Below are 60,866 nucleotides of genomic sequence, written 5' to 3'. Positions count from 1 at the left end.
CCATGTGTTGTTAACTTCAGAAATGAGGCGGGCAGGGCAGGGCAGGGCAGGGGCAGGGGCGGCTGCAGCTCCCATTCACAGATACTAGGCTCAAATTGAAGGAGGGCTAGGAAGTCTGGCTCTCCTCACCCTCCCTCCCTGGGACTGAAGCTGGCCAGACAGGGTCTCTGGCTTCTTCCACCCCATCTCAGTTCCTCTCCTGATGCTACTGGCCCCTCCTCTTCGGAAGCAAAACTGTAAGACCATGGGAGAGGTTCCCATCCCGGAGAAGCAGGAACTCAGGTTCACTCTCAGGAGAGTAGGGGCCCAGAAGTGGAGAGTGGCTGGGGTCACCGATATGTACCTGCTGAGTTCCTGTTGCACTAGTTTACTGAGCACTCACGGAGGTGCCTGGCCTTGTTTACGCAAGCATCTTCCGTCCATCCTCTGTCTTCCTTTATGTTCACAGCAACCCACAAGGTGGGTACAAGTATCCCCATTTTATAGATGAGAGCTCTCTGCTCAGCAGGGAGTCTGCTTCTTCCTCTGCAACCCCCCCCACCCCCCGCTCACGTGGTCTGTCTCTCAAATAAATAAATAAAACATCTTGCAAAAATGAAAACCAAAAAACCACAACTCAGAGAAGCTGTGTTACCCAAAGTTGCAAAGTAGGATTTGAGCTCCAAGCTAGACTCCTTAACTATGATGCAGGGCTGTGTTCTGCGCTGCTTTTCTGTGCCACGTCCACCATTTTCTCTAAAGAGCAGACTGGTTCCAGGTATCTCACTCCCTTCATCTTAAATCATTCCCACAGCAACCCTGTGAGGGAAGTCTTTTTTATCCTTGTTTCCTAGCTTGAGAGATGGAGGCTCAGAGAGTTTAAGGAGGCTTCCTAAGGAGTGCCAGGGACAAGGGGACAGGGACAGAGCAGAGCAGAGCCACAGGCCCAGAGAGGAAAACAGCGGGAACAGAGGCTGGCAGAGGCAGGAGTGAGGAGAACCAGAAAAAGGCAGGGCTGGCTGTGGCTCCTGGTATGTTGGGGAGTGAGGCAGGGGGTTTCTTCCTCTCACCCCAGGCTCCCAACATGGCATCTTTTCGGACTAGAGAGGGCAGTCCAGGGCTGTGTCTCCTTCCCAATGACACAGCTGGCTGGTTACCACCTTGGCATCTCAAGGGGCTGCCAGTGGGTTCAGTCCTCCTCCATCCTGCCTGGTACTCCCTGGCACTGGGGCCAAGCCCTCCTCAAGTGGCAGAGACTTACACAGCTGAGGTGGGGGGATGAGCAGGTGGGTGAGTTGGTGAGGACACCTCCTCTACTCCCACTGTCCCCTCCTGACCTCTAGCTCCATTTCTGTGTTTTTGTCTCCTCCTCTCCCTCTCTCTCTTCCTTACCTCATTGCTCTGCCTCTCTAAGCCTCCCCTGGCCTCAGCTTCCCTGTCTTGCCACGGAGAACTATGCAGACTGTGGAGAGCATAGGGGATGACAAAGAGGAGACAGACTGTCCAGAGGGACAGAGGTAATCAGCCAGAGTGCCTTAAGGAGATGCTCTGGGGAGAGATGAGGCAGAACATGAATGTCAGTGGTTTATTGGTACACCCCTGCCCCAAACACCGGCACTACCCTGTGCACCCTTGAGCGGAAATAAATAAGGCAGCATTTAATGAATCAGTCTGTCTCCCTCCCAAGGCAATCTGGGGAGGGGCAGCCTCTTCGGGTCCAAGGGACTGGGACGCCTCTGGCTCTTAAGGTGGGGGCGGGGGGGGGAAGATAGGGGCATACAGACTGCTGGCCACCCCTTCCTAGCTTGGCCCCCATGCAGCCTGTAAGCTTGGTGCTACTTTCAGTCTCTGAGGTCCGACCTCATGGCAGCAGGCTGCCCTGTCCCAGACAGACCCTCCTCCCCATCAGACACCAACCCCTGGCCCCCACCCAAGAGTCCCATCATGGATTCCGGCTCCCATTCCTTATTGTGAAGCTGGGGGAGCCAGCACCTCCTCCCTAGCCCAGAGGACCCAGCTGTAGGGGAAGGAAGCTTTGCTGTCATATATGTACATATTTTGCCCCTGTGGTTCCGGGGCTAGGGGACTGACCCCTTCCTGACACAGGTCAGCGGGCAGTCAGCTCCATGGTCTTCTTTCGCTCCTCTCGTTGCTCTTCCCAGTCCTCCTCAGGCTCATATGTGCCCTTGATGACGGCCACGCGCTCACTCACGCTCAGGGAGTTGGGGAAGAGCAGGTAGAAGTAGAGGATGGCAGCCAGGATGGCCCCCACGATGGGGCCTACCCAGAACACCTGGCGGGGACACGGCAGCATCAGGCGGCTGAGTCTCAGAGACCGACAGCCTCCCCTCCAGAGGACAGAACTATGGACCCTCAGGGGAGGTGGACAAACAGACTTCTGGACCTCCAGAAGGAAAGATTCCCTCCTGCCTAAGGAACAGGTATACTGACACTCCATTCCTCTATGACAGGGAGACCTACAGACACTCAGATCTTCAAAAGAGAGAGATACCCAGAAGGACAGGGCCCCCAGCCTCACTCTAAAGAGACACAAATGACCCTTTGAAGGAAACAGGCATGGAGAGACAAAAGAACTCCTCTGCCTCCCACACAGGAAATGAAAGAGACCCTGGAGAGAGAGAACATGAGGAGGCAACAGATAGACTGTCCAGGGGGACAGGCCCACAGGAAGGAAGACTCTCAGCCCCCTCAACGGGGACAGATTAAAAAAAAAAAAATCAGAGACGACAGACACACAGACATGGTGTGATCCCATCATACCCCAGAAGTACTGACACCAAGTCATCAGAGATCTACACAGAGCAACAGATCTCCTTCCCTTCCCTAGGGGTACAGATACACCCCACCCCAGGCTTGAACCAGGGTCCTCTGCCGTTCAGCTACTCTTGTCCTTGTTCTGGCTGCCTTCCATCCCTTTCTATATTGCTTTTTCTCTCCAGCCACTCCTCCCAGGGCCACCCCAAGGGCTGCACCCACAGCCTCCAGATAGTCCAGGGGCTCTTGGCCGGGTTTCCAGGCCCTCATTGCCAGGGAACCAGGGTAGGGCTGAGACTCACCCAGTGAGCAGAGCTGAAGCGATTCATAACCACTGCAGGGCCGAAAGAGCGGGCTGGGTTCATGGAGCAGCCGGTGAAGTAGATCTGGACAGAGGGAGGCAGGTGGCTTGTCCAACTCCTAAAGGGCCGGTCTTTCCCAGCATCACCCAGAAGTTTAGGGGCTCAGCCAAGTCTCTGAATCAAGTCTCTCGATTTCTAGGCTGCTGACCTCTCCCTCCATGGGTGCCCGTGCTCCCTTCTTTCTTCTCAAGTCCTGTGCTCAGGCTGGATCTCCATTTTCACCCCAACTCCCACTTCCTGGCATATTCCCTCAGGCTAGAGAAGAGCTGTGGGGAGCCAGCTTGGGACAGAGTACAGCAACCCCCCTCCAGGCCTTAACTGCTGGGTTTCCTGGTTCAGAAGGGTGCTGCTCTAGGGTCCCATTATTTGGCCCGATGGGCTCCCCACAACTCCAGCCAAGTGGTAGCATTGCTCACCCCCACAAGGTGGCCCAGTGTGACGGAAAGGCCAATGGACAGGGCCGGAGAGCCCACAGGACTGGTGCGGCGGGAGTCGGTGGAGGAGAAAATGCAGAGTGCCAGCTGGAAGGTCAGAATCAGCTCCACTACCATAGCCTGGCCCTGGGTTGTGTTGTTGTTGAGCTGCAAGGGGAGGGTGGATTAGAACCCCTGCCTTCCAGCTCTATGGCCGGGTGCTTGGGGAATGGGGCTTTGGGCCTCCAGCGACACCTGGAGCCACTGTACCAGAGGGCCAAGCCTTGCACACGTCAGGAAGGTCATTCGCTGAAATGACCTACCTGAGCGTGTGTGCGAAGCTTGGAGTATAGGCCTGTGGCCAAGGAGCTGAGTGCAAGGGAGCTTTTCCTGGACAAGGTCCTGTCAACGGTTCTGCCCAATACCCCACCCCCACAAGCTGGCATTTACCCTCCCTCCTGTGGGCAGCTGCCCAGTTTGCTTGCTGCACCCCCAGCCTGCCTCCCGCCCGTGTCTGACCCGCTGCCAGTGCCAACCTCAAACCCGTCTCTCCGGTGGGGCTGACTCACGGCTTGACAATGGCCGAGAAAATCCTCCTCTGTGTTTGATTAATGAACCCAGTTTGCATGGGACATGGGGACCGAATCTGGGACTGTGGCGGGGTGGTGAGAGCGGGGAACTGGGAGCAGAAACCAATATTCAACAGACCCTACACACTGGTACCATGGTAAGGGGTTCACATGCATGATTTTTAAATGTCACCCCCTAGACACCTGCTGTGGTAGGTTATGACCATCCCCCCACTCCCCATGGAATGGCGGAGAAAAATGAGACCCAGAGGAGCAAGGTCACCCAAAGCCAGGATTTTAACCCGTCTTTGATGTTTCTATGAAACCACTCCATGAGGAGCAGACAGGAGCAGGGAAGGTCCCAAGAGGAAGGCAAAACTCAGGGTTGAGACAGGAGAAAGCCAGAAGTTTCAGGCACCCATTCTGTGGCACCTATCTTTGAAATGGGGTCCGGGCCTGGTCAGGGAGCCCACTTCAAGGTCATTACCCCACCCCAGGCCCGTAGGCACTCACCGCGTTGATGGCCAGATTGCCTCGGGCATTAAGTGGTGCCAGCCCATAGAGGATGCCCGCCCCGGCGATGGCGCCCACCAGCTGGGCCGCCACGTAGAAGACGGCCCGGAGCAGGGAGATCTGGTTGCCCACCAGGAGGGCCAGCGTGATGGCCGGGTTGATGTGGCCGCCGCTCACCGGCCCCAGGGCCTGGGCCAGGGTACCTATGGCCAGGCCAAAGGCCAGTGAGATCTGGAGGATGCTGGGCAGCGCCGACGGCCACTTGAGGGCCGAGCCGAGGCCAAAGAAGACGAAGATGAGGGTGGCCAGGAACTCGGCGAACACTGCCTTGAGGAAGGCCACGGAGCATACCTCCTTCTTCATGGTGGCCGCGGGGGCCCGGCGGCGCCGGCCACGGCGCGGGGCGCCCGTCGGGGCGGCGGCGCAGGGGGCGGGGGGCTGGCTCCCGGGCGCGGCGCGCTCTGCAGCTCCCCCTGAGTGGCTAGTGGCCTGGCGCGGGCCGTGCAGGGGTGCGCTATATAGAGGCCGGCAGCCTGGCGGGGGGGCAAGCGCGGGGAGGCAGTGGGCGGCTCCCGCGCCCGGGGCGCAGCGCAGCGCGCAGAGAGGGAACCTGGCTGCCGCCACCGGCTCGCCGCGGCCCCGGGCACCGCGCGCCCCCGGCCCGCCGCCCGCCCCCACGCCGGGGCAGCAGCGGACGCGCCCGGGCCACGTGACCCAGGCGGCCGCCGTGTAGACCGGCCGGGTGGCCGGGGACCCGCGCATGGTGCGCCCCGGACGGCTCCCGCGCTCTGCTCCGCGCTGCTGGTCCCGGACTGCCTGGGAGACTTTGCGGGGTCCGGCCTCGGTCGTCCTATAGTGCTCCGGGCGTCTACCTCCGCTGGCCCTCTATCTCCGTCCCTTGTCTTTCCCTTTTCTTCTCCTCGGGCTCTGGGTCCAGTTCCTCCTTTTCCTCCAACGACCCGGGCATCCTGACCCGGCCTCACCCCCACGGCGGGGCTGGAATGATGCGATTCTCCGAGGACAGCACCACTCAGCTCCCTGCCGGGCGGTGGCGGGGGCGGGTGGCCGGGCTGGGCCGCGCGGGGCGGTCCGTCCGTCCGTCCGCGGGCCTCTCCCTGGCCGGGCCAGGCTGGCTTCCCCGGTTGGAGCGGCGGCGTTTTGGGAAAAGCAGGCATGGTGCCAACCTGGCCTGCGCTTGGCAATCCTCGAAGCCCAGTAGCCCCGGGAGGGCGCTGTCTACTGGGCGCCTGAACCAGCCCCTCCAGGAACACAGAACTCCCGGGGACCCCAGCGAGCCCCCTACTCTAGATATCCTGGCTTTTTCTTTTCTTCCTGCTGCCGCTCACCTCCTTTTGGAACCTTCTGTCTCCTTAGTCTTCCCTTCCTTCAAACTCTCACTCTTTCTTTCTTTCTCTCTCTCCTCCTCCTTCTTCCTCCTCCTCCTCCTCTTCTTCTTCTTTTAAGATTTTATCTTTAAGTAATCTCTACCCAACATCAGGCTCCCACTTACAATCCTGAGATCAAAAGTTGCAGGCTCTACCTGAGCCAGCCAGGGGCCCCAGACCCTCACTCAGTCTTGATTTCTCTCCTTGTAATCTCTGCCTCTACTCTTTCTCCTTCAGCCTCTCCCTCCAAACTCGTTCTTTTTCAGACTTCTCCTCTCTCTTCGGTCTCCCAGTCTCCCCGGTCTGTCCTCCTCCTTCTTGCAGTCTTTTCCTCTCTCCTCTCTGTCTCAGTCGGCCTCAAAACCTCCCTGTCCCTCTGTCTCATTGCAGTCTGTCTCTCAGCCTATCCCTCTTCTTTCTTTCCAATTTCCCTTCTTTCCTCCCTTGCTTTATGTTTACAGTCTTAGCCTTGGGTTCTGTCTCCAACTCTTCCTCACCTCTGTTTCTGTCTCCAGTCTTACTTCCTCTGCCTCTTAATCTCTGTGACTTTCTTCCTTTCTGTCTGTCTCTACTTCAGTTTCCAGACCCAACTCTCTTACATGTGGTCATTTCTAGTGCCCCAGTCCCTGGACTGGGTGACACTCGTTTCCAGCTCCCATCCCCCTCCTCCTGTCCTTATCCCTCTGAGCTCCCAGCTGCTCGCCACCGGCCTTCCCAGCCCTCCTTCTTCCCAGCCCCAGGCTAGGCATGTAGGGAATGAGGCCTGAGAGCCCTGGGGTGGAGGTGGGGGGGTTGGAAGATGGTCAGGGACCCACATGCAGGAGTTCCACAAAAGACCCCACCACCTGCTACACCAGGTGTCCTTGGGAAGCACTCAGCACAGTGCCTGCTACACAGTAAGGCTCAGTAAATTTTCCTCATGTCGTGTGTGTGTGTGTGTGTGTGTGTGTGTGTGTGTCTATGATTCTACAGGGCCCCTGAGGGCTCTGTGTGGAGTTACACAGAGGGTGCAGCAGAAGGAGAGAACAGGTGCTCCTTCCGTAGTCTCCAGCTGGGGCTCAGGGGAGGGGCCCGGAGGAAAGCCAAGGACCTGGAGAAGTGGGCCCTGAGCTCTGTGGCAGCTTAGAGGCCAAAGAAAACAGGAACCAAAGAAAACCCACTATTGTTCCTTCTCAGTTCCGTGTTTTCTGCTGGAGCAGCTCCTTTCCCTCTCTCTCTCTCTCTCTTTTTTTAAAAATTTTATTTATTTATATATTTATTTGAGAGAGTGAGCACATAGGTGCACATGTGCAAACTCGGGGAGGGGGAGCAGGAGCTGGGTGGGGGAAGAATGGAGGGAGAGGGAGAAGCTGACTTCCTGTTGGGCTTGATCCCAGGACCCCGAGATCGTGACCTGAGCCAAAGGCAGGCACTTAACCAACTGAGCCACCCAGGCACCCCCCACTTCTGTCCTCTTAAGGCAGGAGATCTGTTTGTCTTTTCTGCCATGGGTCCTGGAGCCCTGCCCCTGGAAGCACCTGGCAGGTGTATACTGGATTTTCATCTGGGCTTGGGGCTCAGGGCTCCGTGCAGGTCTGTCCCAGACTAGAATAATGACTGATGACACCATAGACTCAGAAGGAGCAGCTGGGTGTTTCCTAGGCCTGCACTTACGGTCCTTCCATCTCTCTCCAACCATCAGGGTCACTCTGTTCCAAGGCTGTCACAAGAAATGACTGCAGCTCCTATGTTCTGAAACTGTCTTTGCCCTGAGCATTTGGGCTCTGCCCTGGCAGTCCCAGGGGAATGCTTTCCTGGGATCTCTCCGGGCTGGGGGATAGATCTCCCCATCAGTGGCAGGGAGAGTAAAAACCTCTCAGGGAGAACCCCTTCCCTCCTCTCCTGATACAGGGACCCCTGTATTCTCTGGGAGCAGTTGAGGGCTGGAGGCAGAAATTGTAGGGTAATTGGCAGCATGATGTTCCCCTGGGGCTCCACACATTCCCTGGCATTGGGGAAGAGTCATTATTCCTTCCTCAAAGACTTATCAGGCAGTTGCTATGTGGCAGGCACTGTTCTAAACACTGGGGATAGAGCTGTGAGCTAGAGATGACTTCTCTGCCTTGAGGAGCTAATATTCTAGTGAAAGGAGACAGATAATAAACAATGGGTATGTGTAAATTATACAGTATGTTAGAATCTGGCAAGCGCTATGGAAAAATACAGTATTTTAAGGGGGTCTGGGCATGCTGGGGTGGGAGTGGAGGTCCTTTGAAATTTTAAATGGGGTATCAGTGAGGGTCTTATCAAGAAGGTGACATCTGAGCAAAGACTTGAAAGAGGAGACAGAGAGGTCCATGCCTATATCTGGAGAAAGAACATTCTGGGCAGAGAGAGTGGCCACTGTTGCCGAAACAGACAGAACAAGGAAGAGCAGAAGGAGATGAGGGCAGAGTCGTTGGAGGGGCCACAGGCTTCACTGGGGAGAAGGAAATCAGGGAGCCCAGGACCGGTATGGTCTGACAGTTTTTAACACCACCCACCTGCTGCTGTGTTGAGAAGAGACCAGAAGGTCAGGTATAAAAGCAGGGAGATGGGTCGGTGCCTACCCAGGGAGAGGTAACAGTGGCCTGGACCTTGCCAGGGATACTGAAGGGGAGAGTGATCAGATTCTGGAATCCTTGTGCACGGAGCACTGACCGGATGGCCTGATGGAAGGCTCGCGGTGTGTGAGAACGAGGGGTCAAGGAGGATTGGAGCTTTTTGGCCCATGCATCTGAAAGACTAAGTTGTATCAGTTGAGATGGGGAGGACATGGGAGGAGCAGGTCTGGGTCTGTCAGTTGTGGACCTGTTGAGTATCAGGGTTTTCCTGTCCTGACTTTCCAACACGGTGCTAAGGCCAGCACGAGGAGACCAAAAGGGACTGTTCTGTTCTTTACTTTCTCTGGAGGCCACACAGCCTTGCCCATGTCTTGGTGCCTTCTCCATGTCGCTTCGTGAGTCACAAAGCCTGGGATGCCCATTTTGGCCAGGTTGGCTCTGGGAATTTGCCATCATGGGCTATTTCAGTTGAGCTACTTATTCAGTATTGAAATTCCTTCTTTGCCATACCCAACAGCAGCTCTGGGGGTGGGGGGCTCAAGACATGTGAGAGACCCCAGTCTGTCTTCTGGCACGTTGGAAGATATCGACCATCTCTAAGTTGTGGAAGAAATAGCACTTACTGGCAAATGAGTGTTTATTGAGGGCTTACTATGTGCAGTGCACTATGCTAGACAAGACAGAGGAAGGAAAATAGATCTGGAACTGGAAGTGGCCCTGCCCCCAGAGGGCTTACAGTCTTGCCTGGGAGGCACTGCAGACATACAGAATCACGGCTGAAAGATACAAAGCCACATGAAAGCCACATTTGCAGGAACAGAGTCATCCGGAACAAAGTGGGGATGTGGGAATGGATGCTGCTGGGACCCAGGAGTCAGCCACCTTTTCCCTTCAGCCCAAAAAGCCTTTTCTGTCCCCATCTTGAGGACCTGGAAGCCCAGCCACCTGCCTCCATGCTGCCTTGCCTCTGTCTGGTTTGGGGTGTGTCTGACCTCCATCCTCCACCAGACTGGGAGCTTTTCAAGGACAGAAGCCAGTCTGGTATTCTTTGTCCTTTTCTCCCTACTCTGCTGCAACCCTCCCCAAGGGCCTGTGTCCCCCACTAGACAGAGCCCTGGGCTGGACAGTCTCAGTTGTGTGCTCTGGTTTCTGCCAGGGGCTCCCAAGGGGCAACTAGGACTTGCCCCGGATCATACCTGGTTTCTTGTGAGCTCTGAATGGACAGATCATGGGATTTTGCAATCAAATGCTCTACCCCTGAGCTATTCTCCCAGATCATGGGATTTTTGAATAAGAAGGCCTGAGTTCAAGTCTTGAGTTCACTACATACAGCTGTGTGACATTAGATCAGTTTCTGAAATGCAGTTCCTTAATCTGTAAAATGGGAAGACGGTATTTACTCTGACTTTCTCACAGGGTGGGGAGAAACTCACAGGGCTGGGTGGCTGGGGGTGATAGGGAGTGCATTGGAAATGCTAAAACCCTGAAGAGCTGGAAGCTGCTGTCCTTCCCTAACCTGCCTGAGGTTTTAGCACAGAGTTTGGGACACGAGATGCTCGCTAGGTGTCAGGTCCCCTCCATCCTCACCCTTTTGAATCCTCCTTTGACCTCTAACCTTAGTAACCCCAATCTGGGCGATCTGGGCAGGAAGGTGTGGTGATGTCACATTTGGTTTCAGGTGAGGCGCAATCCAGGAAGTGGAATAGACACAAAGATAAATTCTTGACAACTTCTAGGGGGATCTGTGGGGGTGAGGTTGGTTGGGGGGAATGAGATGCCTGAGACACATCCAGGCTTGGCTCACAGCTCAATTTGCTGCCTTTGAACTTTGAGTGTATTTCAAAGTGCAGCTCCAGAGGTCACTTTGGTCTCTGATACAAGCTCTCCTCTGTTAGTGAGTCCAGCTGGCAGTCACCAGCTGTTTTGGGACAATCTCCTCCATATCACCTATGGCCAAGGCAGGCTTTTCCTGACCCCAGAGGGAACTTTGGTCAAGGAAGACAGAAAAAAGTGTAGATGAGGAGGTGGGCACAATCACAGGGCGGTTCCTCATACATGGTCCATCTTTGAAGGCCGTGGAGAGCAGGAAGGGGATGGAGACTTCCATACACACCGGGTGCTTGGTGCAGTGTAAGACGGACATGGATAGAAGCCTGGAGAGCATGGAGAAGCATGGAGAGCACATGGAGGCCCCGGTGCATGGAGAAGGGAGCTCAAGATGTGATTCTTAGATGAGCTCTGTAGCAGACCCGAGAGGAAGGGAGAGGATGGATGGTGTTTGGGTGGTGGGAGGAGGAAAGTAGGAGAACAGCTAGAGTACACTCAGGGCAGGAGAGGTGAAGAGGCTGGACCAGGATGGGGTCACCCCAAAACCCATCTCCTTCCGCCTGGACTCTCAGGGCTGTCCTTTACACTGACCCCCAGCCAAAGAAGGTAAAAGAGGCTGAGGATTGGGTCCCTTCTGTGCTCTACCTGCAGGAAGCGGAAATAATGAAATAATTCCAATAATGCGTGTTAATGGTATGAGGAATTACAGTTCACACAGCATCTTTACATGCATCATCTCACTTAATCCAACTTAATCTCATTTGAGAACCATTGCACTGGCCTGGAAATTTAGAAGCCCGGGCTCTTGACACAGATCTGCCTCTGCCTGGACAAGTCTTTTTCCTTCTGTGGTCCTGAGAGGGCTAGGTGGCACTCCCCCTGCCCGCCCCCTGACCCCCACCCCTGGGACCCCAGTAGCTGAACTAGGGTGGAAACCTGAAGGGAGGGAGAGGAAGAAAGTTTCCTGGGGAGGAAGACCCACTGCCTGGCGAGTGGGGCCTGGGCCTGCCATGCCTGCCGCCCTGGCCTGGCTGGCCAGCCAGCCAGCCTCCGGTGCAGGTGCATGCTGGGAGAGAGGCCTCACTTGCGCAATTGCAAAGAGTGTCTCCTTTCACCAAGTGTCCAGTTGCAAATCTCCCCCTGTCCCAAGACAAAGGCCGGGGGCCCACAGCGGGCTTTTGTTTTCTCTGCCACAGGCTAATCTCTGGGTCTGGAGCCCCCTGGAGATGGGGGTCTCATGCACATGTGTAGGGCAGGTATACACACATATACACGCGTGCACACACATACACTGGCTTCCTTCTTGGAAGAGTCTTCCCTCAGGGCAGACAGGAGGTCCTTGGCCACCCAACCCTCCCTTTCCCCAGAGGCCACTTCTGGAGAGGCTGTTCTCTGGCTGATACCTGTCTCTAGCAACGGAAGTTGGCAAATCTTGGGGCCCAGCGTTGCAGCTTGGGGGAATTTTCCAGGAGAGGAGGGTAGGGGTTGGCCATCAGGGCACTCCCTTCCGCCCTCTCAGGGCCCTCCAGACCCTCCGCTTCCCTTCTGGGGAGCACTCTCAGAGCTCCTGCGGGAGGATCGCGCTACAGAGGAAGTAGATTTATTGCACTGACGGGGGCGGGGGCGTCAAGAAGGGGGTGAGAGGTTACCAGCCGGTGCCCTCGCACCGCCACAGGCACAGCCACTCGCTCGGGAGCCTGCACCACGGTGCACTTGGGGACAGAGGGACGCTGGGGAGGAACACACGCTCACACACTAGCCAAAACTGCCTCACCGTTCCCAGATCCTCCTCCCCCGCAATACCGGTGCCGGGCCTCTCCAGAGCCTTCCTCTGCCTGCTGACCTTCCCTCCCCTAGAGGCCAGCTCCCCGCAAGGAGCCAGAGCGTCGGACTGCTCGCGGCTAGCAGCCTGGGGACAGGGGGACGGCCGGGCTCCCTGCCATCCCACAGCTCCGGCAGCGGCTCTTCGGCGGCGGTGCCCGGGCGGACTTTGGACCTGGGGAGGGGAGGGGCGGGCTGGGCGGCCGGCGGGCAGCCACTCGGAGCTCTCCCCTCACCGAGCCTGGGGTGGGGGTGGGGGATGACCGGGTCCTCGGGGGGCCGGGCGGGCGGCGCGCTCAGGCCTTGCTGCCCCGAGGCGGGCTCTGCGGCGAGTGCAGCTCCACCGACTGCCGGCGCCGCACCTCGCGCTCCTCCCAGTCGGCGTCGGGCTCCTGCCCCTTGAGCACCGCCAGGCGCTCGGCCAGGCTCTTGGCCGGTGGGAACAGCACGTAGTTGTAGAGGAGGGAGCCCAGCACGGCGCCCACCAGGGGTCCGATCCAGAAGACCTGGGGCGAGTGGAGAAGCCGGTTGGGGACCGGGATAGTGGCTGGGGGAGAGGGGGCGGGTGGAGCCACGACTACCCGCGCCCCTCACCCTCCAGACGCGCTCCACTGACTTGATGTTGAAAAGGGGGTTTCCCACGTGGTCCATGAACCGGGGTGAGGGGATTGGCAGACTTAGTAATGCCAGCTGCGGCTGGTGGGGTCGTCTGGTTAGTTGGGGGTTAAGAGCGCGAATTCCAAACGGACTGCCCGGGTGACCAGAGGCAATTGGCCCACCCTGTCTGTGCCTCAGTTTCCTTTCATTGTAATAATGCCTACCGCCTAGGGTGATCTCGAAAATTAAGTGAGGTCATGTTTACAAAGCACTTAGAATAAGGCCTGGCCCATACTGAGGCTAGATGAGCGCTGAATAACACAAATGGATGTATTAGCTAGTACAAACATTACCCTTTTCGGGTTCCAGCCCACCATGTGAGCTGTTTTACACCTCACTTAAGGGAGCGTCACTTAACTCTTCCAAAAAGCCAGTGAGGCAGCCGCTGCTCTGAGGCATGCACTGGCTGGGAAGGTGGAACCCCAGGCTCCCCAGGACAAGTGCTGAGGTTCTCTGAGCTCTGACCCCACTCTATTCCAGCCCTCCTGGAGATGGGTGTCTGAGGGAGGGGAAGGTAGAAGGAAGGCAGGGAGTTTTCAGTCATTACCCAGTGGTCGTCAAACTTGCCGGTGACCACAGCCGGAGCCAGGGAGCGGGCAGGGTTCATGGAGCAGCCAGTGTAGTGGATCTGTAAGGGGAGGCAGTGGATATGGTGATGACAGAGCAGGGGGTCCTTGTGGCCCTCTCTAGCACTTGACCTTAACCTCAAGGGAATCCTGGGATGGGCAGTTGGTCCCTATATGTTCAGTGTTCTGTATTCATTGGAGGCTGGCGTGAGATCTGTTCCTTTGGGGTACCAGGGATTCAAACCTTCTGGGGTGGCCACATGACTGTTCCTCTGGGGAGTTCTGTGTATCTGTTCCCTGGGGGGGGGGGGTATGTGTATCTCTTTCTAGAGTGGTCTGTGTGTCTGCTTCTTTGGGGAAGGTCTGTACATCTGTGTCTCCGGAAAGGCTAGAGCAGTGGCCATGACCTACCCCAAGGAGGTGGCCCAGGGCCACAGAGAAACCGATGGAGAGGGCAGGGGTGCCCAGGTTGTCTCCCCGCCGCTCATCTGTGGAGGCGAAGATGCAGAGCACCAGCTGCAGGGTCAGAAAGAGCTCCACCGTGACAGCCTGGCCCGCTGTTGTGTTGTTGCTGAGCTGGCGAAAGAGATGGGGTGGGTGGGGGCATGCTGAGCAGGCTCCCCACTCTGGCTGCGTCTTCAGGCCCATCTGCAGCCAAGGCTCCAGGGAGGCCTCTGGGCTGGGACTGAAACAACTGGGCTCCCCAGCCCTATTAGCTCAAATGAATGATGGCTTCTTCCCGGGCTGTGGCCCAAAGGTAGGGGGATGGACCCCAGGACTGCAGGTGATCCCCAGGCCAGGAAAACGACCCCATAGCCCATTAGATTTTGGGGGGCTGTGACTGTGTGCCCAAGGTGAGAGGAAAAGGATGCTGAGGTCCACAATTTGTTTCCTGAACAATGAGAAGGGAAGAGGTCTTGACTGCAGCAGGAAGATTTCGGGCGGGTAACAGAAAGGCCTTCTTTGCTCTCAAGGGCTTAAGATCTACTGAGGTAACGAGAGGCCTGTAGTCTTTCCTCCTGTAGGCAAAGGGCCCCCAGGGGGGTCTTGGGACTTGGGCCTGAGGACCGTCCTGGTGCATCCCCTTACCCCATCAGCCCAGTGTGCCACTCTTTCCTTTCACCTTTGCCTGACCCCCCAGATCTTGCCTGTTCCACACTGTGTTTCAGGCCTGAGTTTTGCCCTGTGGCTTTGTTCCCTGCATATCCTATGAAGTTAGGGTGGGGGCGCTGGTGCGGAGGGGCCTGTGGACCAGATGGGGTGCCCATGGTCCTGGCAGACCCCACCTTGGGTAATGAGAGAACTTGGGGCCGAGCAAAGAGGCTATTTCATAACCGGGCCGCACCCAGCACTGGATTTCTCCCTGGGTTTTGTCATCCTGCGTCCTACACCCTGCCCTCAAGCTCTGGGCACTGCACCGGTTGGCACTAGGACAGCTCTCAGCTCCCACGCTTTTTCTCCATGCCCCGAACCCCCACTCTTGGGTCCTAGCCATCAGGCTGGCGCCCTTGGGTCTCTAGGGTCTAACCTCATGCCCCCCACTCCCCTAGTCCAATGTTAGAGCCTCTAGTGGGGTTCGTGAGAGGAGCTTTGAAGGCATACTTTGGAGGCCTGTAACCTGCCATGGGACCCTATTTACTACTTCAGCCTCGGTTTGACCTTCCTTAAAATGGAAATAACAAAACAGATTCCGGAGGGCTCTGTGAGGACTAGAAATGATAAGAGCAGAGCCTCAGCCCCATCCCCACTGGTAAGTGGCTTTCTAAGGGAGAAGTGTGAACGTGGACTTAGTGTTGGACAGCCCTGCCTCCACTTCTAGGTGCTGACACCGGCCGGTTCTGTGATTGGAGACACTGAATGCTGAGCCTCCATTTCCCAATCAGGGTAGAGGGATCACAGAATTCATCTTACAGTGTTGTACTGAGAAGTAGGTGATACCTTGCCGGGCAAAGAGCAGGGGCATGTCAGTGGTAACTTTCTGGTGTCTAGGCCAGCCTTTCCAGTGACCTCAGAGGCGCCTGGAACAGTCTTGGGGATGAGTCTGGAACAGTCTCCTCTAGCTTTCTAGCCTCTAGACAGTTCAGTCCCACTGCTGCCCTATTCCAGCCAGGCAGGGTTCTCCCTAGTTCCTCAAGATGGTAAATGCTGAGCAGGTAAATGCTGAGACCCTCTTGGGCATGGACCCTTCCCTTCTGAGGGCCCCAGTTGACTGTCAGATGATGGGGAAGCAGGAGTGAGTGTCTCCATGGCACCTTAACATTCCCACTACTTTGCTGTTAGAGGAGATTCTCCAGCCACTCATTCTGAGACTTTCTGGGCCATACATAGTCTCAGGAAGTTCCTCTGGCAGTTTAACTGGCCCTCTCCTTGCTGGGAACAGAACTCATTTCATTCTCACTGGAATGAGCCTTTTCTCTAGCCTTTTCTCATCCCTGAGCCCCCAGCCTCCTCATATTTTCCATTTTGAAGAAGAAAAAAGTTCCTCAATTGGGACATTTCTGCCCCTTGCAAAGGAGGGGGCGGCCCCAGAAACCGTGTAGGATTCCTCAGAGACATTGGAGCTTTTATCCAGCAGCCCGGGGAAAGGCAGGGCATTGAGGCAGGGATGGGGTGCTTGTGGCCCTGACTTAGGAAGGGGGATGGAGGGAGAGGTGTACTGAGGGGACATAGACTCTGCCGCCGCACCCATGGCCTCAGAGGCCAGAGAGCTGCACAGACCCAGGAGAGAGGGTAGGAGAGGTGAGAACGAAGAAAGGGAGGGATTGCGGCATCCTCCCCAGCTCTCAAAATGCCTAAGGTGTCCAATCAGCCATCGTTCATGTAATCAGCAGTTAGTCATGGGCTCTGGGGACCCTCTCCAGGGTCTGCAGAGACCTTGCCTCTTCAGCTTTGCCTTGAGTTCTAGTGCTTTCTCTGGTATTGACAAACTGTAGAACTCTTGGTCCATCCCTCCCCTTCTCTGAGCCCCAGTTTCCTTAACAAGTCTTAGGTGATGGCTCAGAGAGGATACAAGAGTCAGGTGGAAAGATCAGGAGTCTTGCCGTCAAGCCTGGGTTTGAAGGCTGGCTTCTGGCACCTTAAGCAATGGATATACCCCTCCCTGCCTCAAAGCTCAGTTGTGAGGTGTCCACGTGTGGCTTGTGAGGAGACTGCTGTGAGGCTCGCACGCGGATGCTGAAAAAACACTGGATCCTTCTTTCCTCGAGAAAACCCTTGGGACTAGCACTCTGAGGTTCCTCCCAGTTCAGAAAGCACATCTGCTTTGGGACTGTGTCTTCGGCTGAGATCTGGCCCAGCCCTCACTGTGATGTGGGCATCAAGTCTGCAACAACCTTGATGCTGCTCTTCCTCCGTGAGGCTCAGGGCAGAAGGTGCCAGAAGACCCACCTGGATCCTGCCTCTGCTCTGACCTCATTGCTCCTTCTACCCTGGCTCCTTTATGGTACCTGTGCTCCTGGCTCCAACATCTCTCCCTCTCTTCTCCCTCCCCCCTCCCCACCTTTCTCTCTCCCCACGAAGACCCTCACCCAGATCTGGTCCCTCCCATCTCACCCTTTCCAAGGGACTCCCCAGGACCTCCCGTTGTGGAAAGGAGACAACGTTCTGGTTACTCACTGCATTAACAGCCAGGTCCCCTCGAATGTCGGGTGGTGTGATCTCATGGAGCAGAGCGGCCCCTGCCACAGCCCCCAGCAGCTGGGCAGCCACGTAGAAGGCAGCTCGGAGAAAGGAGACGTGGCAGCCCACCAGGCAGGCCACAGTCACAGCAGGGTTGATGTGAGCCCCACTGATGTGGCCCAAAGCTTGGACCAGGGTCCCAATACCCAGGCCGAAGGCCATGGCAATCTGCAGCACGGAGGGCAGGGCCTGTGGCCAGTTGAGGGCCGAACCGAGGCCGAAGAAGACGAAGAGGAGCGTGGCCAGGAACTCTGCAAACACGGCCCTGGAGAAGGCTATGGACCGGAGTTCCCACATGCTGTGGGCTGGCCCTGCAGTTGTGGCGGAAGGAGGTTTGTGGAGCACGGTCTCTCTCGCTCTCTGTCTCTGTCTCTCTCTCAGGGTCTCTGGGGAGGCTGGGCCAGGGGCCTATATAGGTTTCTTCCATCCTGGATTGGGACACGTGAGGTAGAGGTGGAGTCTGGGCCCTTACCTTGTCTCTCCTACGGCTGCCCCTACCCCCCCCCCCACCCCTGCCCACCCGCATGCCTATCACCCCATCTTGGCCTTCACAGCTGACTAATGTTCCCCATTAATGAGCTCCAGATAAGAACTGACGTCCCCTGGTTTTCCGTGTTTGTGCCCTGGTTCCCCCAGGGCTGAGGCCCCAGGGCTTCCCCTACCCCCACTGATTCTGTGACTGGGGATTCTCTGAGGGGGTGATGCCAAACCCCCTCCCTCTGACTCCAACTATTAGTCAAGGCAGGGACAGCCCCTCACCCAAGACTGACTGTGACAGAGGATGTCCATGCTACCCCTTCTGGTAATTGGAAGTTCTTCCTGTTGTTGACCTTCAGTTAGTCCTTCTTGAAGGGGATGGAAAACAACTGGTTGGCTTGTGACGTGAACCTTCCAAGGCATCAAGGTTTCATCTCTTCTGGGCTCGCTTTCTTGTAGTCAATTACCCAGAAGTTATTAGACTTCACCTCCTCCCTGGAACCCCAGCCTAGATGCAGCTCCCATAGCCTGGAGGGAGGGGACGGCCTCGGTGACAGGGGGACGCTGGCCCCCGTGTGTGAGATCAACCTGTGCTTGCCTGAGGAAGCTGCCGGCTTCCATCCCAGCATCACCCAGTCCAGCTCTGTGATTGACCCTTTCTTCTCCGTCTCTGTAAACAGAGGTTAATGCGCTTACATGGGGTCGGGGTTTGGATGAAATGAAATAATATAAATATTTAATTTATTTATTTTGACAGATAGATCACAAGTAGGCAGAGAGACAGGCAGAGAGAGAGGAGGAAGCAGGCTCCCCACCTAGCAGAGAGCCCGACGTGGGACTCGATCCCAGGACCCTGGGATCATGACCTGAACCGAAGGCAGAGGCTTAACCCACTGAGCCACCCAGGCGCCCCGAAATGAAATAAATAAATAAATAAATAAATAAAAATAAAATATAAAACGCTCAGAGCCGCACCCAGCTCACAGTCAGCCATCAATGAATATCAGCTATTATTATTCGTGTTATTTATTTATACTCTGAATACTCAGAGGAGGAGAAAAGTTCTCCCAAAACTCACATGGGAGGGTCCCAGGAGCTGTGACAAGCTGTAGGCATCCCCTGGAGCTCAGAGCTACCCAGGCCACAGGGGGAGGACATTTCTGTGAGGCAGTGAGCTATGCAGACTCAGGGAGGCCGTAATGATCCAGAAGCGACTCTGGGGCCCTGCTGTCCCTTCAGCTCAGCCTCTGGGCAGTACCACCTCCCACCATCAGTGCTGCCCTGGGCTGGCATCCAGGAGACACTCGGGTCTGGGGTTCCCCGGGCCCCACTCCCCTTGCTCTCCTGTTATCCCTCTGGCCCTGTTCCCTCTCCTGGGGACCCAAACGCAAGGTGAAGCTCAACGGGCGGTTAGGGGGACTGGCTCCAGACCTGCTCTCCCCAGCAGGACCCCAGGCAAGTCCCAGTCCTAGGAACAGAAGTCTGGGAGGGATCAGAGACTGCAGAGTATGGACCATCCATACTCTTTATGGTCTTGACAGACAGAGAGAGGAAGTGGCCCGCTGACCCCTGATTCTGGGCAGGATCTGCCCTCACCTCATGAAGTGAAAATCTCTTACCTCTCTGTAAACCCAGAAGAAGTGTCGTGGTTTCTCTCTGAAGCCCATTAATTCCCATCTCAAATGTGTGAATGTGTGTATGTGTGTGTGTGTGTGGTCGGTCATTCAGTCACAGTCATAAATCTAGAACCCAGTGGAATTTTAGAGGTCATCTAGCCTATGGATCTCACTTTACAGATAAGAATGTGAAGTCCCTAGAGATTAAGACTTACTCACGTTCTAGTCTGGGCTCAGGACTGAGAGGAGGGGAGGGCACCAAACATGACTGGGTCCTGCTTGTGCTGTGCATTCCTTTTGAGCCAGGGAGGAAGAAGCTATACTTGTCAAAGCCAGGGGGTTCAAGCTGTGGGTCCTGGTGGGCAGTGGATCTCCTTGGGGGGCGGACTGCATTTTGTCCACAGTGACCACGACACCATGTCTTGTGAGGTTGGAGGTGCCATCAAGGGTAGGAGGCACCCCTCATTAGAATTGCAAAAATGTTTTCTTGGCGATTGATGTAATAGATGCACAAAAACGTGTATGTACCTCACCCCACTTCGCTGTGCAGTCATAAATGGTTAGAATGGTTTTATGTTATATGTATTTTGCCATAATAAAAAATAATTTAAAAAACCCATGAAGGAAAATGACCCCCCAAAATGCTTTCTTCCCAATTTTGGTTTGTATCTAATGAAAGAAGTCTTTTAGATTGATTCAGATAATCAGGGTTTTTTAAAGTCAAAATCACTCCTCTGCAATTATCAAAAAGGAAATGTAAAACAAAGTGGTGAAGATCACCCCCAAATGTATTCACATTCAGAGTCTACCCTTTTGCAATTTCTTTCTGATTCAGAGTGCTCAGGGTTTTCCTACACATCATCACCCTCTGCCATCAAGAGTATAGTGGGGCACCGTTTCCTACAAGAGTGTCCATGATAGGGTCCAGAATTTCCTTCTAAGCTTCAGACATGGCTTCCATAAACTTTGCCTTGTGTGTTTTCTTGCTTTACACATGCCTGGCAATCATGTGGCCCCAGTCTCAGTAATCAGACATAACACTGTTTATCTACCTTGGGGACTCTTCCTTTCCTAGGTCCCATAAGACACCTGGCTGTCGTTTCTTAGGAAAATATGGGTATGTGTGTCATCTACTAGTGGCCTGAAGGAGGGGCTGAGACCCTTGAAAAATGGAGGTGGGAAGAGGGTGTGTGCCGGGAGCTGGGCCAGCGAGGATGTCCCATAGGGAGGACAGGGACAGAATTCAGGACTGATGTTGTCTGACAGATGACATAAGGTGTGTTTCCTGCTCTGAGCTGAGCTGCAAATGCCCTCCATTCTCACAAGGTCAGTAAAAGTGGGTCACACACCACAGCCTATGAGGCTGGGACTTCAGGGACTGAAGGAAAAGGGACAGGGCCGATCCATGGTCAGGTGAAGTGGGACAGAGCAATGAGAGCAGCTCCAGGCAGTGGTGGCAGGAGGGGTGGGAGCCTGGGGCTCAGTGCCTCAGGGGGCCTGAGAAGTATTGTAGGTGTCAAGTCTATGCAGTTGGGGGACAAAGTGTGAGCCGTCGGACTTCTATGTACACAAAGCCTGAGTATGTTTGAATTTCAGATAAATAATGAATACATTTCTTTAAGATTTTATTTATTTATTTGACAGACAGAGATCATAAGTGGGCAGAGAGAGAGAGAGGAGGAAACATGCTCCCTGCTGAGGAGAGATCCCGACGCAGGGCTCAATCCCAGGACTCTGGGATCATGACCTGAGCCTAAGGCAGAGGCTTTAACCCACTGAGTCACCCAGGCGCCCCAATAATGAATACATTTTTAGCATATATACTTCTAATCAATATTTAGGACATGCTCATACTGAAAAGTTATGTTATCTGTAATTGAAATCTAACTGGTGTCATGTATTTTTATTTGTTAAGTCTGGCAACTCTATTCTATTTGAAAGCAAAGGGGGAACCCAGAGAATTGAAGGCCTGGGGACATCTGGGTTTCAGACTAAGTCCTTACAAGAACTTTTGGGGTTGAGTCTCATGAGCTCCATTTTATATAGGAGGAAGCTGAGGCACAGAGAGGTTGTAAAAGTTGCCTGAGATCACCAGGTTGGTTAAGTGGAGGAAATGAGCTCCACTGGATACAGGTCTGTCTGATACGGAAGCTGGGCTTAAAGAAATGTTGAAAAAGAAAACCAAAGCTGGAGGCATAACAATTATGGACTTCAATCTCTATTACAAAGCTGTCATCATCAAGACAGTATGGTACTGGCACAAAAACAGACATAGATCAATGGAACAGAATAGAGAACACAGAAGTGGACCCTCAACTCTAGGGTGGTCAACTAATCTTCGACAAAACAGGGAAGTATATCCAATGGGAAAAGTCTCTTCAACAAATGACGTTGGGAAAATTGGACAGCCACATGCAGAAGAATGAAACGACCATCTCCTTACACCACACTAGGCCACACTTGCTTGACATGTCTCCAAAGGCAAGAGAAACAAAGGCAAAAATGAACTATTGGGACTTCATCAAGACAAAAAGCTTTTGGGCACCTGAGTGGCTCAGTTGGCTGAGTGACTGCCTTTGGCTCAGGTCGTGGATCTGGAGTCCTGGGATGGAGTCCAGCTTTGGGCCCCCAGCTCAGCAGGGAGTCTGCTTCTTCGTCTGACTCTCTCCCCTCTCATGCTCTCTCTCACTCCTGCTCTCTCTCAAATAAATAAATAAATAAAATCATTTTTTTAAAAAGGTAAAACTCTTCTACAGAGCAAATGAAACAGTTGACAAAACCAAAAGACAACCAATAGAATGGGAGAAGACATTTGCAAATGTCTTACCAGATAAAAGGCTAGTATCCAAAATTTATAGAGAACTTATCAAACTCAACACCCAAAGAACAAGTAATCCAATCAAAAAAATGGGCAGAAGACATGAACAGACATTTTTCCAAAGAAGACACCCAAATGGCCAATAGACACATGAAAAAATGCTCCACATCACTCAGCATCAAGGAAATACAAATCAAAACCACAATGAGATATCACCTCACACCAGTCAGAATGGCTAAAAATAACAAGTCAGGAAACAATAAATATTGGCAAGGATGGGGAGAAAGGGGAACCTTCTTACACTGTTGGTGGGAATGCAAGGTGGTACGGCCATTCTGGAAAATAGCATGGAGGTTCCTCAAAAAGTTGAAATTAGAGCTCCCTATGACCCTGCAACTGCACTGTTAGGGATTTATCCCAAAGATACAAATGTAGTGATTCAAAGGGGCACCTGCACCCCAATGTTTATAGCAGCAATGTCCGTAATAGGCAAACTATGGAAAAGGCCCAGATGTCCATTGATGGATGAACAGATAAAGAAGATGTGATATATATATATATCACATCTTCATATATATCTATATCTTCTCATATATATATCTTCATATATATGTATGTATATATATGTATATATATACATACACTGTGTATATATATGTACACATGTACATATATATATATGTATATATATATACATACACTACTCAGCCATCAAAAAATGTAATCTTGCCATTTGCAGCAAAATGGATGGAATTAGAGGGTATTATGTTAAGTGAAGTAAGTCAATCAAAAAGTGGTTTTGATTTGTATTTCCTTGATGCTGAGTGATGTGGAGCATTTTTTCATGTGTCTGTTGGCCATTTGGGTGTCTTCTTCGGAAAAATGATCTCACTCATATGTGGAATTTAAGAAACAAAACAGAAGATCATAAGAGAAGAGAGGAAAATATAAAACAAGATGAAATCAGAGAAGGAGACAAACCATAAGAGACTCTTAATCATAGGAAACAAACTGAAGGTTGCTGGAGAGAAGAGAGATGGGAGATGGGGTAACTGTGTGACGGACATTAAGGAGGTAAGTGATGTAATGAGCACTGGGTGTTTTATAAGACTGATGAATCACTGACCTCTGCCTCTGAAACTGATAATACATTATATATTAATTAATTGAATTTAATTTTTTAAAAATATTTTATTTATTTATTTGACAGACAAAGATCTCAAGTAGGCAGAGAGGCCGGCAGAAAGAGAGAGGGGGAAGCAGGCTCCTTGCTGAGCAAAGAGCCTGATGCAGGGCTCGGAGGATCCTGAGATCATGACCTGAGCCAAAGGCAGAGGCTTAACCCACTGAGCCACCCAGGCACCCCTAAATTTTTTTAAAAAGTAAAAAAAAAAAGAAAGAAAGAAAGGAAGGAATAAATAAATAAATAAATAAATAAATAAATTCAGGCTTTACCTCCATTGACTGGTACCTTTGTCCTCCAAACCCCACCTCAAAGGCCAGGCAGTCCTAATTGGCATGGGCCCTGGTCAAGGCAAGGATAGTTGCATCTCCAGCTCCTGGAGAAACTCAAAGACAGCTTCCTGCCCTCTGAATCCTTCCCAGGGGTTGGGGCACAGGGATCTCATTTAGCCTCGAAGAGCTCCACTGCCCACAGGACAGGTAAACTTGGCACATCCTCTTTCCAAGCCCTTCATCTTTGGGTCCTGTTACGTTTTGTGCCCACTGCCTGGGACACATGTCACCAGCACTTTCTCATGGCTAACTCTTCCTCAAACTCCAGGCCAGGGGCTCGCCAGTCTTTCTGATGGAGGCCTGCAGGAACACACTTGACACGCTAACCCACAGACAAGATCTCAGCAGGTAGATGGATGATATAGACATAGGTATGGCTATAGATAACTAAAACTTACATTTCCCAAACAATAGTTCCTCACTCTGAGGCTTTAAACTCCTATTCTATTTCACTAAAAAAGCAATTTAGGTCACAACTACTAAATTGATTTCATGACCCACTAATGGATTGCTGCTCACAGTTTGAAAAATACTGCTTTTGATCCTGGCTCAAAAATCACTTTTTGGGGCACCTGGGTGGCTCAGTGGGTTAAAGCCTCTGCCTTTGGCTCAGGTCATGATCCCAGGGTCCTGGGATCAAACCCAGCATCGGGCCCTCTGCTCAGCAGGGAGCCTGCTTCCCTTCCTCTCTCTCTGCCTGCCTCTCTGCCTACTTGTGATCTCTTTCTGTCAAATAAATAAATAAAATCTTTTTTAAAAAATCACTTTCTCATTGGGGAAGGCTTCCTGTAGCCCCAGTAACACGCGCCCCTAGGACCACCCACCCCATGGTGTGCCTTGCCCTCTCTTATCGCTCAGAGGCTTATAATGATCTGCTCATGTCTGACTCCCCCTGTGGATTATGAACTCCCAGATGCAGGGAGACCCCATCTGGGTTTGCTCTCTGTCATAACCCTGGGACTTAGCACAAGGCCTGGCATATTATGAGTACTTGATAAGTGCTCATCAAGTGAATAAATGAGCAAAAACATCTCTTGTCCATCAAGCACTCCCCCCCATCCCTGTCCCACACCCTCTGTGTTGCAGCCACATGGAATTCTTTAGGAGAGAACTCAGAGCTTGGGTGGGAAAGGGGAGTGTGCATTTGTGCTCTGGTGGGGTAAGGAAGGGTCAGGAACAAGTCTGTTCTCATTTGAAAAGGATCGGGTGTGAGTAGGGGCTGGGGACGGGGAGACCTTTCAGCCACCCTGCCTCATGAAATCAGGAGTTCCCAGTCATTTGAGGGAGTCCCACAGAAGCTGAGCAAACACCGGGGAAGCTGGGGCAGCAAGAGCTGCTGCATGAGGGGGAGGGTTGGACAAACGGTCTAATAGGAACCGATACAGCTAGGTCTGCAGCATGGAGAAGCCCAGGCCCTGGCTAATGGAGCCTCCTTACAGGGGGCAGCTGGGAGCCATTGTGGGTGCTAGCAGCAGGGAGACCAGCTGGGGGCGGGCTGCTGCCAGAGGGCTTACTGCTCCTTCCTTGACTGAATCCCTCCTAGTCCTCGGCTTCATCCTCTATGACACCGGAGGCAGGGCAGGGAGGGAGGGAGGGGGGAGGCGGCCAGGCTTGAGGCCCCAAAGAGCTAAGGGCAGCTTTTTTTTTTTTTTTTTTTGAAGTTTTATTTATTTATTTGAGAGAGAAAGAGTGGGGCACAGAGGGATAGAGGGAGAGGGAGAAACAGACTCTCCGCTGAGCAGGGAACCCAATGTGGGGCTTGATCTCAGGACCTCGGGATCATGACCAGAGCTGAAGGCAGAAGCTTAAGCTATTGAGCCACCCAGGTGCCCCCAAGGGTGCCTGGATGGCCCCATGGTTCCCCATGGTCACCTCCACAGGGCTCGAGGGCAGAGTGGGAAAGTATTTGCCAGGTGACCAGGAGAGCTGGTGTCTCTGCCCTACAGGGAGATAGAGGGTCTGTGAATGCCAGGGCACGCTGGGGTCATTGCCAGGGAAGGAGTGGTAATGAGCTGGAAGGGTTATGGGCAGTGCCCCACCACCTTGCTCACAAAGGTCACCCAAACCTGTTTAATTCCCCACTCAAAACAGCCACAGCTAAGCCACCCTGGCTACCGGGTGCCTGCGTCCAATGAGGGCTCTGTGGGCTCCAGGGACTAGGTAACTCGCAGGGCCTGGGTCAGGCTCTGGGCCAGGTCCCTCTCCTCTCCACCATGCCCTCATGCCCACCTTCCTCCCACCCCGGTGCCTCACCCCTTCGTGTCCTTCCCAGGTTTCAGCCTCTGCCCGCCTCACACCTCCCCTTGAGACCCGCCCTGCAAGTCCATTGTGTGAAATCCTGGGCTCACACTCCTCTCAACCAGTCATTTCAACTATGTGGTGAAGCGGGTACCAACCCCATTTTAAGGATTAGGGTAAAGGACATGAAGATGGCTACCACCGCCTCGGCCCCCAGTCCAGAGCCCCCTGCCTCACCTCCCTGACGGCACAGACTTGGCTGTCCAGGCTGAGTGGCTAAGCTCTGAGGACAGGAACCGTGTCAAATCCACCCATATAGTCGCAATGCTTAACACGTGACGGGCATAGAGAGCAGACACTCAAATGAGGGTTTGTAGAATGAACTGTTTACCCAAGGTCAAAATAGCTAGGAAGTAGCTAAGTCATGATTCAAACTCAGATCTTCCTTAATCCAAACCCAGCCCCACACCCTTCACCCTCCTCCAGGAAGCCTTCCTTGAATTGATCCAAGTAGCCTCCTCCACCCCCACTCCCCAGAATCCTGGGTGCTCTGTGTGTTTCTATTCCCCTTCTCCATCACAGTCCCTGAAGGCAGAGGGCTGGGATGGCATCCCAGCCTGGTTCTGATCTCCCCCAGCTCTGGCCCCAGAACCTAAGAGGAGCTCGGTGAATGTGGAATGCCCAGACCTGGGTGGGGGACCCTGGACAGGAAGACCTCAGCGGAAACAACTGCGTTTCCTGCTGGTGGCCTCAGCCACCTCCTTGTGACCCCTGTTCATCCAGCCAGATTTCCTCCTGGTACTGGGCCTGCCAGCTTCTCATGAGAGCCAGCCCAGGCCCTGGTATTCTCCGGGGGTGGGTCCAGGTGCGGCACCTAATCCTCCGCTCATTTTGCTGCAATTCAATATCAGCCTCCAATTTTCACGCTCTGCTGCCATCCTACCTTCCTCCTTCTGGCCTCTGCTGGGGGAAGGGAGACCGAGGACTCCCTGCAATGCCTCTGAGAGCCCCCTGGAAGTCTCTTGGGCTGACCCCACCCCTAGGCATACTCAGCTGGAAGAGGAGCATTGACCTTGGGAGGGAGGGACTGCTGTTCCCACTAAAGGAGCAAGGCCTGGGCATCCAGAGGCCTGGGGGTGGATCCTGGTTCCACCTCCTAGGCTGTCTCGCTATGGAATCCAAAGCCGTACAGGTTCTCCCAGCGTCCAGGTAAACAAATGTCCGAGTGCCTGCCTGTGGTGAGTGTTCACTTCCCCGGGGGCTGAGGGCCCATGGCTCTGGGAAGTCCTCCCTTTATCTAACTACCCCCCTTCTGGCTGCAATGTTGGCCCATTCTCTCTGGTTCTAGCTGATGAATGTCCATTTTCTTGCGACTTTAGGGCACTTGAAACACTTCATTGTATTTATTTATTCATGCAACAAATAGTTATTGAGCACTAGGCATGTGCCAACCACTGTTTTAGGCTTGGATACTTCACAGAACAAAACTGGCAAAGATCCCCTGCCCGGCAGGGCCGACTCTGGGGGCTGGTTTCTCAGTGCCAAGGGGGGTTGATTAGATGACCTTTCCCAGCCCTTTATTTATTTATTTGAGCCAGAGAGAGACAGTGAGTGGGGAGAGGGGCAGAGGGAGAAGGATGATCAGACTCCCTACTGAACAGGGAGCCAGATGCAGGCCTCAATCCAAGGACTCTGAGGTCTGACTTGAGCCGAAGGCAGGCGCTTAACCAACTGAGCCACCCAGGAGCCCCTCTCTTCCACGTTAAGCAACGTGAATGACAGGACATGAAAAGAAACTGAAAATATTGGAAAATCACAGTGTCTCCTCTCAGATGTCACCATCGCCCTTGTCTTACCGCCACAGCTTGAATTTAAGTCATGTCACACAAACGCAATGATCAGCGTGTCCTGTTCCTCCAAAAGTTCAACAGAGTTCCCATGTGGCCCAGCACGTGCTATGATGTGGATGAACATTTTAGATAATTGCCGAGGGAAAGAAGCCAGACACAAAAGGCCCCAAACAGGTGAGTCCCCTGGTGTGAAATGTCCAGAAGAGGCAAATCCATAGAGATGTACAGCCTGTGAGTGGTTGCCAGGGACTGGGGCGGGGGAAGAGGGATGGGGAGTGAGTGCTTGATGAGTATAGGGTTTCCTCGTGGGGTTAATGAAATATTCTGAAACTGGAGAGCGGTGGTGGTTGCACAACACTGTGAATTTACCCAGCACTACTGAGCTGCACCCTTTGAGATGGTTGAGATGGTGAATTTTGTGTTATGTTATTTTATAGTTAAAGCACAAAAGGGTGCGGTGTGCGGAACTTCTTGTCCCATGTATTGCTTCTACTTCTTCTTCCCCTCCCCACCCCAGGGCCTTTGCACATGCTGGCCCTGCTACCTGGGATACTCATCCCTCCTGTCTTCTTTCAGATCATCCTTCAGATCTCAGTGCTAATGTGACTTCCACAGAGAGGACATGCTTGACCATCATGGGCCACCCTGGTGGAGCACTTGCCTTGGTCATAATTATGACGTTTATATGATGAATGTCTCCCTGACTAAACTGTAAGCTTCTGGAGAGAAAGGGCAACCTATGTGTGGTTGACTTCCTGATGTGTCCCTCGGGCTTAGCTCAGTGCCTGGCACACCACTAATAATTAATAAATATTTATTGAGTGCATACATTAATAAATGTTCCTAAAGGAATTCTAGTCTTGCCATTCCCCCTAGCAGCCCCAGCTCAGATGGTTTCCCCATTACTGCTGCTATTGAGCCTTCATACCCATCACAACTCATCTAATTGCCACAGACAGTTAGGATGAGGCCAGCAGAAACCAGACATGGCAGTGAGGAGGAGCAGCCAAACTCCTGGGCAACTTAGGAGGTAAGACAGAGCTGGTCAATAAGGATGGAGTTCAGGTCAATCACTGGTATGAGGATGAGAGAAGTCATGTGTCAGGTGGGGCATCTGAGTGGGACTCTTGAACATGAGTCAATCAGTGTTGCCCAGGATGGGCTTTCCAAGAAATGGTTCTTGAACGAATGCATGAAAGAATGAGCCAGGGGCACCCAGGTGGCTCTGTCGTTACGTGTCTGCCTTTGGCTCAGGTCATGATCCCAGGGACCTGGGATTGAGCCCCGCATCTGCTTCTCCCTCTCGTACGCCCCCTGCTTGTGTTCCCTCTCTTGCTGTGTCCCTCTCTGTCAAATAAATAAATAAAAACCTTAAAAAAAAGAGAGAGAGAGGGAATAAACCAAGAACTTGCTGGTAAGTGCTGGGCACATAACAGCGTGAAGATGGTTTCTGGGCACATTACAGAGGAGACTCCAGGGACCTTGGTGAGTGGTGAGATGTAGGGTTGAGGGAGGGACAAGGCAGAGTGACTCGAGGTGTGTAGCTGAGCCCTGCTGCCCTTTACTAAGATGAGGAGCCCTGGAAGGGGAGCAGGTTGGGAGAGAAATGATGAGATGGGGTCAGATGTTGAGGTCGTTCTGGGATGGCTCAAAGAATGTTCTGGGGGAGTTGTGGAAGCCAAAAGCAGCGGATAGGAGCGAATGGGAGGGGAGACAGAAGGAGAGGCCAGAGTGGGTTTCAGGGCTCATGGGAGGAGCCGGGGAAGAATGTGCAGGTGGAGAGAGGGACGAGGGATGGGATAACAGATGGTGTTCTGTGCCCAGGGAGGAGGGAGGAGATGGGATCCAGCCTCCAGGCTGGGCATTTTAGGAAAGGCAAGCTCCAGGCTGTGGCTACGGGAGGGACTGACTGAGGTGGGGATGGGGAGGCCTTTGGGTTTGAGGAGGTTAATGGACCGAACAGAGGTGGACCTTCCCCACACAGGAGGAGAGATGGGCTTCCAGCAAGTGGAGAGGAGGTTTAAGGACAAAGCTAATGAAATAGGAAGGCTGGGGAGGGACAGAGGGGAAAGAAGCAGAGAGAGGAAAAAGCAAGGAAAAGGGGCGCCTGGGTGGCTCAGTGGGTTAAGCCGCTGCCTTCGGCTCAGGTCATGATCTCAGTGTTCTGGGATCGAGTCCCGCATCGGGCTCTCTGCTCAGCAGGGGCCTGCTTCCTTCCCTTCTCCTCTCTCTGCCTGCCTCTCTACCTACTGTGATCTCTCTCTGTCAAATAAATAAATAAAATCTTTAAAAAAAAAAAAAAAAGGCAAGGAAAACCTGGATGGCCACATGGACATAGCTCGGATGGTGAAGGCTGGATACAAAACTTCCAGAACAAGCCCCCGTGGGAGCCCCTGTTGCATGGGGGAAGCGGGCCTCTCAGGAGGGGTCAGCCACAGCTGGAGTTGTGTTTATGAGGAACCTAGCCCCTCTTCTCTGGCCCCATGGACACTCTTTTTATTCAGGCCCTCAACATCTTTTGCTCCGATGCCCCGAACAGCCAATGTATCTACCCCCTCACCCTACAGACTTCTCTTTCCAGACCCACCTATTCCCCAGAGCAACCTTGGCCCTGTAGTCTCCCTCAGAACCCTTCCCTGTCTGCACCCCCCCCCCCCCCCGGACACACCCGCCCCCCCCCCCCCCCCCCCCCCCCCCCCCCCCCCCCCCCCCCGGGACAACCCCCCCCCCCCCCCCCGCCCCAATCCTCTCACACCATGCAAGCTGAGCTTGGGACTACTTGTACTTCCCTGAACAGTTCCGTTCTCACCTCTAGGCTGTGCACGGTAGCCTCCTCCTGAAAGGCCTTCCCACCCTCCTGGCTGGCTCCTGGCATCATCCTTTTCTTCCCCCAAGAAGCCTTCCTTAATGTTCCAAGACTGCCCCGATTTTAGAGTGTTCTGGGCTTTCCCTATCACAGCACCGTCACCACACTGCACTATCTCTGCTCTGGGCTGCCTTCCCCACCATGGATGGTATGAGAGCTGGGTTTTGGGTCTCTGACATGACCCTAGAGTCCGGCCCAGCATAGAAACTCAGTAAAAAGGTCCTGGATGAGTGTACTAGTTGGTTGAATTGGGCTGGGCTAAGCTCTTGGTGTTCTAATTAATTCAAAGGAATACTGTCTTGTTCCTTTTCCAATAGGCTTCCTGGACAGTTATTCTGGGGGAGAAAGACAGAGTGTCAGGGATGGATTAGAATGACCTGGATGGCTTTTCACCATACCATTGTCAACCTTCCTGGAGGTTGTATTGTCTGAATTACGTCTGGGTGAGAATAGGGAGGGGTAGCGCCTACACCCTGAGAAAGCTCCCTGGGTGACCCTTCACACCTCCCAGCCTTTCCAGAAGCTCCTTGTTCAAGGCTGAGTTCTGGGCCATCTTCGAGGTGATAACAACCAACCCTGGGGTTCAAACCAAGGTGTGCTGAGTTCTGAAACCACTGTCCTTAGCCTCCACACCGTGTTGCCCTCCCCACAACCACCACTACCACTGTCCCCTAGAGAATTTCTGGTTACTTCATTCCTGTAGGGGCAACTACACCCCCATCCTGCCCAGAATCCCGCATGGAGACTGTCTGAGCCAAGTGACCCCCCCACAACACCTCCTTCCATCTAGCTCTGCCTGCACGTCCTCCTTCCACAGTCATGTCTTTGCCAAGAAGCTCTCTTAGACCAGATTCTACTCCTCCCAGCTTCCTCCCTGCTCCCAGCTCTGGATGGGTTCTGATCTCTCCTGGGTGTAGTGCTATACCCAACCAGCCAGCGCAAGGTCTGTCCTCATGGGATGATGGGGCTTCATCCCATCCGTGGGTCAGGGACAGAAATGGGGGCAGGACTGGAAAGTAGAGAGCTCTTAGGGATGCACAAAGAGGAGCAAGGCCCCAGAGCCTGAGCTCTGAGCAGCCACGACTGGAGGGAGGAAGCAGGTCACATTCCTGGAGAGGACACTAGAATCTCTCTCCAGACGGGTGGGAGTGTCTGGAGCTGAGAGGGCAATTAGCACAGTGCTCTGGGGATTCCCTTCCATTAGCACCTTCTTTTTTTTTTTTTTTTTTTTAAAGATTTTGTTTATTTATTTGACAGAGAGAGATCACAAGTAGACAGAGAGGCAGGCAGAGAGAGAGAGGGAAGCAGGCTTCCCGCTGAGCAGAGAGCCCGATGCGGGACTCGATCCCAGGACCCCGGGATCATGACCTGAGCCGAAGGCAGCGGCTTAACCCACTGAGCCACCCAGGCGCCCCTCCATTAGCACCTTCTAAACAGTCCCCTGGAACAGCATGAGCCCCGGGACCCTGAGGACTTGTCTAGCTGTGGACACAGAGTGGGGTTGGGGGATGAGGTGACCCTGGGAAGGAGGTCCTCCTCAGGGGAGCGGGTCCCCACTCCTCGACTCTGCAGTCCATTCCAGCGTGTTCTGGGCCACGTGCAGTCCCTTGGCTCCTGAGAGCCAGAAGGAAATCTCGTGATGGCCTGTCTCATCTGTGGTTCCTGGGCGCAGGGCTGCACAGACTCGGATGACAGTTTTCAACCTAGTCGCTGTAATTGGTCAGACGTGCCAGGCTTTGAACATTTCTCTGACGGGAAGCTGCCATCAAGTAACTCAGCCATAAAGAACCTCTGCTTTTCCCTGGAGTTCCTTCAAGCCGGGGTGGTACCTCTTTCTCGCTGCTACAGATCTGAGTCTGCTCCGTACATCTTCCATTAAGAAAAAGTGAGGAAACAAATGAATCATTAATCATTAATTTATCATTACTTACATCTGATGTAAGTAATTCCAACCCAATCCGCTGGGTTGGAAACATTTTTCAAAATATGATATCCATGGCACTAGTGGGGGCTAGGTATAGATAGGAGAAGGTGTCTGTGGTGGTGAAAAGGACAGGCTTATTATCCCCTCCAACCCTGCAGAGGAGGCAGCTGAGGTCCAGAGAGGGAAAGAGATTTCCCAAGGTGGGATAGCCGATAAATATCAAATTCAAATTCAAGTTCCCAACTCCTAGACCAGAGCACATTCTAGCAGGCCACCTGCCCTCTTCCTCCTCCCCGAGAGCGTAGATACTGCTCCCCCAAAATACATGATTGACTCCATTTTACATTTGTGAGTCTCTGTTCCTTATGAGACTCAGTCCTTCAAACACCCTCTTCAGAGTCTTTGACCAATCTATTCATTCAAGCATGGCGCCCCTAATCAATTGCATTGCATTGTGTATTTATTATTTTTTTTAAAGATTTATTTACTTGAGAGAGAGAGAGAGAGCACAAGCACAGAGAGGGGCAGGGAAAGAGGGAGAGAGAGAATCCCAAGCAGACTCCCGGCTGAGTTGGAAACTTGATGCCAGGACCCTGAGATCAAGACCCAAGCAGAGCCGAAACCAAGAGTCCAGGCTTAACCCACCAAGGGTGGCTTAACAGGCACCCCTATTGTATTGCATATTTAAATGTTGCTAGAATAGTAAGTCTTAAACAATCTCACAAGAAAGCAATGTCTCTATGGTGACAGAGGGTAACTAGGCTTATTGTGGTGATCATTTCACAGTGTATACAAATATCAAAGTGTTTTGCTATACACTTGAAACTAATATAATGTTATATGTCAATTATACCTCAATAAATGAAAAAGAGTATCAGGAAAGTCAGTACTATGGATGAACCTTGAGGGTATTATGCTCAGTAAAGTAAGTCCGAGAAAGACAGATACCATATGATTTCACTTACCTGTGGAATCTAAAAAAGAAAACAAACAAATGGACAAAACCACACAAAACTCACAGACACAGAGAACAGATTGGTTGTTGCCAGTGTGGGTTGGGGGGTCAGGTGAAATGGGTGAAGGGGGCCAAGCAGTACCAACTTTCAGTTAGAAAATAAATTAAGTCATGGGGTACATCATAGTAACTATAGTTAATAATATTGTGTTGTGTATTTGAAAGTTGCCAAGAGAGCTAATTTTAAAAGTTCCCACTACAAGACAAAAAAATTGTGAGTTGGCATGGTGACAGGTGATAATTAGACTTGTGATTATTTTGCAATACACATATATACACCAAACCATTAAGTTGTACACCTGGAACTAATAGAATGTTACAGGTCAATTATATCTCAATTGAAAAAAAAAGAGTAAGTGCCAAGAGAGCTCATACTATACAATTCCATCTACATAAGGTACAAAATCGGACAAAATGATCTATGCTGTCACCACAGGGGACAATGGTGATACTTGGAGTAGGTGGTGCTGGGGAGGGAACACTGTGGTGCTGGTCACGTTCTGTGTCTTGATCCGGGTTCTGGTTACACAGGTGTGTTCAGCTGGTGAAAATGCATCAGGGCTGTATACTAATGACGTGTGCATCCTAATGTATGTTTGTAATAGGTCAATTAAAAACTTCAAAAGACATGTGATCAAAAAATACTTGTCATTGATCAATGGAAGATAGCACTTTGGGACTGTTGCTAAGCAACAGTATAAATGTTGGATCAAGCCACACATGCCCATGCTCATCAGGGGTCCACAGTGTGATGAAGGCTCTCCCTGCCCCCACAGCTTAGCCGGACAGCCAAAGGCCTCCACAGGGGCAGGTGGAAAAGTCCTCATCTTGCAACACCCATACTTCATCAGGACCGGTAACCTCTGGCCCAGTTCCCAGGGCTTCCCTGGATAGTGCCAAAGTTTGCAGTGAGTAAGGACTCTGAGGATAATGTCCAGCTGGTAGCAGAGAGGTGTCGATGGGAGGAAGGCAGGGGATGGCAGATTGAAAGCCCTTTTGAGGAAAGGATAGCTGGAATCCAGAGCCTGGTGGGAATTGGAGCTGTGTGTGCTGACTCAGGTGGACATAATGACATCTTTCAGACAGTTTCTGACTTGCCCAGGTCTTGGGAGAAGGATGCGTTTGAGCACAAGAGTGTGTATGGGTGCCTGCGCGTGCCTGGGAACACGCCTGTGTTCTAGCCATTCCATCTGCCTAGAACACCTTGTCCACCCTGCCGGCAACTCTCCCGTTCCAGTCTCCACCTGACAGCATCCTAGGCAGGCGGCCAGAATCAGTTCAAAGGCCAGATGTGGTCTGACACCTCCCTGCCTTCCAGCCAGAATCACTCCCGCCCTCCTGCTCTGGGCCCCCTGTGAGTCAGCCGTTGGCCCCCTGACTCTGAAGAGGGGTGTGTGTGCCAGCTCCAGTCCTGGATCATGTGCTCCTGAGGGCAGGGACTCGAACCCCAGCCCTACAGAGGACCATTTAAGGGACAAATGCATGCATATTGCTCTGGGAGCCTGTATTAGGATTGATCAGGGCTAATCCCTCCAAACAAAGAAAATCATTAGCAGATTAATTAAGAGCCCTGTTTGGAGTACTAATTCAAAGGCTAATAATCTTTTAGCTTAAGCAAGTTCTGATGTTTTGATAAGACCTGTCATTGTTACAGTATTGATTGAAGCCAGGCCCTGGCTGTGGAATGCCTGAGTATGCAATTCACGCATAATTCCTCCAGTAATTTGGGCACATTTTTCTCTTATTGACAAGCATTATAATGACTGTAATAAACTATGGAAACCTCAGGTGAAACAACACATGACTACACTTCTCAATAGAGGTGTAACCGTGAATTTAATGAATGCATTTCCTAAGTCTTTTGTAAAGGGTGTTCGTCCAGGTTCTGATCAGAATAGGAACTATACGAATGACTCAACAGCGTCCATTTATTGTCCACTCATTCATTGATGCATACAGCCTATACTCAACCCCACCACAGTCCTAGGCTCCAAGCCAGGGGCCATAGGAAGTATTTTCAAGTAGATAAGACACCATCTTCACTCTCCATGAGCTTGACTTTTGGTGAAACTGGTGATCCCCAAAACCTCACAATGGTACAGTTGGGGTTGGAATGAGTTAAACATGTAAAATTTTTTTAACAGTATTTTTTTTTTCTTTCTATGAAAGTAATTCATGCTTCAGCAGGGCCGAAACAGTCTTGGAAAAGAACAGAGTCAGAGGAGTCACACTTCCTGATTTGAACTTACTGCAAAGCTGCGGTGGCATTCTGCGTCAAGACTATGTGGTTCCATCAATGGATTGGACTTGACAGTCCAGAAATAAGCCCATATATTTATGGGTAAGTGATTTTCAGTGAAGGTGTCAGGACAAATCAATGAGGAAATAATAATCTTTCAACAAATGATGCTGGGACAACTGGATGTCTAACATGCAAAAGAATGAATTTACACCCCTTGACTAAAATTAAGTCAAAATGATCAAAGACCTAATGTAAGAGACTATAAAACTGGCAGAAGAAAACATACGGGTTAGTCTCTTTGAACTTGGAGGAGATGCTTTCTTAGATACGACAGCTAAAGCACAATCAATCAATCAATCAATCAAATTGGATATCATCGAAATTAAAAACTTTTGGGGCACCTGGGTGGCTCAGTGGGTGAGGGTCCTGGAATGGATGGAGCCCTGCATTTGGCTCCCTGCTCAGAGGGGAGTCTGCTTCTCCCTCTGCCCTTCCCCCCAACTCATGCTCTCTCTCAAACAAATAAATAAAATCTTTTTAAAAAAATTTAAAACTTTTGTGCTTCAAGGAACATCATCAAGAAAGTGAGAAAATAAAACTGATAGAATGGGAGACAGTACTTGAAATCATCTATCTGGTAAGAGTCTAGTATCCCAAATCCATAAGGAACATTTACAACTCAAAAATAAAAAGACAAATAACCCAATTTAAAAATGAGCAAAAGATTTGAATAGGTATTCTTCTAAAAATATTTATATGTAGAGAGAGGGAAAAATAGGTATTTCTTTATTAAAATATAGAAAAGGGCCAATATGTACTGGAAAACATGCTCAAGGTCATTAGTCATTAGGAAAATGCAAATCAAAACCACAATGAGCTACACTTCACACTCACTAGGATGGCTTAATAAAAAACAACAACAGACAATAAGAAGTGTTAACAACATGTGAAGAAATGGGAACCTTCAGAAATTGTTGGTGAGAATATAAAATAGTGCAGCCACTATAGAAAACAGTGTGGTGGCTTACTAATTAATTAAATTGATTAAATATAGACTATAGGATCTTTTGCATTCCCAAAAGAGCAGAAAACCAGGACTTGAACAGATCGTTGTGTGCCAATATTCACAGCAGCATTATTCACAATAGTCAGACATGGAAACCGTCCAAGTATCCAACAATGGCTTCATGGATAAGCTCAGTGATATAGCCACATGATGGAATATTATTCAGCCTTAAAAAGGAAGGAAATCCTGACACCTGCTGCAACATGGTTGGATCTCAAAGATATTGTGCGGGTGAGAGAGGCCAGACACAAAAGGCCACCTATTTCATTGTTCCAATGATATGAAATATCCCAGGAAGCAAATCCACAGAGATAGGAAGTAGATTAGTGGTTGTTGGGGGACTAGGGAGAGGGAGAATGGGGAGTGACTGCTAACGGGTACAGGGTTTCTTTTTAGGATGATGAAAACGTTCTGGAATTAAGCATGGTGATGGGGGTACAATTGTGAATATACGAAAACCACTGAATTGTGCACTTTTTTTTTTTTAAAGATTTTATTTATTTATTTGTCAGAGAGAGAGCAAGCGAGAGCGAGCACAGGCAGAGTCAGAGGGAGAAGCAGGCTCCCTGTGGAGCAAGGAGCCCGATGTGGGACTCGATCCCATGACGCTGGGATGATGGCCTGAGCTGAAGGCAGCTGCTTAACCAACTGAGCCACCCAGGCGTCCCTGAATTGTGCACTTTAAAAGGGTGAATTTTATGTTATGTGAATTGTCTGTCAATAAAAAAAAGATAGTTTTGGTTCATAACCTTCCTGGGAATTTCCTGTGTGAAATCTGAAAAAAACAAAAACAAAACAAAACAAAAAACCCGCCCCTGGCCCAGAGGCAGGCCACACTAGGTTGGAAGGTAATGGTTTTAAAAAGCAAAGGGAACTTACAAACAAGGCTTGTTTTGGGCAACAGCAAGATGAATGGATCCCTGCACTTGACCATCAAATCTTAAAAGTTTTTAAAGAGGCCTTAACTGGATTCAGTCACATATATCATGTGGGTGTTTTCAACACCACATCACTTTCTCAAGGCTATGTCCTTGGGGCTGCTTCTGGAAGTGGAAAAGATAAGCAGAACCACATTCCAAAGACAGGGGAGGAGGGAGGAGCTTCTGATCACCCCGGTCCAGATCATGGGTCAACTGGTGATCCCAACTTCTTGATGACCTTCGCCAACATGCTTATCATAGTAAGTTTGGAAACAAATTATTTTTAAAAAGAAGAAAAAGCACCTCCCAGATTCTCACCTGAATGATATCAAGGCTAGGGGATACAACAGCAAAGGAGGCGGGAAAAGATGGGGGAGTGTAGCTGGTGTTGGGGACGACTGGCACAGACCTTTGGAGGGCCTAATGCCTGCTTAGACGACATGCAGGACAAGAAGGAGCCATGAAGAGCTCTGGAGAGACCAAGATGGCCCCAGTTAAGAGGTCATGCAAGAATCTGGGCCAGATGTAAGCTTCAAGGTGATGGATCCCACTGAATGCTGAAAATATGTTCTTACTGTAAACCAGTGAGTGTTCATTGTGTGTATGCACAGTAAACAAGGAATGGGGATGGCAGCATTATTTGATAGAGAGAAAATGGAAACCACACCAGTGTCCAACAATAGGATCTCTGCAGTTGGAGGAGAGAATGTTGCATGCGAAGATGTTCAAAATACATTAAGGGAAAAAAGCAAACACAATAAGACCCTGATTTTATTTTTAAAAAGTTATTTATAACCCCCATCTTTATATATGAGTGCAGATAGGTAAGATAAAATGTTACTGGTAGTTCTCTGCTTGGTGGAGTTAGCTTGACTTTCTTTGTCTTGTGTTTTCTGTTTAAAAATTATTTTTCTTTGATGAACATGTATTAATTAAAGGCATAAAGATAAACATTAACTTAGATAAAATGGTAGAGGAAAAAAATCCCATTTTGCCAATTTTCTGTTTACTCATGGGAGAATCCAGTGAACCCAGGGGTAAGGGGAGACAATATCAACACATCCCCTAACAACTCAAAAGCAATTTGGTTTTTACTTTCAGCAACCGGGCAGAGCCAGGAGTTCAGAGGACCAAGGAAAGAGTGGAGTTTCTCAGTATTTGGGAGCTGAAGAAGGTAGACAGGTCCACACTGCTAGCAGGCAGAAGATATAACACTTAAGCATAAGAGGAGTGCCTGGGTGGCTTAGTCAGTTAAGCATCTACCTTTGGCTCAGGTCATTATCTCAGGGTCCTGGGATCAAGACCCACATTGAGCTCCTGGCTCTGTGGGGAGTCTGCCTCTCCCTCTGCCTGCCACTCCCTCAGCTTATACTCTCTCTTTTTGGCAAGTAAATAAATAAAATCTAAACAAACAAACAAAAAAACCACTTTAGCATAAGAAATAACTTTTATCTATTCATATACTTCTTTGTTCATTCATTCCTCCACCTGTTTGGTGAGTAGCTGCTGGGCGTTAGACCCGGGAGCTCAGTTCTGGAGTTCACTTGGACTTGAGAAAAAGTGCTTGCCCTTGCCAAGCTAAGATTTGGTTTATAACAAATCTATCTGCCCGGTACTGAAATTGACTACCTAGTAAAGTAAATAGTTCTATGTGTCATGTGCCAAGTGCTTTAGAATACCCCATTTGCTCCTCTCAACAGCCATATGAGGTAATTGGTACTATTATTACTCCCTTTTATAGATGATGAAACTGAGATTTTGAGAAGTTAGCAGCTTCCCCAAGTTTCTAGGCTTGGAAGTGGTCGGCCTGGAATTGGCCTGACTCCGCCTAGGAATCGGCCTGACTCCAAGATGCACATAAGGGCAGCCTTGGTCGTCAGCCATGAGACATGTGCTCAACTTGACCGTGTTTAGTGAGTTCCTGCTCTAGGCCAGGTGCTGCCTGGGTGCTGGGGACAGAGTGGAGACCAAGGCAGGGCCTGCTGTCAAGCAATCCACAGAACTAGGTGGGAAGCAGAGACGGACACCATCCCCATTCTACAGAAGAGAAAACCGAAACTCTGAGAGGTTGAGAGGCATTTCCGTATTTTGACACATGGCAAAGCACATAAAAACCCTTTTCTTGCCTCTCTTCATGTTCCCCTTCCTGGTTTTTGCATGTTTTAGTGCAAAATTTACAAATGTTGCACACTGCAGTTGGGGAATGTTTTGTGAAACTATTATTTTTTTTTTAGATTTATTTATATATTTATTTAAAAAAATTTTTTAAAAGGATTATTTATTTATTTGACAGAGAGATAAATCACAAGTAGGCAGAGAGGCAGGCAGAGAGAGAAGGGGAAGCAGGCTCCCTGCTGAGCAGAGAGCCCGATGTGGGGCTCAATCCCAGGACCCTGGGATCATGACCTGAGCTGAAGGCAGAGGCTTAACCCACTGAGCCACCCAGGTGCCCTATTTGTATATTTATTTGAGAGTGAGAGGGCATGCAGGTGGGGGGAGGGGCAGAGGGAGAGAGAGATCCCGAAGCAGACTCCACACTAAGCGTGGAGCCCCACATCGGCCTCCATCCCAGGACCCTAAGATCATGACCTGAGCAGAAATCAAGATTCAGCTGCATAACCGACTGATCCATCCAGGCGCCCTAGTGAGACTAGTTCTTTAAACTCTTTTATCTGTACAGTTACAGGTCTAGGCGTAACATGGAGGCAACATGATTCTAATTCTTTACATTGTTCTACAGGAGTCATTCTCCAAGTGCGGTCAAAGGACTCCTGCAGATCCCTGAGCCCTTCCAGAGGGTCCACAGGTCAAAACCATTTTCATAGTAATTTTAAGACATTATTTGCCCTTTTCACACCTACTCTCTCATGTGCAGACAGTGTTTCCCAGAGGCCGCGTGGCATGTGATGTCATCTCTGCTCTGATGGCAAATGGAATGTGTGCTTATTTTTTTTTTTTTAATTTATTTGACAGACAGAGATCACAAGTAGGCAGAGGCAGGCAGAGAGAGAGAGAGGAGGAAGCAGACTCCCCGCTGAGCAGAGAGCCCAACTGGGACTCCATCCCAGGACCCTGAGATCATGACCTGAGCTGAAGGCAGAGGCTTTAGCCCACTGAGCCACGCAGGCGCCCCTGTGCTTATGTTTTAAAAACTATCAGTTTTGGGTCATCTGGGTGGTTCAGTTGGTTAAGCACCAGACTCTTTGATCTCAGCTCGGGTCTTGATCTCAGGGTCTTGGTTTCACTGGATGTGGAGCCTACTTAAAACTTTTAAAAAATAATAATAATAATAAAAGTTAACAGTTTTAATTTATAATATGATAAATACTGATAGTTATAATTTACACAAACAAAAGTTTTCTTTGGAACCCTCAATTTTTAAGAATGTAAATGAATTCTGACATAAAAATGTTTGTGGGGGACACCTGGGTGCCTCAGTCAGTTGAGTCTGACTCTTGATTTCCACTCGGGTCATGATCTCGGAGTCAAGGGATTTGTTGGATTCCAAGCTCAGCCTTCAGTCTGCTCGCTCCCCCGCTTGCAATCTCTCTCCCTCTCAAATCAATCAATAAATAAATTGGCTTATTTAAAATTTTTAAAAAAAATAAAACTGTTATTCTATAGATCTAGATTTTACTTTTAGAAAATTTTCACCATATAAGGAATAGCAGTTTCTATAATGAAAAAAATTGTAATTTTGTTATGACAGTGAAAATGTATTATATGCCATCCCATTATTTTGTTTGTACATGAAACATAAAATTTGTGGCTGAATTCTGAATCCAAGTATTGCTTGGAGAAGTATATTGATAATTTCCAGCCTCAGCAGAGTGAAGTTTCTCCAAATTGAAGTTAATAAAAAACTTAAGAACTATAATGACTCAGGGAAGCTTGTCTAATTTGGCATGACCGCCAACAAAACACAAATTATGTGAAAATCTCAATTGTAACCATGTAATTGGTGATTTTCCTATGACAAAGGCAAGAAAAACAAATTTTATTGAACAAATGTGTCATTGTTTATGAATTCTGTACAATTATGTACACATTTATTACTCAACCAAACGTTACCAGCCCATCAACAACACCCCCAGACAAGCACAATAATAATTAAATTTAAGTTTCCAATGTTCTGTCAATTTTCAGCTCTATAATAACCATAGCTTTACATAGTTTTAAGTCATTTTTTATCATTGTGAAAGTCTATCATCAAGGTAGGCTGATAGAACATGTTTTATTGAACACGTTGACACTATGTCAGCTTAACTGATAATTTTTCGATATTTAAACACACGGTCTGGGAACCTTTCCTGAGCCCTGCAAAACTTAAGAACAGGCCTGGTACTTACACGCTGGGTCATCATTTCTTATAGAGGCTGGCAAGAGTTTTCAGAATGTTCAGATCCCAATACCCCAGCCCCAATCAGCCACTTTCCACTCAAGTTGGAAGTTCTGCTATCAACAACAGACAAGAAGGTGTGGAATCCACATTCCGGCTGGAATCGTGGTGCTCACCGCCTTTTCCATCTTCCTGGAATTGCCTGAGCCGTGTGTCCATCCAGACAGAGAGAACCTCTTGGAGCATGTGATGTCGGGCAAACGCTTTATGTATGCAGAGACCGGGACCAGCTGGGACACTCTTCACGCTTCCCGTCCCCCAGCACTCTCATGTGGGCTGCAAGGATGAAGTCCAGAATGAGAACAAAGGGCGAGCATCTCCCTTGAGCACAGTCGTCATCCTTGCGTGGGGCTTGGTCTCTGGCCGTGGCTAGTTAGAGCACTCCAGGCTGGAGGCTCCCTGAGTCTTGCCAGGTGTGGCTACCCAAGATCACCCGCACAGTTTCTCAACATGCGTTTCCTGTCAGCTCAGGAAATCTGGGTCAGAAGGACTTTCCCAGACCTTAGCTCTCTCTCTCCACATCTCCATCGGGGCTGCTCAGGAAAAGGGCCAGGTGGGGAGCCGGGGATAGAGGATGTTGGTCGGTGGGCACCCAATGGGAAACCAGTTCAGTGTCTTGCACCATAGGAAATGGCACGGCAGAAGAAGCTCTGTCCCCTTCACCTCATCTTCATGGTGCAGCTTGACCTCCTTGTTTTGTCTCACATTTTTGTCTCCCAGCCCGGAAGGAAGGATAGGAAGTGGCAGAAGAGTAACCCTGTCAACCTCTTGTTCCCTGTGCTCAACATATATCAGTTGAGTGTTGTTAATGACAGAGAAAGCCATGGCCTTGGGTCCTCCTCTTCCTCCTCCTCCTCCTCCTCATCATCATCATCACCAGTCACCTCTATTGGGTGCTACGCAAGGTTCAAAGGTGATGCCATCTCCTACCTCTCAGGCATCTCAGGGTTAGGAGACCAGGAGGTAAGATACACCAGTCACCACCCAGGGTGAAACTCAAAAAGATTTGGGAGCTGATTGGATCAGGCAAAAGAGCTGAGGGAGAAGGGTGGAGATAAAGGTAAAGCTGGGGTAAGAGGCAGACTGACTGTTCTGGGTCCCAGCCCAAAGAGGCCTGAGTGATGGGGACCCTAGGGTGTGGTAGGGAGGGTCAGAGGCTGCAGCCAAACCTGTTGCTAATTCAGTTCTCATGGGCACCTACTACCTGCCAGACCTTGCTCCATGCAAAAGTGGTCTCTTTCCTCATAGCACTTACGTTGCTTTCAACTAAGATATTTATCTATTGAGCACCTACCATATACCTGGCTTAGACTTGGCCACCAGGGTTTCAAAGATTAAAGACAATTTAAAAGAGCTTACCATAGAGTGTCAGAGTCACCTGTAAACAGAGGTCAGAGCTAAGGAACAGAGTGATTGGAGTAAATCACTTGTTTTCTCATTGATAAAATGAGGGGATTTGACTGTTACTTACATCCACCTGCTTCCAAAAGATTTTGAGATTACTTCCAACTAATTATACATTTACAATAGCTTTGTTAAACTAGAATTAGGAAATTGAAAAGCAGGTGGAAGGAGAGAAACAAATTGAAGGAGAGAGGGGAAAAACAGAGCTAAAATGAGCTCAGACTGGGTTAAGAAGTCAGATGTCAACCTCCCTAGTTAGAGTGTTGCTGTAATGGGCCATAAAATATGACTCTGAGCTTCCTAGTAGCCAAAGCAAAGAGAGAAACAGACAGGGTCTTATATTTGCCATTATCTGGTGAAATAAAACATATCAGGTTTTTGGGAGAGATCTTTTTTCCTGTAGTATATAATAAAGATAATTTGCTGTGTGGGTCCTTCCTTCTAGCAGTAATATGATTACTAGAGTAGATAATGCCTTTAGGATTAGTCTTTCTAGGACATAAATAATGCAGTGATTTTTACATGATCATTTCTTCCACCAAACATCAGTGGATGTTGCGAGTACAACATTAAACTGGAACTGGGTTGAAGGCATCTTTGCATATCGTCAGCTAAGGCATCTTTGCATATGGTCAACTAAGCTGATGTGGTTCAGTTGTACAGTTTTCTGCTGACAAGAACTGATACCAACATAGAACTCTGAATAGAGGAACGGTTACAGAACAGGATGTTTCCCCAAGCCATCAGAGCTTGAGTATTGACAAATAGTGCAAAAGTGATGCCTAAATTCTAGTTGGATTTTGTGTTTCTTCAATTATGAGTCATATCAAGCATCCTTCACAATGTTTATTGGCTTTATTTATATTCAGTAAATACATCGATATTTTTATTGATTTATTGATAGTTCTTTTTCTGAAAACTACTTGTCTATACTCCTCAACTATCTTTTTAAACTGCTTTTGGATCCTCATCTATAAAGTGGAGATAATAGGGCCCCTGGGTGTCTCGGTCATATAACCATCTGCCCTTAGCTCGGGTTATGATCCTGGGGTCCTGGAATTGAGCCCCGCATCAGGCTCCCTGCTCAGTGGGGAGTCTGCTTCTCTCTTTGCCTCTACCCCTCCTCCCACTAGTGCTCTCTCTGTCTCCCAAATAAAGACATAATACCTTTATAAAAAGTGGAGATGGGGCGCCTGGGTGGCTCAGTGGATTAAAGCCTCTGCCTTCCGCTCAGGTCATGATCACAGGGTCCTGGGATCGAACTCCACATCGGGCTCTCTGCTCAGTGGGGAGCCTCCTTCCTCCTCTCTCTCTGCCTGCCTCTCTGCCTACTTGTGATCTCTGTCAAATAAATAAATAAAATATTTTTAAAAAATTAAAAAAAGAAGTGGAGATAATAATAGCACCTGTCTCATAGTGTTAGAAATTATAAATTAATCAATATGGATATTGGGGAGGGTATGTGCTAAGGTGAGTGCTGTGAAGTGTGTAAACCTGGCGATTCACAGACCTGTACCCCTGGGGATAAAAATACATTGTATGTTTATTAAAAAATTTAAAAATTTAATTAAAAAATTATAAATCAATTCACCCACACTTTGTTGTGGAACTTCTATGTTTTTATTTATTGCACTTAAATCTTTGATCCGAATAGAACTTGTTTTGGCCCTATCTTTATTATCACCCCCAACAATAATTCAGGTACTCCAACACCATTTATGGAATATTCTCTTTTCTCTGTTGATGGAAGTGGAAATGCTTAGACCTCTTACTAGCATTCCCAGCCCTTTCCCTAATCTAAAGCTCCTTTTGGTCCTAGTATGTCGGGATGGATGTCAATGCACAGGAAGAGACAGGCGTGGATGGGAGCACTGGGCTGGGAGGTAGACAATCTGGGTCCTAAGTCTCCCTACCATTACCCGGAGGAGGGATCTTAATAATTCATTTCTGCCTTGTGGCAGAACATATAAAATGAGGTAGTAAGACTAGACAGTTCCTGAGGTCTAATACTCCCAGCTCTAATACTGTTTGATTCCAGGCATTACAGTGAGCACACGTGCTGGAGAGTGCGAGCGAGAGCTGGAGATGGAGGCATCATGGTGTGCCTCAGTCTCTCCAGTGCCAACCCTACACCACCCTCTTGCCATTCATGCCCCCATCTCCTCTGCTTAAGGCCCACGGGACTGGGAATCCTCTGCTTAAGGCCCAAGGGGCTGGGAACCAACGGCCTGCCATCCCTAGAGATGCTGGCATGGAAGACAAGGCCCAAGAGAAGTTGCTGATTGAGGGTCTGTGGGCAGATGGCACAGCCCCTGAGAGAACCCGCCCCAGGAAAGCACTGCTGGAGTGTGCCTGTCTCCAGGGCCCTAAATCCCATCCAAGATAGGAAGGTCCGTAGAGGCCTGGAAAGCCTTACTCTGGAGGTTAGAGGTGACCACACACACTCGAGCATGTACCCGCTTCATCCCACAACGCACACACACAAAGGAGAGCGAAATTACTTAGGCGTTGAGGTGGGACAGACCTGGGTTCAAATCCCTGCCCCGTCACTTAATCTCTGTGACCTTGGGCAAGACACTTAACTCCCAGAGTGTCCTAGAGAATGAACCTCACGAGATTTTTGTGAGAAAACTCAATGAATTCTCACAGTGCCTGGGACAGAGTGGGAGGCCACTTCAGGATACTCCGTGTCCACTCCTGCTCCTTCCATCACCATCCTGGATGCTCAAGGCTTTGAACAGACCACAGGGTGTTGCCCTGAGGAGGAGGCTGGGCTTTGTCAGCTCACATCCCTTCAGCACCCAGCATGGCGTCTGGCCTTCTGTGAGCATGCGCCGAGAGGTATTCATGTCACCATTCAGTACCTCGTTGGTGAGCCTGGGAGGTCACCCAGGGCAGCGTCCAGGTAGGTGATAGGAGGATGGGGCATCCAGACCTGAAAGGGAGAGAGGCTGACCCCAGCAGGCCTGAGTGTGAGGGGTCCACTAATGGTTAAGGGCCTGAGACAATCGTGCTGAGGTCCCGGCAGACATGTTGGCAACTCATCCTCACATTTGATTCAGGTCTACACAGCCTTGGCAGAGCCATTTCCTGGCCCCACTTCCCTGTCATGCCCAGCCAGCCAATAAACTGTCATCAAAACGGTCTCTAGATAAAGCCCAGGATGCACCGCTACATTTGAATTTCAAATAAACAAATCATATATTTGTTTTAGAAACTCACCTTTTAATTTTCTTTTTTTTTTTTTTTTTAAGATTTTATTTATTTGACAGAGAAAGACAGCAAGAGAGGGAACACAAGCAGGGGGAGTGGGAGGGGAGAAGCAGGCTTCCCACTGAGCAGGGAGCCCGATGCAGGGCTCGCTCCCAGGACCCTGGGATCATGACTTGAGCCGAAGGCAGTCGCTTATAGACTGAGCCACCCAGGAGCCCCAAACAAATCATATTTTTGTATAAATATGTCCTGAAGCGTGGCAGAACACGCCAGTCCCTGAGATGCCATTCTGACGTGAAGACTATTTTGAGCTAAAGGCCCTTGAAAAACAACAGATGCGAGAAGAGCGCCTCACCTCCCTTTTCTTCCCATGTGAGAGATGCCCTCCCTGTACGAGGAAAACAAGAAACATTCTTCAAAGGTGAGTCAAAGCCAAGAGACTTTGCTAAAAATAAGATAACTTCCCTCGCTTCCCGTATTTTGGTTTGTTTACTTTTCCCCATTTGCCTCTCTCTGTTCAACCCAGTATAAAAGCATGTGGTTTCGCCATGTCTTTGGGTCTTTCCTTCCTTAGGAGGCTCCCCGTGTCCTGGAAAATTTACGTACATGTGTGTGCTTTGTTCCCATTCATCTGTCCTATGTCAATCTCATTCTCAGGCCCAGCCAAACACCCCTATGAGGCAAGAAGTAGAATTCTGCCTCCCCTACAGTTCCAAATATTGTGTGGGACACACGCTAAAGAAAAAAAGAGCTCTTTATCTGAAATTCAAATTTAATGAGGTGTCCTGGATTTTTATTTGCTAAAGTTGGCAACCCTAGCCATTGATCAGCCGTCATGATGATGTCTGTTGGGGCCATCACAGCTTACATTTGTAGGACACCTTATTTTATTTATTTATTTATTTTACAGATTTTACTTATTTATTTGAGAGAGAGAGAGAAGCAGTGAGAGAGGGAGCACAGCAGGGGGAGTGGGAGAGGGAAAAGCAGGCTTCCTGCTGAGCAGGGAGCCCAATGCGGAGCTCGATCCTAGGACCCTGAGATCATGACCTGAGCTTATGCTGGAGGCAGACCCTTAATGGCTGAGCCACCCAGGCGTCCCTGTAGGACACTTTAATGACTATTGCATCAGCTGTGTGCTGCCCTTTGCAGCCAAGGTCACATCCACCAGCTGGTATGATCCTCCTTTCAGCAGATATGAGCTGGTCACGCTGGACACCACAGTGGGGGGACATGCAGGCATTGCTGAGGGGGCGGTCAGAGGCTGACGACAGGAGAGTGAGCTGGAAGTGGATGGAGGTTGGCTCTGGGAATCCCTCAGTCCACAGTATTATTACTTCCATTTACATGCAAGGAAACTGCAGTGTATTCATTTAAAAATATGGATAATGGGATGCCTGGGTGGCTCAGTTCATTGAGCAGCTGCCTTTATCTAGGGTCATGATCCCAGGGTCGTGGGATTGAGTCCCACATCGGGCTCCTGGCTCAGTGGGGAGCCTGCTTCTCCCTCCCACTCTGCCTGCTGCTCTTCCTGCTAGTACTCTCCTTCTCTGTTAAATGAATGGATAAAATCTTAATATATGGATAGAGCTCAGTGCTTCTTGAGGCCCTAGAGGAGAGGGATTTGCACAGGTCCTCCCATTGGAAATAACGACTGACTGAACTCTGCAATCTGGGGGTCTCCTACCTCTCCTTCTCACAATGCCAGCCTCTGGAGAAGCCTAAGCAATCCATTAGAATTAGAATTAGAATTTTCTGTCTGTCTCCTTCCCTACCCAACTTCACTCCTCCCACCCCACCTCAGGCTGGGCCCCCAGGGGGCAGGGAAATTCTTATTCCTCTTGAGATTTTTCCAGTCTGGAGCTCAGAGCAGGTGCTTAGTAACTGTGTATTCCAGAAAAAGTTACTTGAAGGGGTTCTCTCTTTCCAGGATGTTATACCCTAAGCCACTGCTTCTCTGGGGGCAGTGAGGCTTCTGCTGGCCACTGCTCTCCAGCTGCTCTGCTCCCTTACCTTCAGGCTGCAGAAGAGTCAGTCGAGGAAGGGCAGATACCTGGGTGGGACAGAAGACTGGGACAGGTTGGAGACACTCAGGATTAAGGAGGTAAAATACCAAAAGCATACCTAGGCACATAACATTATGCTTGATTTAGCTGTTCTGGCAATTAGGGTACGGGTGGGTCCCTAAAATTAAAGTTCAGTGGAAGAGGAGTTAGGGCAGGGCTGGGTTCAAGATCAAGATCGGGGTCAAAATGCTCAGGTAGGGCTAAATATCTTAGAGGGTTGGAGCCACATTCCGTGGCTGTCCCCTTCCCCAGTGCAGTCCCAGCCCTTGCTCACCGGCTCCAGTCACACTGGTTCCCTTGCACGTATGCTGCCATGTGAGGGCCTTTTGCATGGGCTGTTGAGTCTTCAGAACACCCTTCCCCTCAGAAGTCCACCCACCTACTCCTGACCTCCTTCAGATCAGCTTCTCAGTGAGCCAGGCCCTTGCCCACACTGCCAAATGCTGTGACTTCTCCCCAGGCTCACATGCCTCATCACTCTTGCCGGGCACTCCTTTTTTCCTTCCCAGAAATTTTACCTATTTATCTTTTGTTTTGTTGACTAATGTATCCCCAACCTATGGAATAACAGCTGGCATAGTCGGTGCTGAACTTGAACTGGGTTCGGAAGGGACCTTGATAATCTAGATGTTTCTATTTTGGAGTTTCCCATGGAACTCATTAAAATACCCTAACTGGGGATGGCTGGGTGGCTCAGTCGTCTGCCTTCAGCTCAGATCATGTCCTGGGATGGAGCCCTGCTTCGGGCTCCTTGCTCTGCGGGGAGCCTGCTTCTCCCTCTCCCTTTGCCTGCCTGCCTGCCACTCCCCTTTCTTGTGCTCTGTCTTTCTAACAAGTAAATAAATAAAGTCTTTAAAAAAAAACAATAAATAAATAAAATAAAATACTCCAAACAGAAACCTTTACTTGGACCTTCTGAGTGAGCTTGAGATGCTTGCTAAGGCTTCTTATATAAAAGCACGTTCTTGGCTGCCGTCCCCACACTTAACAAGGCAGGCCCCCAGAAGGGCATAGTTAGGGCTGAAGCCAGCATTCTGGCAATTCTCTCCTACTGGGGCCCTTTCTAACTCTTCAGGCCGATCTGGGCACCTCTTAATCCAGTGTGGGAACCCTCAGGTCAGAATATTAGTTACTAGACTCCCTGGTGGTATTGATCTCTGTCTAGCTTTCTCTTAACCCGGCCAACCTAGTACATGGTTGGAATTCAGTGAGTTGGTTCTTACTACTTACTGTTACGGTCTTTGTAAGCCGTGATGCCTGGGACCTCGGCATCAACCCAGCTAATCTTCATCTTGCCCTCCCCAAGAAAGCTGAGCAGGAGCAGGGCAGGAGGAATCAGGACCTGAGGATGCCTCTGCCTCTTTCTTTCATTATGTCTGACTTTGGGAGCAAAGTTCTCTAGTGTCTGGAGCACTAGGCTTAGGGTCAGTCATTAATTGCTTTGTGGCCTGAGTATATCCCATAACCATTCCAAGTCTGTTTGCCAATCTGTAAAATGGGCTAAATTCCAGGATCCACTTGAGGCTTCCATGTGACCATGAACCCTTGGAAATTCCTTGGCAAACCACAGATCATCATACAAACCCACTTATCATGCATCAGCCCTCTAACTCAACGCTTCCCATGGGTCCCCTCAACCCTCCAAGAACAAAGTTGCAGTCCTGAAGGCGAGGTTCTTCTACCCAGCACCTCCCAACCCCCAAAGCCAAGCGCTGCCACTCCTCCCTACACACCCTTCACTCTGGCCAAAGTTAGTCACCGCCCTGAACAGGCCATACCCTTTCTTGCCTCCACACCTTTGCACAGACCGTTCTTCCTGCTGGGAATGCCCCCCTCCCTTTGCATCACCTTCTTCCTTGACTCCCTATACCCAAGGTAGAGTTAGACAGTCTGGGTTAGACTCTGGGCTCTGCCACCTGCCCCCACCAAGTGGCCTCGGGCAAAGTTCCTTAACCTCGTTTGGCATCGGTTTGCTCATCTGCAAAACAGAGATAATAACAAGACCCAACTCTTCGGGGCACTGTGGGGATGAACTGAGATAACACGGGGCCTGACCCCTGCCTGGCACACGGCAGCTGTTTGGGAAATAACAGCTAAGATTGCTGCTTGGAGTGTGCTTACCGACACCTCTTCCATCCCAGCTGCGCCCAGGATCTCTGCCCTCCCTACCAGCCTGGGAGGTCTGGGCCTATCCTCAAAGACTACCCGAGGGAAGGCTTTGGGAAAGCAGAGGGAACTTTCCTGCCTTTACTGCTTAATAAAACAACTAGGATGAGCGCCAGAATGACAGTGGAAATAGAAGTGGCCAAGGACGGCTGCATTCTTGGAGAGGAGGTCTCTGTCTCAGCAGGTGACAGAAGCTGGGGAGGGAGAGACCACAGCTGCAATAGATTCGCACCCTCCCCCATGTGACTGTCCTCCGTTTTTGAGGGGAAGGGCCAAGAGCCAAGGACAGCCGTGCTCAGGCTCTGGACCCTGCCCTTTCACCTGTCAGGGCCTGCCTTTTTCCCGGTTAGCTCCTTGCCCAATCTCTCACTCAAATGGGGGTTACTTCTACCACCACTGGTAATTCTCACTAATTGTGCAACTACAGGCCAGGACTGTGAACACAGGGTACCAGCTAAGAGCCTGGGCTTTGGTGGAGTCAAGCCGAGTATCTAGAAAGATGTATGGCATGTAATGGGCCTGTGATGAATGATCACCATCATCATCTCAAACCTTCACAATAACAACGTGCTTTGGAACCAGACTGTACTAAGTTCAAGTCCCTGCTCTACCACTTTCTAGGTGTGTAAACTCTTCTTCTTCTTTTTTTTTTTTTTTTCCAAGATTTTTATTTATTTGAGAGAGAGAGAACAGTGAGAGAGCACAAGCAGGCGGAGAAGGGGAGCCCAATGTGGGGCTCAATCCCAGGACCCTGGGATCAGGGTCATGACCTGAGCAGAAGGCAGATGCCTAACTTACTGAGCCACCCAGGCGCCCCTCTAAGTGTGTAACCTTGGCAAACCGCTCAACCACTGCTTTAGTTTCCTCCGCCTCTCTGAGATAGGATTAAGAATAGCTCCTACCTCTTCAAAGTACTTAGCACAATGCTTGGAAGATGGCAAGCACTCAATAAATGTTAGTGATTATCAACCACTTCTCCATTTGCGGGATGAAGAGATAGAAGAAAAGAGAAATTAATTAAGTAACCGGACCGAGGTCACCCAACTTAAAAGTACTAGAGCCAAGATTCCACCCCGGGCTGTTTGGCTCCAAAGTCAGAATTCTCTTGGCTTTCCCATGTTGTCCCTCCCTTATTTTTCTTGCTTTCCTTCAATAAACTTAAGCCAGAAGACAGTTTAAAAATATATGCTAGCTATAATGACAACGAGTTAAGGCACTCCAAATATATTTAAATACATGCAGTTATGATTTTTTAAAAAATGGATCACTTTTGGAGAGGCTAAGAAAGTCTCATTATTTTCAAAACCGTAAAGAAAGGGAGAAGAATCAAGCTCTCATCTGCTTTTCCTGGATAGTTTACAAAAGTTAACTCAGGTTAACGAAGTTAGTTGAGAGGGGGAGGTTTCTCTTAGTGAAGGTGTTTCAGCTAGCAGGTGCCAGAGGAATGACAGACCATCACGGTTTTGCAACCCCTAATGAAACCATGGAGCTGAGCGCTGATTATCAACAGCTGCTTACAATGTGTATCTCTTGATAGAAAAACACCCCACCACCTATGGAGTAATCATCCCAGATGTTGAACCTGAATTGCATGAAGTTTCTACAGAGAGAGACACAACCAAACTCCGGACTGTGGGAAACTCCAGCAGACAAATGACCCGGTCTTTTCAACAAATAGAGTGCAAGAGGGGGAGGAAAGAGAAAAAGGGGGTACCTGTCATTTAAAAAAGACTGGATAACATCAATCATGTGCATTATATAGACTGTCTTTGGAACCCCAATTTGAGCAGATTCTTTCCGAAATGAGACAACTGGAGAATTTGAACAATCAGATAGTTAAGGACATTGACATGCTGTCGTTTAATCTTTTAGGTATAAGAATGACAGTAGAACTATTTTTAAGTCCTTATCTCCTAGAGATTCATACTGAAATATTTATAGATGAAATGATGTGATAGCTGAGACTTGCTTCAGAAGAACCCTGGGGTAGGGCAGGGCCATAGGTGAAACTCAGCAGGCCAAGCGATGATGATCATTGAAGTGGGGTAATGAGTACATAGGAGTTCACTCTATTATTCTTTCCATTTTTATGTGGTTGAAATCTTCCATAATAAAACCTACAAGAAAAAAACCCAAATGATATAAAATAATTTCGTCTTTATAACAGAGTCTAGTTGTTATTCCTCTCGGGGTTTCATGTCCCCAGTCATGGAGTGAGGGAGCTCGCCAGTTTGGAGCAATGAGTGTCCGTCATGTACCAGGCACAGTGCTAGGCTCTCGTATCTCAGTCAGTGACTCTCAGAACCCCTGGGAGGACAGGAAACCTGTATTGTGCCCATTTCAGAGGTGAGGATGCTAAGGTCTAACTAAATTCCCTTGTTCAGGTCGCACACAGCAAGTGGAGAATGTGAGATCTGAACTCAGGCCTTCCAGTTCTAGAACCCTGGTGCTCAGTTCTGCTAGAGGTCTCAGCATGCAGTCCTAACCACACGTCCCTCAGAGCCCCTCTGGGCTGCTTTCCAAATTCACAGGCACTCCCTGAGCCTCCTGTACCCAGCTTGCCTGCTGCCAGGCAGAAGGAGGAGGCCGTGATGGGAAGCTGCCAGGGGGACCCCACCTCAAGAGAGGAGGTGTGTGAGAAGCGAGCTTCTGAGAATCCTCAACACTTGCATTGGGCAAGGGCGGGGTCCCGGCTTGAGGGGTGGGGGGGGGGCAGAGACACGCCCAGCAGGAGTAGCTGAGCATTTCCTCCTTCCCCGGGCTGCTATGGCAGCCGTTCCCATCCTGGCCCGAGTGTGGGGAGCCTCCATGAGACTTCATCCAGGTGTGAGCACCTATGGGGAGGACCAGCCCAGCCAGCAGGTTGACTGAAGAAATGAGAAGAGCCTTCCCCTCTGAGGGGGGAGGCAGGCAGGAGGCTGGAGAGGATGACACTGTCATTCTCACTGCCTGTTCCCAGTTGTCTTGAGGGTCTTTTGGCTCTCTGGAGACTACAATCTAAAGGACTGGAGGATTAAAATCTCCAGATATTCTTTTTTTTTTTTTTTTTTTTTTTTAAAGATTTTATTTATTTATTTGACAGAGAGAGATCACAAGTAGGCAGAGAGGCAGGCAGAGAGAGAGAGGAGGAAGCAGGCTCCCTGCTGAGCAGAGAGCCCGATGCGGGACTCGATCCCAGGACCCTGAGATCATGACCTGAGCCGAAGGCAGCGGCTTAACCCACTGAGCCACCCAGGCATCCCAAATCTCCAGATATTCTGAGTGCTGTGTCCCCCTCCCCCATGCAGGCCGGTCCCATCTCAGCACAGTTCTCTGCTGTTTGAACCCTCCCCCTCCCCTCCTTCATTAATTCAGTGCCTACTTTCAAGGGCTTACTAGATGGCAGACCCAGCACTGAGGATATAAGTGTGCATCGAACAAGGTTTTCTTTCTCTCGGGGAGCTCACAGTCTGCTAGCCGGCAGACCCAGGAACAGAGAAATGGGAGACCGACAGACAGAATACTGCTCCACACTCCCTTCTCCTGGGGAGCCCATCTGCCTGCAACCTCTCTGGATGGGTAACAGTGCCTCTGTGGGGCTCCCTCCTGCCACACCTCCCTGCCACACACCGGCTTTCCCTTCGAAAGAGCACGGAGAATAGAACCGTGTAGATTGGCTGAGTTCAGTAGAAAGAAATATGTGAGACACAAGTGCGAGTCATGTCTGTAATTTAAGTTGCTCTCATATCCACATGAAGAAAAAGCAAAAGAACAAGGGGAATTAATTTTAATATATTTTATTGAACCCAATATACCCCAAATATTACCACTTCAACAGGGAGTCAATATAAAAAAAATACGAAGAAGGCAGTTTATGTTGTTAGCTTTTCATACTCTCTTGGGAATCCAGTGTGTGATTACACTTAAGGTCCGCCTCTGTTTGGACTGTTCACGTAGTAAGTGCTTGACCGCCCCATGTGGCTCATGGTTTACGAAATCGGACAGCATGGATCTAGATGGTCAGTCTTGGGATTTGGCCCACCTGACTTAATTGCCGCTGGAAACGCATCCCCATTACCCAAGAAACGGGCTCATTCTCCTGTGCCGGGAAGAAGGGTAGCTGCAGCCTCACATTCCTGCCCAGAACACAGCCGCAGGTACGGGGCAGGAAAATGCGCTGAGGCTGGGCCAACGGTGTGGCCCATTAACCAATCAGAAAGTGAGGGGTGGGGGGGGGGAGGGAACCCAGGACCCCGAGATCAGCCACTTAACCTGCTGAGCCAACCAGATGTCCCTATTTTAACCATGATTTTCTCTGGGTTGTAGAACTCGGTAACTCTTTTTTTCTAACTTTTCTACATTTTCTTTAAAATTTTTAAAATTATGAGCACATTTCAATGACATATATAACTGGAAAAAGAAATCTGTATTAATATATAGATTTTGCCAATCCTGTCTGGTCTTCAAAGACCAGTTAAAATGCCAACTCCCTTGAGGTCTACCTCACTTTCCTCTGTTATGGTTCTTACTACAGCCTGGCCAGTCCTGAGTGTAACCACCGGCCTTTCTTTCCTGTCCAGCCTCCCAAGGGTGAGGTCCCATCTTAGCATCACCATAGGCCTGCCTCAGTGTCTGCCACCCAGCAGGCCTGTTGTGGGATGGACGATTCATGCAAGCTAGAGCCTGGAAGGTTCCAACAGGACTGGACACCTTAGGGCTCGACAGAGTCCTGCTGTTCCTTCTTTGCGGTGACCAGCAAAGCCACTTGGCTCCCTGATTTCTATCACCCAATATATCAAGTCACAAAGCCCACAGGTGCCAGGGACACACCTTGAGAGTTCACACTGTCCCTGGTGTGAACCCGGGGTCATGCTCCTCCCTTCCTCTCCTCTCCCTGTTCCTGGGTAGTTACATGCTTTAGCCACTTGGGTCCAACCTGGGTAAGTTGTGAGCATGTCAGAATTCAAAGTCCCCCAGTGCCAAAAATGCTGGATAACCTAGAAGAAATGGGTGACTTCCTAGAAATGCTCAACCTTCTAAGACTGAATCATAAATAAACAGAAAATCTGAACAGACTATAACTCATAAGGAGATTGAATCAGTAATGAAAAACCTCTTAGGGGTGCCTGGGTGGCTTAGTGGGTTAAGCCTCTGCCTTCAGCCCAGGTCATGATCTCAGTGTTTTAGGATTGAGCCCCGCATCAGGCTCTCTGCTTCCCCCCTCTCTCTGCCTGCCTCTCTGCCTACTTGTGATCTCTCTCTCATTGTCAAATAAATAAATAAAATCTTAAAAACAAACAAACAAACAAACCAAAAAACCTTCCAAAAGGGGCACCTGGTTGGCTTAGTCGGTTAAGTGTATGACTCTTTTTTTTTTATTTTAAAGATTTTTATTTATTTATTTGACAGAGATCACAAGTAGGCAGAGAGGCAGGCAGAGAGAGAGGGGGAAGCAGGCTCCCTGCTGAGCAGAGAGCCCAATGCGGGGCTCGATCCCAGGACCCTGAGATCAGGGCCTGAGCCGAAGGCAGAGACTTAACCCACTGAGCCACCCAGGCGCCCCAAGTGTATAACTCTTGATTTAGGTTCAGGTCATGATCTCAGGGTCATGAGATCAAGCCACATGTTGGGCTATTTTAACCAATGTGCTGGGCATGGAGCCTACCTAAGATTCTCTCTCTCCCTCTGCCCTCCCATCCCCCCACTCTCTCTTAAAGAAAAAAAAAAAAAAAAAAGAACAAAACAACAACAACAAAAACCTCCCAGCAAAGAAAAGCCCAGGACTGTATGGCTTCACTGGTGACTTCTACCAAACTTTTAAAAAAGAATTAACTCCAATCCTTGTCAAAATCTTCCCAAAAAGTCAAGAGAAAGGAATATTTCCAAATTCATTTTATCATGCCAGCATTATTCTAATATCAAAGCCAGACAAAGATATCATGAGAAGAGAAAACCACAGGCCAATATCCCTGATGAACATAGATGTTAAAGTCCTAAGTCCTTAAGTCCTTAAGAAAATACTAGCAAACCTAACTAAAAATAAGGATTTTTATTTATATATTCGACACAGAGATCACAAGTGGGCAGAGAGGCAGGCAAGGGGGGGCGGGGAGAAGGCTCCCTGCTGAGCAGAGAGCTGGATTCGGGACTACGATCCAGGACCCTGGGATCATGACCTGAGCCGAAGGCTGAGGCTTAACCCACTGAGCCACCCAGGTGCCCCAGAAGGAAAGATTTAAAAAAAAAAAAATCCCATGATCATCATCTCGATAGATGCATTTGACAAAATTCAGCATCTTTTCATGATAAAAACTCAACAAACTAGGAATGGAAGGAAATTATCTCAACATAATAAAGGGAAGATATGAAAATCTCATCACTATGGGGTGCCTGGCTGGCTCAGTGGGTTAAAGCTTCTGCCTTTGGCTCAGATCATGGTCCCAGGGTTCTGGAATCGAGCCCCGCATCGGGCTCTCTGCTCAGCAGGAAGTCTGTTTCCCCTCCTCTCTCTGCTTGCCTCTCTGCTTATTTGTGATCTCTGTCTGTCAAATAAATAAAATCTTTATAAAAAAAAAAAGAAAGAAAGAAAATCTCATACTAATATCATAATCAATGTTGAAACACTGAAAGCTTTTCCTCCAAGATCAGGAATAAGGCAAGGATGCCCAGTCTCCCTGCTTCTATTTAACATGGTACTGGAAGTTTTGGCTAGAACAATTAGCAAGAAAAAGGAATAAAAGTCATCCACACCAAGGGAGAAGCAAAATCATCAGCTTGCAAATGATACGATCTCATAGACAGAAAACCCCCAAAGACCAAAAAAAAAAAAACCTCTGTCAGAACTAAGAAATGAATTCAGTAAAGTTATGAGATACAAAATCAACATACAAACCAGTTGCTTTTCTATACACTAATAATAAAGTGTCTGAAAAGGAAAGTAAGAAGGCAATCTCATTTACAATAACATCAAAAAGAAGACAATGTTTCCAAATAAAGTTAATTTAGGAAGCGAAATAGTCTCAAAGAGATATGTAGACTCTGGGGTCCATTGTGGCGTTGTTCAGAATAGCCAAGATGGAGAGACAAGGTCAAGGTCCACAAACAGAGGAGTGGATGAAGAAGATGTGGCATGTATGTCGTGGACTAGTACTCAGCCTTCAAAAAGGAGGAAATCCTGCCATTTGCAACATGGACGAAACTTGCAGACATTACGTCGTGAGAAATAAGCCAGCTGTTAAAGGAGCAATGCTGCACGATTCCAGTTTTATGAGGTCTCTAAAGTAGTCAGACTCATAGAAACAGAGTCAAATGCTGGTTGCGGGGGGCTGAGGTGAGGAGGAAATAGAGGGCTGTTGTTTAATGAGTATAAAGTTTCAGTTAAGCAAGATGAATAAGTTCTAGAGATTTGCTGCACACCATCATGCCTATAGTGAACAATATTGTATTGTGCACTTAAAAACGTTAAGTGGATACATTTCTTGTTAAATGTTCTTATCAAAATAAAACATTTATTTAAAAAAAAAAAAAAAAAGAATTCAAAGGCATTGACCGGGTCAATTTGCTGTCAATTCTGGCTTCAGTCTGAGATGGAGGGGCACAGCCCGTTTCCCTTGTTTTCTTTCCTGGGCTCCCTGCAGTCCTTTTGGGACCCCTAGTGTGACCAAGCCCTTGCCTGGCCCAGTTAACAGGCCAGGGGTGTGGGAGGTGGTGGTGTGGGGAACCCACGCATGGCTGGCCAGCCTCTGCCATGGCCTCTTTGGTAAGATGAAACCCTCTGTTTGTTCACATCCTGGTCTCTTTCCAGAAAAAAGTCTGCAGATCTGTCTCATGCCGGTGACTGTCAACTGTTCTGGGGGAACGCTCTTTTTTTTGAACATGAGGCTGATCAGACACTTGTAACAGGGCCTGAGACACGTCGCAGACCTCACTGTCACAAGTGCTGCGGAGAACAGGCTTCACAGCCTCAGCCACACAGACACCACTGAAATATTTACAAGGCTCCTGGCTCATGAAATGGAGCTTTCTGCCGAGGAGCCAGGGAAGGGACAAGGTACGTGTGGACTATCCCGCTCCGGGTGGGAGGGTGGTTTGCTTTCATCCTGGAGGACTCATGGCTCTGTGAAACAGCAGCCATTAACCCCATATAACTGGTGAGGCCACTGAGCACGGCGAGCCTGCATGGTGGTTGAGAGCCCGGCTTCAGGGTCTGCCTGCTGACCGGCAGCTATGGGAGACCTTGGGCAAGTCACATAAGGTCCCGAGTCTCCATTTCCTCGGCTGTCAGAGGAAGACGCTAAGGGGACCTCCCCCTGTTTTCAGGACTGAAAGGAACAGTGCACAAATGTTACCTATTCCTGTCATTGCCCTGCTTCCCTGCTGCTCTCTCCTCCTCCTGGAACCACCCTTTCATGTTATTCCTCTGGGGGTGGTTTGCTTCTGCCAGGGGACTCTTGGAAGCTGATGCTTGCCCAAAGAAATGAATTTCTAATGGTGGAATCCTGAGTCTTGGCCAAGGTAGAGGGCGAGGCAGGGGGTCCGTCAAGCCCCACCTCTTAGAGGGTTGCCTCCTGTACTTGTGAATATAACTGCCTTGCCTGAATCAACTTCCGTCCTTACCCTGGGCTAACCCACGTTGGGATTAAGGACAACATTTGTGCCTCCTGTTTTCCTTCCTCCTAGCCTTGATTTGTGTGCCATTCTGGTCCCCCGAAGGGCCGCCCTTCCTATCTCGCCACCACTTTCTCTTTCTGTGGAATCCTATTCTCTTCTCCCAGATGCAGTTCAAAAAGCCACCTCCCCAAAATCCTTTCTGATCCCCTAACCAAATATAACCTCTCTCCTTTCTCTGAACCTCCCCAAGTACATCAATCATGTATGACTTAGTCTGAAGAATCTTATCGGGGAATAAACCCCTCCATGCTACACCCGACACTCTAGAATGTTATGGTTCTTTGTCGTTTGCAATACAGGCTGGTGCTTGTATTCTGAACAATGATGAGGGTAGTGCTGATTCAACGGCCATTGGGGCATTACGCCGTGAGTTCCTTGAGAATGTGGATGGCCGTTCCACATCTTTGTCTCCTAGTACCCGGCACAGAGCTGGCACACTGATAAGTTCTCCAAAATGGGCTCAACAAGGGCTCTCATCTGTGGGGCCTCTCATGTCAGGCACCGTGCTAAGCTCTTCCTAAGTGAGCGCATCGAACCCTCCCAATCACCCTTTGAGACAGGTGCTTCTAGCCCCCACTGAAAAGCAAGCCCCACAGGGAAGGGATTTGTGTCTTTTGTGTTAGTTGCTGGAGATGTGGTAGGCCCTCAATGAATATTGGCTGAAATGGTGAATTAATTAGTGAATATCCATTTACAGATGAGGAAAAGCCACCTCCCCAAAATCCTTTCTGATCCCCTAACCAAATATAACCTCTCTCCTTTCTCTGAACCTCCCCAAGTACATCAATCATGTATGACTTAGTCTGAAGAATCTTATCGGGGAATAAACCCCTCCATGCTACACCCGACACTCTAGAATGTTATGGTTCTTTGTCGTTTGCAATACAGGCTGGTGCTTGTATTCTGAACAATGATGAGGGTAGTGCTGATTCAACGGCCATTGGGGCATTACGCCGTGAGTTCCTTGAGAATGTGGATGGCCGTTCCACATCTTTGTCTCCTAGTACCCGGCACAGAGCTGGCACACTGATAAGTTCTCCAAAATGGGCTCAACAAGGGCTCTCATCTGTGGGGCCTCTCATGTCAGGCACCGTGCTAAGCTCTTCCTAAGTGAGCGCATCGAACCCTCCCAATCACCCTTTGAGACAGGTGCTTCTAGCCCCCACTGAAAAGCAAGCCCCACAGGGAAGGGATTTGTGTCTTTTGTGTTAGTTGCTGGAGATGTGGTAGGCCCTCAATGAATATTGGCTGAAATGGTGAATTAATTAGTGAATATCCATTTACAGATGAGGAAA

At 49.8% G+C, this 60,866-nt stretch overlaps 2 protein-coding genes and 2 long non-coding RNA genes across 5 annotated transcripts; 2 read left to right on the top strand and 2 right to left on the bottom strand.

Annotated features, from left to right (window-relative positions):
• Positions 1-1,550: 1,550 nt before the first annotated feature.
• Positions 1,551-5,271, bottom strand: AQP5 (aquaporin 5). The gene is made up of 4 exons (XM_059403062.1): positions 4,612-5,271; positions 3,533-3,697; positions 3,057-3,140; positions 1,551-2,272 (listed from the first exon to the last, which is right to left on the bottom strand). The coding sequence occupies exons 1-4, from the start codon at positions 4,972-4,974 to the stop codon at positions 2,087-2,089; spliced, it is 798 nt and encodes a 265-aa protein (XP_059259045.1). The 5' UTR covers positions 4,975-5,271; the 3' UTR covers positions 1,551-2,086.
• A 3,926-nt stretch (positions 5,272-9,197) lies between these two features.
• On the bottom strand, positions 9,198-17,527 carry AQP2 (aquaporin 2). The gene is made up of 4 exons (XM_059403061.1): positions 17,065-17,527; positions 13,861-14,025; positions 13,431-13,511; positions 9,198-12,732 (listed from the first exon to the last, which is right to left on the bottom strand). The coding sequence occupies exons 1-4, from the start codon at positions 17,422-17,424 to the stop codon at positions 12,523-12,525; spliced, it is 816 nt and encodes a 271-aa protein (XP_059259044.1). The 5' UTR covers positions 17,425-17,527; the 3' UTR covers positions 9,198-12,522.
• A 9,364-nt stretch (positions 17,528-26,891) lies between these two features.
• On the top strand, positions 26,892-35,766 carry LOC132020697 (uncharacterized). 2 transcript variants are annotated; one of them, XR_009405062.1, is made up of 3 exons: positions 26,892-27,000; positions 27,656-27,815; positions 35,616-35,766. It is a non-coding gene; the product is annotated as an uncharacterized LOC132020697 (long non-coding RNA). The 2 variants fall into 2 exon arrangements; XR_009405063.1 differs by lacking the exon at positions 35,616-35,766 and adding an exon at positions 28,218-28,287.
• A 10,962-nt stretch (positions 35,767-46,728) lies between these two features.
• Positions 46,729-53,040, top strand: LOC132020696 (uncharacterized). The gene is made up of 3 exons (XR_009405061.1): positions 46,729-47,111; positions 51,350-51,543; positions 52,460-53,040. It is a non-coding gene; the product is annotated as an uncharacterized LOC132020696 (long non-coding RNA).
• The last annotated feature ends 7,826 nt before the right edge of the window (positions 53,041-60,866 follow it).

This window comes from Mustela nigripes, chromosome 6, assembly GCF_022355385.1.
Source record: "Mustela nigripes isolate SB6536 chromosome 6, MUSNIG.SB6536, whole genome shotgun sequence".
Taxonomy (NCBI): domain Eukaryota; kingdom Metazoa; phylum Chordata; class Mammalia; order Carnivora; family Mustelidae; genus Mustela; species Mustela nigripes.
Note: the sequence above shows the minus strand (reverse complement) of the source record. Positions and strands in the feature narration are given on the sequence as shown.

Bases quoted from the DNA above. Each gene is read 5' to 3' on its own strand.
- AQP5 (XM_059403062.1), bottom strand. From the start codon at position 4,974: ATGAAGAAGGAGGTATGCTCCGTGGCCTTCCTCAAGGCAGTGTTCGCC. The intron at 3,698-4,611 runs GTGAGTGCCTAC...CTCCCCTTGCAG, and splicing joins GCAATCTGGCCATCAACGCG to CTCAACAACAACACAACCCA. The intron at 3,141-3,532 runs GTGAGCAATGCT...CCCTCTGTCCAG, and splicing joins CACTGGGCCACCTTGTGGGG to ATCTACTTCACCGGCTGCTC.
- AQP2 (XM_059403061.1), bottom strand. From the start codon at position 17,424: ATGTGGGAACTCCGGTCCATAGCCTTCTCCAGGGCCGTGTTTGCAGAG. The intron at 13,512-13,860 runs GTAGGTCATGGC...CTCCCCTTACAG, and splicing joins CCCTGGGCCACCTCCTTGGG to ATCCACTACACTGGCTGCTC. The intron at 12,733-13,430 runs GTAATGACTGAA...CACTCGCCCCAG, and splicing joins GCAAGTTTGACGACCACTGG to GTCTTCTGGATCGGACCCCT.